The sequence below is a fragment of the Ornithodoros turicata genome, chromosome 1 (assembly GCF_037126465.1).
Source record: "Ornithodoros turicata isolate Travis chromosome 1, ASM3712646v1, whole genome shotgun sequence".
Taxonomy (NCBI): domain Eukaryota; kingdom Metazoa; phylum Arthropoda; class Arachnida; order Ixodida; family Argasidae; genus Ornithodoros; species Ornithodoros turicata.
The window spans coordinates 175,031,331-175,103,419 of NC_088201.1; the positions used below are offsets into that span (position 1 = coordinate 175,031,331).

Sequence of the window (72,089 nt, forward strand, 5' to 3'; positions counted from 1 at the left end):
TGCGCACACAGCGCATTTTACATCTAGCCGTCCTTCGGCTAAATGATTTCTATGCCTGCCAAGAGATTCCGTACACACAGAAGTTTGCTGTATGGACACCTGTACGGCCGTCACAGAAGTCCGCAGACTCGCTCTACGGACTTTGAACGACTGCCATAGAGTTCCATACACACTCTCTACGGAACACGTACGGCCACCATAGAAGACCGCACATGCCATATGGATTCCATTGGTGCACCGTAGCAGTCCGTACGCGTAGCGTTTGAGGACCATAAAATTCCATAGCGTTCCATACCACTTCCATTCAAAGTCGTAAGAGTCCACACAAGTCCATACATAATCTATATGGACATTTATGGTTTTTTCCAACAGGGATACTGAATATGAGTGTGCTCCACAGCCACAAACTAAATTTTAAATTAGCACTGCAGTATGTTTATCGGCACACATGAAATTACCCTTCATAAGTGCATCATACAAGCTTATTGATTCTGATGCTAACTGCTCATGAAATAACATGGGGTGGGGTGAAAGACACTGGAACCACATGTTGCATCCCTAGCAGTGATGTACTCACTCAGAAGTGACATCACAAGCAGTGATTTTTCACTGAAGCCTGCAACTCAACAATGTAATTCACATCTTGATTGCAGAAAAAGTAAGCACATGTTTGTTATTACTTGGTATACAGTTGAAACTTGTTAATGTGATGACGGTCATTCTCGTGGATTCTGGCAATAAAATCATTTTAGGATAAAAAAAACACCTGTCAATGAAAAGTAGTAACTTGAGTGAAGCACAGTGAGGCATTTGAAAACGCCATTTTTCCTTTATATTTTCAATGCTGACATACATCTGCTTGTGCAACTGTCAGTCTGGGCTGTTCCAGCCAAAACCAGCAGGAGATACCTTGACTCTCTTAAATATCACTGAAAAAAATTGTGTGCTTTTTTTAGACGATGCATATATCTAATGTAAATCATTTTGTTTTCTTGAACAATGGGGGCACATTAAACTGTGCCGAAATATGAAGTTGTCCCAGCTTCCTGCTGACATCTACATATACATCATTTGTGCACTTTCCTCGCCTGGTGTTAGAGGTGAAGCACGGGTCTTCCCATCCCAAAGGGCATGTAGAATGAGAATAAATCTAGTGACGTAGTGAGAACTCAAGAACGGAGCACATTTTGGTAAAGCTTACAATAAATTACCGGCAAATTAGCATTCTTGAAGGAGCCTCAGATTATTTATACTTGTAACTGATTGCTTGTGATTAGCTTCACATAAAAATATCAAGCTGATCTACATTCCTTGTGTAACCAAGTGTTTGAGAATATCAAGCACTTGCAAAATTTTTTTTTGCAGATAGTATATTCACATACTGGTCGTCTGGAAGAAATCTTCCTTATTTGTATAACTAGTCCTCTTCTATTGAAAATCTAGACGTTTATTTTTCTTTAAAAAACAAAAAAATCACCATAATGTGCTGCATCTTGTTCATCAGTTGAGGCCATCTAGGAAGCAAAAAAAAAATAAAAATAAGAGAGGGTTAAGATGCCTTTGTGGCTGTCTCCTGCGAAAATCGACACTCTACTTTTCCATTTTGAGAACCTACAGGTGTATTTGTTCTTACACAAGAGAAATGTTTCGTCAGCTCATTCATATAGCACACTTTGAACAAATTTTGCATTCAACTGTTCTGCCCAGTTCTACAGATTAGTTGCAGTTGCTGCTTCATAACATCTTTGTCAACAATTATGATTGTTTTCACATACCTGAAGTCATCTGGAATGTGAACAAATCTCGTCATTTCAAGGGCATACCATCTCCAATAGCATGTTCAGAATCTGCTGGCATGTGTTTTTGTAGATCTTAGCATAGCATCAGCTGACCATATTGGCTCAGATCATGCCAGAATGCGACATCACAGCTTTTGGAAACAATTTATTATGATCTCGTGTGCCCTTCAACCACAACAGAAAAAAAGCCCACAGTCTTTCTTTCAGTGGAAATATGTGTTCTTATTGTGTTAACAGAAGGTGGCTGAAATTAATTGTACCTCCTTGTGGCCTGGATGGAGCATGCCTCACTGTGCTTTATGTCCAGTAATTTCTTCTCCAGCCGTATCTCTTCGGCAGTGAACCACGATGTATGCAGTCTTCAAGCTTTCTTTCACCCGGAAGAACAGCTTACAGCTCTGCAGGCATCAGAATATCTGCACACAATAGAGGGATGCAATCTAGCCCTATAGGTGCCAACGTTTTAAATGGTACTGTGAACAGAGTCATAGTACCCTTTATCACAGCACAAAGCAATTATGCAAAGTCATGCTTGTGGAGGCAAAGCCATGCTTGCCAAAGCCAAAGGGGCAAAACGATGCTTATGCAGGCTTTTATATATCCTGAGTAGTATAGATCCGGGGCACACAACAGCCACTTTTTCCTAATCCAGTTCTAGGCATTTCAAATCCAGCACCAGTCAATTCTAATCCAGGTCAAGCCACTTTTAAGTCCTCTGGTTGGTTGGCCACAGCTCCACCCCTTCACGCTGATTGATCGATCCACGCTCCGCCCCTTGATGGTGATCTATCTAATTTCTGTGTTATTGGCTACCCTTCATTGCCACCACATAGCTCACTCTCTCATAGACACCAAAATTATATATTCTATTCAACTCTAAGTCTGCTCATAGGCTTCCGAATCGCTCCCCTGTCTATTGGTTGAGGGGGTGGTCACTTCCATTCATTTCTCAAATCTAGTGATTGGCTTGTTGGCTACCTCTCATACATGCTTGTTAGACTCATTTGTCATTTCCACTCTCTGGTTAATCGGTCACATGCTTTCAACTGCACATTGATTAATAATTTCAGCTGCATCATGGACAACCTTTCATTGATTAATCCTACTCATTTCTAGACCAGGCCACAGTTCCCCCAAATTGCTTATTGGTCTAGGACGCCTTCTTATTAAGCCTGAGTGGTTCTCGGCAATGGTTGAGACACAAAAACACGGGAAATAGTTGTCAACATTTATTGAGTACATCATAGCAGTCTCGGAGATATTGTAGTTCTCCCTGGGGCACCTCCAACCACGCTGTACATCTCTGCTAACATCCATAGCGTTCTTCACATAGGTACTATGTGGATCACCCTGGCATTCGTCCTTCTCCGTCCACGGCCAAGCCCCAGACCACACGAGAGAACAGCATGTCACAAAAGTATCAGTTCTCTTTCTGCACATTTTCTAGAGCGAAAAAATAACATTATGAGCTTCACTATTTACATCATATATTTAAACTTGCCATATTCACAGCTTTTGTAAGGGTAGGATTCGATGTCATTGTAGAGGTATCACTTGTCTTCATATGCCATCAGACTTCTTTTGACGTTTCTGATGGTGTACATGCACTATTTCTTTCCAACTATTGACACTCGCTCATTTGACACGCTCGTGTGGTTGAATAAGGTATCACAGTATTTCTCATGAAGGAGGTGCTTGCGTACAATATGTCTTTTTCTCCCTTTAGCTCTTGCAATTTGCTTTTCTCCAGCTAGTTTGATGGAGTACATTTTAGCTTTCAAGCATATTACTTCTTTGATAGGTACATTACCAGTTTCGCTTGTGAAAATCCTAAGTCTCCCATGACTCTTTTCACTGTACAGTGGATGATCCGGGAATGAAGACAAATCTAAGTGGTCGTCGGCGATCGCTCGTAACTCATCTTCGTAGTCCTTGCAGAATAGGCCGAGGATCAGAGAATCTGTGTCAAAGTAACAGGTAATCACTGGACAAGTGAGCTTATTCAACAGGGTTTCGTAGTAGATTGAGTACATGGTTAATTTACTCAGTTCCAAAATCGTTAACCCAATCTGGAGCGGGAAATGGCATCACACTTTCCTTTTGCACACTTCATACATGACACAATCTGGGGACAAAATTTCTATCCCTACACATTCCAACCGACTCCCGAGGCGACTTGCCGTCTCCTCATCGAAGGCTACTCGAATGCTCCGCATGTTAAATTTATTTAAAAGCATTCATCTGAATACTGCATTATTTGAGAGTTTATAGAAATTTTTTTTCGAACGTCTTGCTCGAGATTTTGGATACTCCTAGTCAGTAGTATATGATCAGCTCAACTGGCCCACAACTCACACAGTGGCCTGGAAGCCATTAATGAGCAATTAGAGCAATTTGGCATCTCTCACAGTAATTAGGATAATTCAGGGAGTCATTACACTAATTGGGGAGCATCTAGGACGTGTCCAGACCACTGTGTGAGTTGTGGGCCAGTTGAGCTGCTAAAAAATAAAAAATAGGTAGAAAATAAAATAAATAGATAGAAATAGAGTGGAGAGAAACAATTTATTCGAAAATCAACAATGCCGAGGCGAAGAAACCGCTCCCGGGTGACCAGCGCTCGCCATGTTTCTAGTTGGCACCCAGCAGTTGCAGAGATCGACGACAGGTGGCCACTTAGTTGCAAGGCATCACACCAGATGGCACCACCATCATAGCTCTAGGTGAGAAAGACAGAACAAGACACTAGCGGCAGGTAGAAAATGGTAGCACTGCTAAACAAGTCAAGACATGCGAGAGAAAAGGCTTAACACACAGTACACACAGAAAACAGTACATACCGGGGAAAAGGCAGTCGACTAGGCCTAACCACAGCGCCTCAACACTATACACCTAACACAAGGCGGGAACCACTAAACAACAGGCTTGCTGTCAGCTAAACAAGTCTAAACATGCGAGAAAAGGCTTAACTCGAGCGCTGTCAGACATCGACAAATCACTCGTTGGTCACCGCTAAACACAGCGAACATGAGAGAAAAGGAGCGCGGCAAATCACTCACCTTTTCCCCCGCGGCGACTGCTCATCAGCCAGGCAGAAACTGAGCGAGCGTGGAGCACCCGAACGTACGGCTGCTCTCCGCGACAGCCAGCCAGAAACTGAGTGAGCGCGGGGACTGCGGAGCACCCGAGCACACATCTGCTCTCCGCGACAAACAGGCAGAAACTGACGGAGGCGCCGCGCTGCGGCAGCTACGCATACGCGCGCGCTCCTAGCGCCCTTTTTTTGCTGCCCGCCCGCGGGTATTTTCGGTTTCACTCTCCTTTCTTTGCGCGTGCGTTTATCTGTATCAAGGCAGCGCGCACCGCGCTCGCGTCTTCATTCTCACCGATACGTGGAAAACGCCATGCGTGGTTTATTCTCCTGCGTTTCTCGTCGTCGCAAGGAAAAGACAAAAACGAAGAACATCGCGAATTTATTCGCGGCATCGTGTAGGAAGCCTTTCAAGTCCACCGCCTGGAATGGTTGCAAGCGCGTCAAGAAATGTGTCAGGACAAGATGAAGACGCTCGACCGCATCTTAGCGGCGGACAGACTGGCGAAGAAGAAGTCCAACTTTAGCCTGGATAATCTGTATTCGGAACGCAGTTCCGATGTAGAGGACAACGACGTGTAAATAAAAGCGATGCATTCCTCTTCGAGTCTCAGTCTCTTCTTGTTCTTCGTGCAACGTGTACGCACGCAACATGTCTTCCCCCGAACCTTTTCGTTTCCGTCATCCTTTTCGCTGTATCTTAAGTGGTCCCTGCATGTGCAGCAAATCTACTTTCGTTGCTAATGTGCTGAGGAACCTGAACGACGTGGTGGACAAGCCTCCGTCACAAATATCCTACGTGCAGAAATATGCTTCGCCGAGCATGCAGGACGAATTTGGGGACTCCGTAAAATTTACCAAGAAGCTACCGCGAGAGTGGGACACGTCGCGCGCTACGCTGATCGTCGTAGACGACCACATGACCGACGCCGGTTCCTTGAAGGAGGTGACCGATCGTTTCATTCGGGGTTCTCACCACGGCAGCGTGTCGATCTTCTTACTCGTTCAAAACATCTTTTTCGACAGTAGCCATATTAGAACTATATCCTACAACGCCAGTTACGTCGTCCTGTGGCGCACTGTCCGCAGCGTGCACCAGATGGAACATTTCGGGCAACAGCTATTTGGCAGAAAAAGATTGGAGTATTTTCTGGACGCATATAAACAAGCGATGTCGTCGCCCCACGCTTATTTACTCGTGGATCTTCACAACTATACGCACGAGGATCACACGTAGCAATATCTTTCCGGGAGAAGGTCAGTATATCTACGCTCCGAAATGAATCTCCGCCCTCACCTCACTTTACTCAAAGTACTCTCCACTCTACCCCTTCTGCGCTGTCGCGACGTCTTGAGACGTTCTTCCTCGTCCGACATGAAACGCCTCTCCGAAATTTGCCTCAATGTATTGAACGGAAAAGTGGCTCTAGCTCCAGACACGTTTGTGCGTTTGAAGAAGCACAAACGCTTCTTACGACGGCTCGCCTACAAAAAGATTCACAAGAATCCGCAAAGTTTGAAGCGCTATCTGTCTCAGCAGTGAGGACAGGGCGTTCTTTCGTCGGTGGTTTCTCTCCTGCTTGCCGCCGTGTTGAACCTTTTCGCCAATGGCCAAGAGAATTGAAGTGACCACCTCCTCCTGCATCGGAAACATTCTTTCCTCTAAGGAGAGTGACGACGTCAAAGTGAAACTCATACTGCAAGCACTGTATCGCATACTCAAGCAGTACAAATTTGATCTCTACGACAATAAAAACAAGGCGTCTGATGCTACAAATGACTTTGACTACTCGCTCCTCTCTCCAGAGGTGGACGAAGAGGAAGCGGAAAGGGTCGTCTCGGAATTAAAGAAGGTTCTTTCCTGGGATCGCGAGGGTTGTGTCTCTGTGTCGGGCAAGCCCATCAGAGACCCCTCCTTTTACGAACTCGTCAATTATTTGTTGCAACGAAAGACGGGAAAGAAACCTTCCTGGTTCCCCAAAGTCTCGAAACTATTGCGTCTGATTTCTCTGCACAAATCTCGTGAGCCTCAACAGCAGCAGCAGCAGGCCTCCATTGCGTGGACGACTTATGGAGGGATATGAGAAACCAGCGGGTGGTTTGGGGGTGTGGACCATTATAGAAAAGCGCGTCACTTGAGCAAAAAGAAAGCTCTCGCCATTCTCAGAAAGCTGGATGCCTCCACGCTGCACCATCCGGTCAGAAGAAAGTTTAATAGGAGACGCATCATCGCGCTCAAGATCAACGATGTGTGGCAAATGGACCTCGTCGACTTTTCAAAATACAAGAGATTCAACGGCGGCTACCGCTACATTCTCGTGGCAATCGATTCCCTCTCCTGCTTTCTGCGCACCCTCCCGCTAAAGGCGAAGCGCCCAGCCGAAATGAAAAGGGTCATGATAAGACTTTTTCGGGGAGGTAACGCACCTACACGCATCTTTTGCGACAGAGGAGGGGAATTCTACAACAAGACCGTCAAGGAGTATCTGTCACGAAAGAAGGTCCACATGTATTCCACCTTCTTTCCAGTAATCAAAGCATCGCAGGCAGAACGCGTGATACGCACTTTACGCGACAGAATATTCCGTTATTTTGGAGTAACCGGAAAATACCACTTCGGCTCCGCGCTTCCCAAGATCGTGCGCGACTACAACAACACCAAACACACTGACTTTGGGCATCAGCCTGACCGAAGTCACACCCGAAAACGAATTGGAGCTGTTCAACCAGATAAATAGGAAGCCCGTCGTACCCTCCGTGAAAAAGAAGCTCAATGTGGGGGATAAAGTGAGGGTCCTACTACACAGAAAAGATTTTCATATAAGCTCGGAAGGGAGTTGGTCGCCTCCGATTTTCACCGTCTCCCGCCTGAGAGACACCTCCCCTCCCGTCGTGCACATGGAAGATTACCGGGGTAAGGAAGTGGACGGATCTTTCTACCCGGAGGAGGTACTCTTCGTAACCCGAGACGCCAGTCAGCCTTGGCCAGTAAGAAAAGTGCTGAGAAAGAAGCAAGTGAACGGTCAGAGCTTCTCCTTGGTTCGCTGGTTCGGTTACGACAAAGAACACGACAGTTGGGTTCCGAGCAGCGACGTGGTCAAGATTGGGAAATGACGTCAGACATCTACGTCCACCTGCTCTCGAACGCCAGCATGGATGAGTTTCCCTCGAATAAACTCAACGCCTTCACGGTAGCTTTCGATAGTCCGCTTCAGCTCTCGAATAACTATAAAGTCGGTCTGATTGATCTCAGCATAAGCAACGATTTTTTAAATATCGGGTATGAAAGGCAAGATGCGAAAATCGAGGACACTGTCGAATCCGGGAGAACTTTTCGTGTCACCTCGGATCTCGAGAGGGATTTGGGAAAAGCCTTTTCCGAATTTAACGTTTCTTTCACGTACAATAAATCGCGATACGACTTCGTCTTACCCGTGGACGTGAAAGCCGTGGAATTGGACCCTCGGCTCGCACAGGCGCTTGACGCCTCGCTAGCGTCCCGCGAAGCAGGTCGTGCGGTGAAGCCTCACAAATTGAGTGAGCGCGAAGCCACCTCCATCTTATTGGTGCACGCCGCACTTGTCGCTTTCGGCGACGTGACTTTGAATTCGGAAACAACGTCCCTACGGAACACACTCAACAAGTATTTCCAGACGCACAAGCTGGATGCCTCACTAGAATTCACGGATAACATCTACTCTCTGAAAACGCCGAAAGGGTTGCACGTACCGGAACCCTTTGTCAGGCTGCTACATCTCACACCCGTCGAGGGACATGGAGAAACGCTACGCGTCTCTCTCCGTAGCGCGCCAATTTGCTTTCACGATCAAGACGAAAATTCCTCGATCTTTGCAAGTACATCTGCCTCCCGGCTATTATGCGGCGCCGCAAGCAGTTCTGGATGCGATTAACCAGCGCGTAGGCGAACGCGCGCGTTTCAGCTTCGACGGAACTGAACAGAAATGTAAAATTCGGCTTTCCGGGGACACCTCCACCCTAAGACTTTCCGAGTACCTGGCCGTGCTTTGGGCTTCGAATCGCGTACCGTGTTCACAAGGGAGGAGGAGGAGGATGCCACGAGCTCTGTCGAGGCACTCCTGGAACTCCCGTTTCACAACATAATCATCTACACGGATATCGTGGAACCCACGTACGTGGGGACCGGGAAAAAAACGATATTAAAAATACTACCCTTTTATTACGAGAAAGACAAGCATGTCGTCACCTACACGTTAGATAACATCCAGTATTTTAACCTGTCTCAATTCGAAATTCTCTCAGTGACGATTGTTCTCGTGGACGAAATGTGAAGACGTTTACCGTTGCGGTCCAAAGGCAGAACCAATTTAAAGTTGCATTCCAAATATGTACCGTAATACCCCCAAAATAATTCCTGTGTACACGGGACCCCTTTTCCAACGAGGGGGCGGTGTGTTGAGCAACATATCCAAGTTTATCGTTCCCATCTGGCAGCAAATAAAACCGATCGCCAAGAGAATGTTGAAGCGCTTGGCGCGGAATTTGGCCGATGGGAAGGAATATCGCGTGCAGTAAAAAAGACGGCCATAGCAACAGGAAGAGACGTGCTGGATTCCATGGAGGGTTCTGGAAACAACAACAACAATGGAAAGAAACGTCGCAAAAGACAACAAAAGGCGCCGACACACGACGCACTTGCAGATATCTTTGGTACGCCGTGAAGGTCACACATGCGCTTCGCGCTCCGTCCATCATGACGTCAACGAAAGGAAAAATACAGACGCAACGGTCACCGCATTGTCTTACGAGTGAAGTGATGACATTCGAACCCCCATCCATTCAATATGGCGTGGAAGATACTTCGTACCAACTCTTTTATCTGGTCAACGGGGTAAATAATTCCGTGATCGAATTTTCTATTCAAAATTTACAAAGGGCACACTTGGATCTCTACGGCAGTTTCGTGTCTTTGACCGCGCGCATTGTTCGCGACAACGGGGAAGAAATGGACGAGAAAGATGTCGTTTTCCCAATAAACCATCTGTTGAGCAGCATGTTTAAGACGGTCACCGTTTATGCGAACAACAAGCTCGTCAGTTCCAACGAGTTGTACGCCTACAGGAGTATTTTGGACGTCGTGCTTCATTCCACACCACTGGCTCAAGAAACAGTGCACGTGGCTGGACTCTATGTCGAGGACGACGAACATTTAAAGAACGATTACGACGTCTCGTCTCGCGGTCCGAAACAACGTTACGAAGCGACGAAGGGTGGAAAATACTTTATCCTGGTCGGTTAGATCAATACCGACCTGGTGGTACCTGCCGTCGAGATTCGCGTCGTTTTCCTCTTAAACAATGACGAATTTAAACTCATAGTGGTCCCCAACGACAAGAAAACGTACAATTACGAGGTGGACATTAAAGAAATGACGTTACACTTGAAAAAGGTGACGCTGGCACCTTCCCAGTTTTTGGAATACGAGCGGCGGCTTCAGACCACGCCAGCCATCTACCTGTTACGCGGATTGGAAACCAAGGTGCGGAGCTTGAGTGCCTGGAGCTTGGACGCTCACTTTGAAAACGTTTACCCCGGAAGGGTGCCTTCCAAATTATGCGTCGCCCTGCCCGCCACGTCCGACTTTCTCGGCGACATCCAATCGAACCTCTACAAATCCCGCCATTACGACCTGTCTCATTCGATGCTATCCGTAGACAGTCAGCAAGTGCGAGCCGAGTACGACTTTAAGAACGACCTCGTCAAAATTCCCTACTTTAACTTCTTGCAAGAACTGGGTGAGAGACATTTCAAGTATAGCTACGAGCGATTTAAAACGAACGGGTTCCTTCTCTACTTCAACTTGGATGTGGACAAGTGTTCTTCTCCTTCGCATTTGAACGAGTGGCGAAAAGGAAACGTTCGCCTGCAATTACACTTCGCTAACGCCCTTCCACACGCGGTCACCGTCATCTTGATTTCCGAGTGTCCCAAGCTCATGTGCGTCGACAAGGACCGTACGGTCACCTTCCCATAGAAAAGATGTACGAGAGCGACATCTTGGAACTCGTGTCCCTGAACCCCCTCGCTTCCTCCATGCTGAGAGGCATTTGCGCTTCCGACGAAGCCTTCGTTTTACCCAAGCCCGTCTATTTAATCATCAATACCGAAGAGCGAAGAAAGCGCGGGCAGCACTGGGTGCTCTACCTGAAAAACTACGACGGGTCTGCGGTGTTTTTCGACAGCTACGGACTTCCCCCCATCGAAGCAAACCTTCGAAGGACTTTACCTGCAGTGGACGAGTATAACGACAAGTGTATTCAATCACCTTTTTTGCCTTAGTGCAGGCTTTTTTGTATCTACGCAGCCACGCGCATGTCGAATGCTACAGCTTGAAAAATTGTATATCCGTGTTTTCCTGTAACCTCGAAGAGAATGACGAAACAATAAAACGTCTCCTCGTCAGCGAACTCGTTTCGTAAAATAGTCTATTTTTTTCACGACATACACAAGACGCTTGCAAGACGATCTTCCAACGTGCTGACCCGACGCTCGTCGTCGCCGGTCACCGTGACGTCGAGGGATGTGTGGAGAAGCCAGTAGCGACGGACGATAGGTCGGTTGAAACCGGCGTTGATGAGACACGGGTCAACTGTCTCTCCTCGTCTATACTTTTCCAACAGCTCGAGCTTGTAATCTACGAAACGCTTCATTTTCTTTGCAATCTTCCCACTGACGGTGAACAGACGTAAGGGTATCGTCTTGAGAATCGAGCGAAAGTCACCCTCGCAGTTATCGCCGTGAACATAATCGCGTAATCGCAGCAAGTCCCGATACATTCGCGTTTGCACAAAGGTTGTAAACCTCTGCTCAGGCGTCATGACTGAGACGGAATGAGAGTAGGCAACCTTTTTTATTGATCGTGAGAGGTTACACATGAATTAGGCTCCAACTTTGGTTTCGTAGCCGGGAAGACAGCCCAAATAAGGACGAAGGCTCGAGTCTAAACAGTGGCTGGGGTTTCTCGACCAGAGTCCACCGCAACGACTGGTGGTCAGCTGATCGCCGATCCGCAAAAAGAAGGTTTTCGGAGGAGGCTTGAAGGTTAGGACCAGGGGTAGATCTCCCGTCAGTAGCCATTCGTAATCTGCAATGAAAGGAGCGTGAGAAACGCGTGTTTTTTTTTATCTTAAGCACACGTACAATCTTCTTCAGTCACAGAGTGACACTGATGGTCCATCTTCTCCATCTTCCTTCAATAGACGAAGTCCTTCGCCACGTACGTCGAACGGTACCGTCCGACAGCCGAGAAAGGGGCGAATCAATCGGTCCGTCCAATGCTTTTGCTCTGAAAAAAAAATGTGAGCGATTATAGAACGTATTAAAAAATAACGAGGAAGCGTACCTTTGGACCACAATCCACCGCAATTGGTGCAGAAGAAGCGGGCGCTGCCAATCTCCCGAAATATATGAGGCGGGAAAAAACCGACTTCACGCTCAGGAAAAGTGTTGTAAACTGGAAACGAAACTCTTCAAATATTTCGACGATGATGACGACATGGGTATTCCTTACGAGGATCTACCAAGCTGATCATGATGGCACGAGAATGACAATCAAACGTTCGCTTCGACATTTATAGTAAAGCTTTTCCTCTCACTCTCTATAACGTCATTGAACGTGTTTGGACATGTTAAGACGTGTTTGTACATGTTTGGACGTGTTGAGACACGGGCGGCGAACCGTCGAAGTCGCCCCTGGACACACTAGTTCCTCTCTCTCTCTATCCCTCTCTATGACGTCATTGAACGTGTTTGAACATGTTTGGACGTGTGTAGACACGAGCTCTATGATAAGAAAGACGTCACGCAGCGCGAATTAGACTAGTGGTTAGTGTGTCGCGTCCAGTGTAGGAGGTTCCTGGGTTCGAATCCCACACTGGATCTTCTCGTCGTCATGTAGAAGTCGGTCCAGAGTGTTAGCTAGACATTAGTGTAATGTTTTATTCAACGTCGATGGTATCATTGTCATATGAGACATCGCAAAGAAAAAAGGTGCGAAAGACGGAAGGCGGAGTGGTCAAAGTACACACGACACCGTCGCAATCCGAGGAAGAGGAGAGCGATGTAGCGACTATAAAAGGTGCTCTGGTTCTACGATGATGGATAGGAAGCCCACGAGGGGCATTCACCCACGACGTGAGACGTTTCGTGGAGCAAAATGTAAGTTGACCGTCTCTGCTGTGACAGTGTATTCTATGTATGGCATTGTTTTTTTCAGGAACCAATGGCCGCTGTCTCCGCATGACACTGAACACACAGGGACTCACCCCATCCTCTGTCATCATCAATCTCAAGCGTTCCTCAACTGAAGGGAAAAGTGAGCATTGTTTCGTGAGGGGAAATATCGTACTGATTTTGTTTGACCGCAGTGCCACGCTGTCTCGTATGTCAGTACGACCCCATCGATGCCATGCTCGTGGCCGTAGAAAGAGAGCACGAAGCTAGAATAGAGAATCTCGGTAATAGCCCAGTCGTCCTTTCAGATGACGACGACGACGACAGAGTCAGTAGTCCGTCTTTCGTAATACCTGAAACGGACGACAACGACGACGAACCCCTAGATGGACATGATATGCAGACGAATTGCTCATGTGGGAAGGGGATCACTTGTATGCAGATTTCATTCCTCTGTCTGGTAGGGTTGGAGATGAATCACCAGATGCAAGCCCAGAATTTCAAAATGAAGCTGAGCCTGTCCAGGGTCGTAGAATCGTTGAATTGCGAGAACAGGTCGTAGAGAATCATCCCTCCATCACGGAGAGACGATTCCTTCCTTTTTTTGTCACAGATCAGGCATTCGATGGAACGGCTACTAGGTACACGCTTCTCTGTTCCCCGCACGACGACAACGTCGACGATTTGCGACTCTATCTCCCGAGCATAGCTCCAGTAATCACGCGCGTCCTCAAAGCTTATCCCATGCCTTTCAAATTTTGTCTGTGCTCGAAAGCGCTCATGATTAAGGACGGAGCCGATGGGTCGACTTCTCATCTCCTCCACGTGAACCTTCACTTGAGAGTGGTTCATAACCGTCAAGAAATCGAAGGCGCGATAAATGCTGCCATCGCAGAGTCCTCGCAACGCGTAGAAAACTATGCGAGAGAAGGATCTGGTTTCACCTTGAACGACGTCCAATGTGTCGACTTAAAACTAACGCGCTTAAAACCGAAGCGGATTGGGTGCACGATCGAGCTTCCCATAATGTTGAAGAGAAAAACAAAGACTCTCACAAACGTCAAACTTCCACCGAATCACGAAAACGAGTGTTTCAAGTATAGCGTGCTGGCACTCTTGCATCCTTTGAGGAACAACCCAAACGATTATGTCAGATACCACAAATACATGAATCCTTCGAATCCGAAGACGCGTGTAACGTACTGGCCGCCCTGCTTTCCAGTCACTTATGAAGACATTTCCCTGTGGGAGAGAAAAAACAAAATCTCAGTGTACATCTACGTGTTCGACGAGCAGACGAGTTCGATATCTACCAGGCGGATTCCCTGCACGCTCCATCAGGATCAAGTCCACCTGCTCGAGGTTAGGGAGCATTTCTATGGAATCAGAAAATTTAGCACTTTCATGGGACGAGGTGACTATTTTTCAGTGATGGCCAGTAGTTAACTACATGTAGTTAAACTACTAGTTAAACTACGTGATTGTAGTTAAAAAATAGTTATCAACTACTTGCCGAAATGTAGTGGCAACTACCAGTTAAACTGCTATTTTAAGTAGTTAACTACAGTAGTTAGGTTACTGAAGGCGCCAACTACTTCCGATTTTGCCGCAAGCTTTACGGCACGATTGTGCTTCCGACTTTTGCCTTGAGCTACTTGTTTGATGAGAACGGAGGTGCAGAGCAATTGTGTCGTGCATGTGTACTAAATCTTCACTTTTAATTAGAGGTGTGCGAATATTGAAAATTTCGAATACGAATCGAATACGAATATCTACAAAATTGTCCTTCGAATATCAAATCAAATTTCGAATATCACATCATAGGATAACAGCTTCTAAGAGTTAATTAAGTTAATTAAGCTCCGAAAACAAGCATCGTCACAGTTGTGTTCTGCTGATCCTTAAAAAAAAGTGCTAATGAGGAATATGTATTAATGTATTGGCTTAGCCTAGGGCATACATGCTTATATGCACATGTACGGTAAAATTATTTTTACAGTGAAACAGTGTGCTGCTCTCATGAGGCAAGCTGAAAACCGCAAGAAAAAACTTTCATTTCAAAAATCTTTCATGAACAGAGAACACCTGTGTTGGCATTGTAAATTGCTGGTGAAACAGACAGAATGGAAGTAAAGAGCAATGACATGTTCAGAGTGGGATGATTTAGTGATGAGCACCTCAGAAGGAAAATGATGGTGGCAAGTGGTCTCTTCTTGCATTGACAATGCCTTCCGCATTTGTCGTGAAGGCGGGAAACTAAAGGCGTAAAGGCGGGTTTCACTGCTCTCACGCGTGACGTCACGCGTGAGACCATCGTTACTGACGGCAATGCATAGTTTGGAACGGCCTCATGCATTATTCGCGATTCCAGCGAAGCCGTAGCCACCTGACGGCGATTTCGAAAAGCTGCGAGTGGAGGTCCGAGCGCGCGTCCGGACAGGGAAGCGGTACAGCGGTACATGTTTCTCTTGCTTATGGACAGAAAGCCGGAAAGAAAGAATGTATCGAAATCGAAAAGATGAATGTTGCATTACTAGTTTCTTCTCAGACTGTTGGAAATACCGCACGCTTTCTTTTAATAGCCTTCTAACCAAGAAGAACGGAACGGAAGTCCCATGTGTCGACCCATCGCACGAGTTTCCTGATTAGCTCTGTCACCACACATTTATCTTAATATTATTTTTAGTAATACAGAACGAGCAACCGGAATTTCTTTGTCACGTTGACATGAATGCATTTTCAGACCTCAGGTAAAGTAAACAATATCACCGTACTAATGCGGCATAGCCGAGCAACCACTATGGATTGTCTCTTGGAGAGACAGCTTCTGTCTGGTGTCCCACACGTATCAACGAATGACCCGCAAAGACAAAAATACCACACCAAGTTGTGTGTGAATACCAAGAGCAGTGCAGAAAACGAATACTTCAATTTACCAAAGCAGCTCTTGCAGCACTCAGATGTTTGCCGCAGAGCATATGACATATATGTTAAAATCGTTACACATGCATGGTGTAAGGCAGGGGGGTCAGGTATAGGCATGACTGCCAGGGGTTTTCAAAATATGTGTTATTCACGTATAACGTTGGCATACAATCACAGAGTTCTGCGAACGTCGGGGTGAAAGCTAACATCACATGAGCACGCTTTGTCACCACCACACCAAACAAATAAGTGTTCTCTTGGGCTGTTGCAAATGCCCATGTAAACGTTAACATGTGCATTACATTTTTTTATGATTACGTGTGTCTCAAAGGTCCAACAAGAGGTATCTAATTTCTAGAAACACTACGCTTCCATTCGGAACTGTTGGTGCCTTGCAACGCTCACATGTAAATACTACGGGGCTATCGAAGGAGAAACTCAAACATGTATTGCCTTGCAGAATACTAATTCACTATCCAAAACACGTGCTATGCCAGTCTTCTCAGCAACTAATCCCTGCTTTGCCTTCTTAGATTCTAAAATGGCTCATCTGTTCGCTCGACTCCCGACGTATGTAAACAAACTCCGACGACGGAAACTGTTTGCCTATATGTTATAGTTGAGCTGCACAGTATCAGATGACTAGCAGACAAAACTGATTCCGTCTTCATGAAACAAGTCAATTTGTGGGTATTAAACCTGAAACAGATGAATATAATTAGGCCGACACCGCATTCCCTACGCTGGCTTTGCTCGGAGACCTCCTTTCGTCCGCCATCTTGGAAGTTCGGAGCGCCACCTGTAGTTCATTGGAATCGCGAATAACGCAGTAAAACTGCGATCCTCGACGATATTGTATGGCTGTATCACGCGTGATTGTTTCCGCGACGTTCGTGTTCAGCGCTCCTTCCATTTCACGGTGGAAATCTGCGCGCGGGCCTCAAACTTTGTCGCGCCGACGGCGACGCGCGTGAGTCGCGAGCAAAATCGCTTCATGAAGGTCGGGTCGGGTTAAGGCTATATATGCGTCTTGCTATCATCTGTAACAACAATTAGCGCAGTTTCAAATGACTGCAGCGTTACTGCATGTTGTCCTAGTTGGCGCTTTCATACGATCGCAGAGCGCCGAAGTTGGAGAAACTATGTCGAATATCAACACGTCCCACTCCTCGATTATCGCCGTCATCGCACGCGACCATGATTCTATCATATGTCGCTGACAACCACAAATCGAAACCGAAAAAGACGTATTCGAGACGCAAATTTTGGCTGTGCATGCAATGGGACGCTGAACAGCGGTGTTCAGCCCAACGTCAACATAATTTCGATATTTAACCGTAATTTCACCGAACTGTAGGCCTCATACGAATGTTCAGAGTTCGCTAGCAATCCACTAAAGCCGCGACAGTGCTGAGGATGTATGAAATGTACCGCCATAGGCGCCGGCTGCGGGGGGGGGCTTGGGGGCCTGGTCCCCCTCCCCCCCCGGAACTTTTCCTAGGAGGGGCCAGGCCCCCTCCGGGAAGTCTACCGAGCTGACACTCAAGACGAAAGTTTCGAGGGATATCCTAAGAATCGACCGCGTGTTGCACGCGATTGATGATGAACATCCTGCAAAAGTTCGTCTCATAAAGTCACAACACGGATTTCCTGATACCTTGCCCGACCTCTCTGTAAAAGGGGGGGGGCTTTGTACCCCGGCCCCCTCCGGCAGATTGAAAACTCTCCGCCTATGCGTACCGCGGTCTCGGGTTTCGGTGGGGCGGACTCTAAAATGGCGTCCGCACACAGCTGCGTACTAGTTTCGGTTTCGGTTACCGAACGTATAGCGACGCATTCGTACACGAGCGCGTAAGCTCAGCGCGTCGCTTTGCAGATGTTCTACTATGCATGTTCGTCGCCGCAACGTACAAATTCCAGTGCGCAGCCCGCAACAGCTTCGGAATAAGCTGCTGTGATATGCGAAAAAAAAATCGAATATTCAGACTTTTACGAATATTCGAAAACTTCGAATATCAAATTTTCGAATACGAATATGAATCGAATATCGCAAATATTCTATTCGTATTCGAAATTTCGAATATTCGCACAACTCTACTTTTAATGCTTGTCGAGTGAAGCCTCATATGCTGTGAAATAATTCTGCAACTTAGTTTATCGCGTAGGCACAGAAAGAATCCCACCGCAAGCTTTGTATTTGACGATCGTAGCAATGGCTTGAGCCAAAGTTTATTATTGCATGTGATTAATATTTAGGTGTCCAAGAACACTGCAAGGGATTGGTGTTGGTGGACAACGTTAAATAGTAGTTAGTAAAGTAGTAGTTAGATGTAGTTAAACTACATTGCAGTAGTTAAAAAGTAGTTTTAACTACTCCCCTGAAAAGTAGTTGAACTACTAGTTAAACTACTCACTCACAAAGTAGTTAGTAGTTATAGTTAAACTACTCTAGAAGTAGTTAGTGGCCATCACTGCTATTTTTATTGTGAGAAATGCACGAGCGGTTACAGGACGAGAGGGGCGTTGGAGCAGCACGAACGTCTGTGTGGAGACGTAAACGAAGTAATTCTCGAAATGCCAAAAGCGGGGGAGAGCGTCTCCTTCACCAAGATGCAGTGCATGCATCCCTACACCTATTTTGCGGTGTTGGACTCGGAAAGCATACTGGAAAAGGATGCACGCGTTAAGGACGCCTCGAGTGTGCACAGGATGAGCTCGTACAGCATCGTGCTAGTGAGAAGTTGTGATGGGAAAATAATGGGCGTAGATGGCTATTTGGGACCACACGCGGCAGAAAAATGCTTGCTGGCACTGAACGAATTTAGCGAACAAATCGATAGGCTGAACCGTCTTCCCTCACCGTTGGTCATGAGTGTGGTAGACCTTGTTCGACACGAGTGCGCGACGCACTGCGAATTTTGCGGGTGCGAATTTAACGGACATAGCGGAAGGTGTCGCATCACGACCACACCCATTCCGTAGACCCCGGTTCATCGAATTTTGTTGCGACGCTGTGTGATATGTGTAACCTTACGTGTCATAAGACCAAAGAACTTGTTGTGTGCATGCACAACCTGCAATACGATTTGAGCTCCCTTCTCCGCCACATTCATGTTCTAAATATGGGAGAACCGTGGATCTTAGCGTCTACCACAGAAAAAATACGAGGCTTCAATATTGGCGAGCTCCATTTCCGCGATACCACGCAGTTTTTCAACCTCTCGTTGTCTAACCTGGTAGAAACACTCCTCTCCAGCGGTGGCGAGAGTGCGTTTCATTGCACCCGCCAAATGTTTGGTGACCGTTTCCATCGCCTTCTCAGGAAGGAAATTTACCCGTACACCTTCGTCGACAGTTTCGAAACCTACAATTTGCCCGCACTACCGCCAAAGGAAGCTTTCAAAAGTGACCTGAACGACCAAGAGATCACGCACGAGGACTATCAGTACGCCCTCGAGATTTTCGAATTGTTCGAATGTAAGGACCTAGGAGACTACACGCGTCTCTACGTCACGCTCGACACTTGTCAGCTGTGCGACATCGTGCTGTATTTCAGAAAGATTGCGCTAGAGACGGATGGGATAGATATCTTACGCACCGTGTCCCTCGCCAGTTATGCGTGGAGTAGCGCTTTGAAGCTCACCAATGTCAAACTCGAGCTCATAAGCGACCAAGAGATGTACGAAACGATCGAGAAGGGAATCAGGGGAGGCATTTGTAAAAGCTTACACAGATACTGTCGGGCTAATCACGAGGGGTGCGACGATTACGACCCCCAGAAAGAAGATACTTTTATCCAGTATCTCGACATCAACAGTTTGTACCCGTACGCGATGACTTTCCATCTCCCCACAGGTGCTTTTGAATGGGACGATCCTTCGAGGTAGAGCGAGCGCTGAACACCCCTCCCACAAAAAAACTCTTGCTGACGTGTTACGACAAAGAACGCTACGTCGTTCATTATGCATTGCTCGCACTGTACGTGAGGTTGGGCATCAAAATAAAACGTGTTCACAGCATCATCTCGTTCCGGCAAGACAACTTTTTGCGAAGCTTCGTGCAGAGGAACGTCGCGTTAAGGAATGCCGCGTCCATGAAATTCGAACGACTTCTGTACAAAACCATGTCAAACAGTACGTTCGGTAAGACGATACAAAATGTGAGACGCATGAAAAAGTATGCCCTAGCCTACGACAAAGAAACCGCGCTCCGAAAAGCTAGCTCCGTCGACTGCCAGCATTTTCTCATTCTGAGTGACAAGTGCATCTTATACGAGATGAAACAGCGTCGCATCAAATGCACGCATCCCCTTTACGTGGGCTTTGCCATTCTAGAAATATCCAAAGTCTGAATGTACAGCTTCATCTACGAGTCTCTCTTTTCTCGCTTGACGTGTCCAGTGCAATTGATCTATAGCGATACGGAAAGCATATTTTTTTCTCTCACGTGTGAAAGCCTAGAAGAGCAGCTGATGAAAATTGAGAGTGAGCTAGATCTGTCCTCTTATCCACCGGACCACCTGCTTTTCAACGAGGAGGACGCGAACCAGATGGGGTACTTCAAAGACGAGACGGGAGGTGGTGTTATTCAGGAAGGACGTAGGGTCTCCGCGCAGTGCGGGATAAAACGCCGGTAAAAACTGATAAGGCCGAGAAAGTGGCGCAGTTACCGGAGGGACTCAGGGCGGAAGTTGGTTATGGCATCGACCTTGCCTTCCAGGGGGCAATGCCTTCAGAAGTGACTCCGTGGCCTAAGAACTCAGTGTGAATTCACACTTTGCCTCGTTCACGAGGATGCCGTGGTCAGCCATGCGCTGGAAAAGCAGGGGAAGGTGGCGCTCGTGTTCTTCAGGTGAGGAGCTTGCGACCAAAATATCATCTATGTAAGCGAAAACAAAAGGAAGCCCTCAGACGACGCAATCGATGAAACGTTGAAACGTTTGAGCCGCATTTCGTAAGCCGAAGGGCATGCGCGGAAACTCAAACAGTACAAACGGTGTCATAATAGCTGTCTTCTTTATGTCCTCTGGTGGTACGCTTTCATTAGATCTATTTTGCTGAAGATTTTGGCGCCGTGCAGGTTGCTGGTGAAATCTTGAAGCCTCGGAAGGGGATACCGGTCCGTTGTTGTGACCAGGTTTAATGCACGAAAGTCGCCACATGGGCGCCAGTCCCCCGTCTTCTTAGGCACCATGTGAAGTGCGGATGACCAGTTGCTAGAAGAAGGACGGGCGACACCAATGGAGAGCATGTGGTCGATCTCAGCGCGAGCTATCTTGAGCTTTTCGGGCGCCAAGCGACGCGGGCGAGCGAAGACGGGTGCACCAGTGGTGTTGATATAGAGCACGGAATCATGCGTCACCGTCTTCGTCCAGCCCGGTGCACAAGTGAGGCTAGGAAAGTCGCACAGGATGGTCGCATATGGCAACATAAGTGCAGAGATGGTTGGGCCGGCCGGAGGGGGAAGGTCGCTAGCCGAGGCTGCTGGAAAGGAGTGTGAGGTGAACATGTCCGCGACTCTCTTGCGAGCGACGTCGACCGTAAGGCGGAAGTGATTCAGAAAATCTGCTCCCAAAATGGATCTGTCGACGGCGACCACCAAAAATAACCATGGGAAGTTTCGTCCCAGTCCTAGGTTGAAGGTGAGGGAGCCCTGCGTGTACACGGGAATTCCGGTATTGTTGACGGCAGTGAGATCCAGCTGTTTGTCGAGGGCGGAGGCAGGGAGCACGCTAACTTCGGCGCCCGTCTCGACCAGGAATTTGGTGTGGGATGCCTGGTCCACCACGAAGTAAAGTCGGCTGCCTGGATTGCCGGAGACTGCCGCAGCCAGTAGTGGTTTCCGCCGGAGTTTTCATCCCAGGAGCAAGGAAGAATGCAGTGCTGGGCGTTGGAGCCAAAACGGCGATGGTAACGGAAGAGACTGGATGGCTGTTGTGGCGTAGGTGTGGGTGAACGAGGACGACTGTTTAACGACGCCGTGGGGACCTTGATCCTCGCCGCCGAGGGTCGTTGCGGGCGAGTGACGAAGCCACCAGGGTCGAAAGACGGGCAAGATCCGCTTGCAGCTGCACCACAGCACCCGTGAGGTTCGAAGGATGGGTGTCAGTAATGACGGCGCAAGTGGCTGGTCCAGACGCAACTGCGTGGGAGAATGAGGTGGCAGCAGGAATCGGAGCGACTTGCGGCGGGGAGACCTTCATTATCTTGTCCGCGTGAGCGGCCATGTCTTGCAGAGGGAGGGCGGTTGCCGTGGCCAAAATCATTTACACGTTCGCGGACAAGCGGCTCAGGAAGAGCTGCTGTAAGACGGTGGGATCAAAAGCCGTCGCGCGATCGGCAAGGAGATTTTGCATGTCGCGGAGGAGTTGACTCGGGCGGCGATCACCAAGCTCTTCGGCGGTCAGAAGCTGTTGGAGGCGCTTACGCTCCGATGCTGTAGTGCGCTTCAGGATGGCAGTCGTCAGGGCATCGAAGGGAGCGTTGGCTGGAGGAGCAGACAGGATATCGACTACCTGGGCGGCAATGTCTTGCGAAAGAACGCTCACAACGTGGCGGAATTTGGTGAGCTGAGTGTTGACGTGCGCGAGCTCAAATTGGCACTCCACCTGCAAAAATCATACAGTTGGGTTCTGGTGCTAAAGGGGGGAGGCCGAACGGCGAAATGCTGCACGGCTGCGGAGGTGGGCGGGGCCTTGCAGGACCGTGAGGCCGCAGGCGGAAGGGCGCCGGGTACGGCAACGGCGGGGTGTGCTGGCGGCGGGTCCATGACGGGTTTCGTTCGGGTCACCAATGTAGTTGATGGACAGACCAGGCGGGAAGAACAACACAGCTTTAATATTGTAGCCGTTTGCCACCAACTACGCGGAAGGAATGAAAGGGGATCGCAGGCACCAGGAGCGCGAGAGGGGCGTGACACAGGTGTTGGCTTCGTCTGCGTCACGAAGCGGCGAGTCGTCTGATACATTTCCATTAGTGATAGAGGCTGACAATATGTTGAATGTACGATGTAGAATCAACACAATTATTTGCTGTATATATCTACAGTTCAGTCACTCGTGGAATTCCATCGTTCTTTTTGTTCACAATCCAGAATTGACCAGGTACAGTTGATACAACGTTGGCTCAGCTTCATCATTCTACATTCAACATTGTTCAATATTAGTCAACATCAGACTGGGGTGAACTCATGGAGACTGGCCAATATCGGTGTTCACCAGAGGATTACGTCACATGGGAAGAATGGGCAGGAATCCCAATGGAGGGCTCAGAGGTATCGTCCATTACTGCGAGGAATGACAAATCTGCAGAACTATGAGACGATGTACATACACTTCACAGAGACAGAAAACGAAGATTCGAATTCAGTGTAAGATAATTCATTTTGTTACATCCGAACGACCTTCACCAAGTAGATTTCATATGTTTCATGCAAGAGGCAAATACAGGGTTCTTGTGTACCCTGGTGGTCACAGACCACATATCGAGACAACTCTTTGCCTTATCTATCAAGACCCCCCAAGGCGAACCGAGGTGAAGCACTATTTAGTGAAACTGTACAGGAATTGAAAGACTCCTAATCATCGATGCATCGATCTATGTCAGTAATTTTACAACCAACAAATGTGGTGTGGTATTAACTCCGTGCTATATACAATGCACCCGGCTCACGTCTGAATGAATGGAGCAATGGTTGAGAAGTGCCATACGTACGATTAAAGGCCGTCATTTTTCGTTATTTTTCACAAGCTCTCATTTCTGGTTTCTCGCTGTTCCACCCAAGAATGTCGACTACGGCAATACCTCATGCCATTAAACTAAAAGATGGCCCCAAATCAAGTCAATGAAAGTGATACCTCTGTCACACGGGTTGATTGCGTGTCATTTTCATGTAGTGCGCTCCAACCAACGAATGTCACTTTCACTATGTGCTTACTACGTGGCTTAAATCAGTATCACTTATGTAGTGATGGCAGTTAGGATATATAAGAATTAACAGCTGCAAATTTTCTCCCCCTCCCGCAAACCTCCCTCTGAATGGTTTTCTTTGATTTAGAAACACTTCCTGTTAATCTTCTACCAACATTAAACAAATTATCCTCACACATCTGCCACGACAAAAATGGCCGCTGCCGGATCACCAAGATCGCAAAGTTGTCATACGCTGTTAACAAAAAGAATGAGTTACACAACAAATCAGCCCACCACAACAGGAGCGGAGAACGATGCGACTGCTCCATCCGACAGCCAGGCAGAGAACTGAATCGTAATGCTCTTTTCTCCTGTATAAAGTCGCGCATCTGCACACCCTAGCGGGTACTTGCCAGTGATGGCCAGTAGTTAACTACATGTAGTTAAACTACTAGTTAAACTACCATATTGTAGTTAAAGAGTAGTTGTCAACTACTTGCAGAAATGTAGTGGCAACTACTAGTTAAACTACTATTTTAAGTAGTTAACTACAGTAGTTAGGTTACTGAAGGCGCAAACTACTTCCGATTTTGCCGCAAGCGTTACGGCGCGATTGTGCTTCCGACTTTTACCTTGAGCTACTTGTTTGATGAGAACGGAGGTGCAGAGCAATTGTGTCGTGCATGTGTAGTAAATCTTCACTTTTAATGCTTGTCCAGTGAAGCCTCATTTGCTGTGAAGTAATTCTGCAACTTAGTTTATCGCGTAGGCACAGAAAGAATCCCGCCGCGAGCTTTGTATTTGACTGTCGTAGCAGAGGATAGAGCCAAAGTTTATCATTCCGTGTGATTCATATTTAGGTGTCCAAGAACACTACAAGGGATTGGTGTTGACGGACAACGTTAAGTAGTTATAGATGTAGTTAAACTACATTGCAGTAGTTAAAGAAATAGTTTTAACTACTCCCCTGAAAAGTAGTTTAACTACTAGTTAAACTACTCCATCGCGAAGTAGTTAGTAGTTATAGTTAAACTACTGTAGAAGTAGTTAGTGGCCATCACTGGTACTTGCTCAACTAATTTCATGACAAAATTATTTAGAATCACGCCAGCGCTACTCCCGTTCCTAAGGCAGAAGAAGATAGAAAATGGGGGATGCCCGGACAACAGCAACCAGCACCAGACGGGCATGGGCATGAAAATCGCAAACAAAGCGGGGACAAAGTTGACAAAAGAATTAGTTACACTACAAATCAACCCACCACAACAGGAGCGCAGACCGATGCGACTGCTCCATCCGACAGCCAGTAGAAACTGAGCGAGCGCGGGGACTGCGGAGCAACCGAGCGCACGTCTGCTCTCCGCGACAGCCAGCGAGCAACTGACTGGGGCGCCGCGCCGCAACCGCTGCGCATGCGCTCTTAGCGCCCTCTACGGCGACCACCTGCGAGAGGCTAAAAGAGAAGAGCATTCCTGCGCCCTCTTGCGTTGCTCATTGGGCGTGACGTCATCCCATTGTCCCAAACCTACACCGCTTTTTTTTTACATGGTCGACACAACTGGACAAGGTCAATCTGCAATGAAGACATGGCATGATGTCAACATGCTCCTGCGTGGCTCAAGGACGCGTACGCTCTAGACAGGGGAGCTATTATTTATTGAATCACTATCCCAAGATTATTTCCTTTATTCTTCTATAACGATTGCATAGGAAACTATTGCAGAAAAGCACCATGTATGACAGCTGATCGTAGGAATTCCAAAGTCTTACTAAATGAGGCTTACAAAAGAACAAAATATCCTAACACGTGACTCCATCAATGGCTAATACGAGGACTAGGCACTCAACAAATCAACACAGAATGCGGGTAACAAGGAGCGCAGAACGTTGCGTCTACTCCATCCGACAGCCAGGCACGGAACTGAATCGTAATGCTTTTTCTCCTCTATAAAGTCATGCATCTGTCCCTCTTGCGGTTGATTTCTGAACTAATTTAATCGGTAAATTATTAAGAATTGTTCTAGCACTATTCCCATCCAGGGCAGCACTAGCGTCATCGTCAAGACATGAACCTTTCTCATCCAAAAAGGAAAAATACAAAGCGTCAACGAGGAAAGCATGCATGTCGGGGCATGTCACTGCACTACAGGAAAAATCGCACGACTGCTCGGCAACAGAGCAAAGCAAACACAGAAAAACACTTGAACAGAGTGAAAAAGACACTCACCATCATCGGACACGTACACTACATTCCCTCATTGTAAATCCGTTCGTCACACACCATTCGCCAGTGACGAACCACACATCCGCATCCCATCAGAGGCAGACGGAACCCCACCGAAGCTACGCTTTTCCACTAACGGCCAACGCAATTGCTAGGAACAGAATTAATGCGTCCACACCCGTCAGTGTCCAAGAGAGAAGTGAATCCTTGCGCCCCCTGCAGGCCTTGCTCATTGGTCGTGACGTCGGCCTATTGTCTCAGGGCTACACTGTTTTTTCCACTAATGCTCCTCTGGACAAGGTCCACCTGAAACAATAGTGTCGCGGTATGACGTCATCATGCACCTGCGTGGCTCAAGGACGCTACGCTCTAGACAGGGGGCCTGTTATTTATTGAATCACTATCCCAAGATTATTTCCTTTATTCTACTACAACGATTGCATAGGAAACTATTGCAGAAAAACACCATGCATGAAAGCTGATTCTAGGAATTAAGCATTCCATTCCCAAAATCTTACTAAATGAGAGTTATGAATACAGAAAAACTAAATATCCTAACACATAACTCCATCAATGGCTACATACAACGAGCTAATCGAGACATGTCCGTCCCATCTGAGAGCCAGGGAGATAACTGAATAATGACGCTTTGTTCCTCGACTGGATAAAGCCATGCACCTGTCCCCCTTGTGGTTACTCTCTGAACTAAATGAATCACAAAATTATTAAGAATAGCACTACTCCCATTGAAGGCAGCACTATCGTCAAGACAAAAATGTGATGATGATGATGATGATGATTGGAGTTTTAATGGCGCATCGACAACACAGGTCATAAGGCAAAAATGTTCCTTGTAAAAAAGAACAAAACTATATGTAGAAGGAAAGCATGACAGAACAGGTCAGGGCATGTCTGCGCATGTTTGTCACACAACAAGGGGGAAAAAGCAAAGATAACACTTGAACAAAGCAGAAAACCAGCATCAAACTACTTCTACACACATACATTCATTTTATTCGAAGAACAGTGCTCATCATAAATCCGTCCAGGACAATGCCAATGACAATGCCACCATTTTTCTATTGCTACACTTTTTTCCAGTAACGGTCAATGCATTGCTACAGACTGCGTGACGTCATCACATCCTGTCTGAAGAAGACAGCGTCAAAGACAAACACTCCTATTATTTATTGAATCGCAAGGTTATTTCCTTTGTCCGACTCTTAATGACGTTCACTTTTACAATAAAAACAACAAAAAAAGCACCGTGCACATTAGCGATTTTCACCCCAAAGGCTCATCATGGTCTTTAGAATCACAACACCAGTAAACTGCTGCTCTTTTGCACACAAGTAACAACCAAGTTACAACACTGATCTTTTAAAATAATAAGTGAGACCACTCAACATCATCACCAGGCTTATGTAATACATGACCCTTTCTATGATCGTATACTTATTGTCTGAGGCTACACCTGCGAGCAAAAAGCCGCGAAAGCCGGGGGGTAAAGTTCCATTCGCGCACGACAAAGCACAAGACAGAACGCCTTTACGGGAACATGATGGCATTCCCACTATGTAAATGATTATTGCATTGCAGTTGAGAAAAACTACTACAAAACTATAATTTTAGGAGCTTATTAAAATTCTACTTTCTATGGAAACTATAATTGTCCTATTACTTGGATTGTTATTAATGAAGCGCTCCAATTTTTTCTCTGTTCCCATTTCAGCCTTGTAATGCAGTGAAGCAGACTCACATGCAAAATAATTAATTTACACTGAGGGTGCCGATACCTATAACCGCTTACCTCTTCAACATACCGAGCTCCTAACAACATCTAACAAACAAGCAGAGAAACCCACTTCTCAGCTTTACCATGCGACTTTCTTCTGCACAAAAGCAGAGATTTGAGGAAAGAGCAGCAAAAATTGCGCGCACTTGTGTTTGACTTCAAAAACTGAAGCATATGCTAATAAACTAAGAAAAAGACACTCATGTCTGGTATCAGATAATTCTTGCTTAATGCTGCATACACAGCCGCATTGTTCCTTTCGTACAGGACAAGGGCACACGAATTCCTTTAAGCGAGAAGGGAAAAGGCTTAAGACGGAGCGCTCAGGAATAATAGCAGACTCACCCGACATCGTCACGCGGCTAACACAAGATAACAACAAGATAATAGCGGCGGGTAAAATTGCAACACTGCTAAACAAGCCCCAACATGCCATGACGACGTCGCAAACCAGGATAAAAGCACGCACACACAGACATCAACTCAGGAATGCACAAGAAGAGGTGCTTTATTGGAATTTCGCCTCCACGCTCACATACCAGCATTTCTGCACAAATACTTATAACTGCATACAGCTTACTCCATCAACATATCAAGCAGAGTGAATACTGACACTCAACAACATATAACAAAAAACAAACAAATTCGATTCTCATAAACTCTCCTCTGCCGAGCGGCTTTCTCCTGCTCTATCTGGATGCCGACTTTTTCCCCTCACCTACATTCTGAGTAAAAGCAGTGAAAGAAGAAAAGAACCGCGAAAAACTCGCATTAGTGTCCCAATGGCTGTAACTGCAAGAAACCGTAGCGCACGCTAATAAACTGAGAAAAAGATACCCATTTCTGCCACCAGATAATTCTTGCATAATGCCACATACACACTCGCATTGCCCTTGCGTAAAGAAAGCACAGGACAGGGGTACACAAATTTCCTTAAGTGAGCAGGGAAAAGGCTTAAATATTAAAGGCTCAGGAATAATCGGAGAATCACCCCCTATCGCTACGCGGCTAGCACAACATGACACCAAGATACTAGCAGCGGGTAAAAATGGCAACACTACTGAACAAGTCCAGACATGCGACATCGCTTACAAAATACTGCTCATCGGGGAAAAGGCCTAACCCTGCGACAGAAAATCATAGAGCATACACAGCTTCATTTTTCTATTTCGCGTGAACTAAACGCGGTCTGCTTGGACAACGACGCACTACTTTTCTTAGGGAGCAGAGAAATATAGGAATTTCTACTGCGTGCTCAGATACCAGCATTTCTGCTCAAAAACCCCTGCAAAATTAAGCACTGCTTACTTCATCAAGATATCGAACACCTAACAAAATCAAACAAACAACCCCACTTCCACTGATAGAACACTATTCAGCTTTTACCAGTAGGCTTTCTTCTGCGTAAAAGTAGAGAAAATAAGAAAAGAGGAGCGAAAAATTACACGCACTTTTGCTCGCATAGCTACAGAGATAAAAAATAACGAGACACACGCTTATAAACTGTGACAAAGACGCCCATTTCTGCTATCAGATAATTATTGCATAATGCTAAATACTCATTTGCATTGTCCCTGCGCGAAGAAAGCACAGAAAAAGGACACACAATTTATCTTACTCGGACAGCTTAATACCATCAAGTCTGAATTTTTGAAAAGAAAGCAAACCTTGAACAGCGCTACGAAGGTGACAGATACATACTAACAAACAATCAACAACAGGGCCGGCGTTGGGCACTCATAAAATACCCTGCCCAAAACAAAGACTTCACCAGGTTCGCGAGGCAATTCCATTAAAAACGCTCGTCCTATCCTACAGATAGCAATGCAAACGAGACTACCCTTATTTTTTAAACCGCTATTTCACGCAATAGTACATAAACGTATCACTCGTGTCACACGAAAAGGCAAACAGATAGCACTTACTTGTCAAGTGGGGTCCCAGCGCGCGCACACACACACACAGACACACACTCACATTTTCACACTCACAAACACAAAGTCTATTTTCACAACCACATAAATCATTATTATTCCTCAGGTCAATAATTATCCTACCACCGTCAAAAGAAGGCAGACGCATGTATGCGAACGCAAAACAATAGGTCTTCGTTCCGGATGTAATAGGATATCGTCACTCGGCCGGCGCGAACCAAAAAAGAAAAAGAAAGGAATGCATGTTCGCTATACATCCACGAAGAAAATGGTGCCGTGCTTCTGCGCAGCGATCATTATACAGGAGGGAATTCACTTTGTTTTCCTTTTATTTCTTTGCACCCATATATTTTGCAAGAATACTATAGAGCAGAACGGGTAAATGTGAACATCATTTGCTACACACTGTAGCTCTCATCATTCTTAAACCAAACCACGTAACATGTGTTCTTAGGTCTTCACTAAATAGGTGAGCCGATAATGGCTCAAAATAAAATCAAATAAAATGATCATTCCAGCATCGCTGGCTGCAAGCTTGCGTACCCAACAGAGCAGTGCGCTCCAATGAACACGCCTTGGCCTGACCTTACACACCCGAAGCCTTTTCTGAATACATTCTGCTGTCGCCGGAATAAAATATTTATTGCGAGGGTACTACAATGTCAGCTCTGTTGCTGTTTAAGTGATAATACAGTGCGCACGAACCGCGCCCTACGCGAGCCGCGAGCCGGCCCGTGCGAGCGCAACACCTAGCCGGACAACACTGCAACGCTGCACGTTACAAGACCAAAATACAGCACTGCAACGCGGGCCCGCGTTGCGCACGCACGGGGAATCCGATCGCGCGCGTCGCGAGTCCAAACCGCGAGAACGGGCCCAGGCGCGGCTCGCGTGGGACCCCACTTGACAAGTAAGTGCTATCTGTTTGCCTTTTCGTGTGACACGAGTGATACGTTTATGTACTATTGCGTGAAATAGTGGTTTAAAAAATAAGGGTAGTCGCGTTTGCATTGCTATCTGTAGGATAGGACGAGCGTTTTTTGGCTCGCGCCGGCCTAGTGATGATATCATATTACGTCCGGAACGAAGACCTATTGTTTTGCGTCGCATACATCTGTGTGCCATCTTTTGACGATGGTAGGATAATTATTGACCTGAGGAATAATATGGATTTATGTGGTTGTGAAAGAAGGCTTTGTGTTTGTGAGTGTGAAAATATGACTGTCTGTGTGTGCGCGCTCGCTTTATTGCTTGCGGCGTCGCATAATAGCCGGGAGGCAGATGTACTTGCAAAGATCGGGGAATTTTCGTCTTGATCGTGACGAGCGAAAATTGACGAGCTACGGGGAGAGAGACGCGTAGCGTTTCTCCGTGTCCCTCGACGGGTGTGAGATGTAGCAGCTTGACAAAGGGTTCCGGTACGTGCAAACCCTTTCGGCGTTTTCAGAGAGTAGACGTTATCCACGAATTCTAGCGAGGCGTCCAGCTTGCGCGTCTGGAAATACTTGTTGAGTGTGTTACGCAGGGACATGGTTTCGGAATTCAAAGCGACGTCGCCGAAAGCGACGGGTGCGGCGTGCTCCAATAAGATGGAGGGGGCTTCGCGTTCGCTCATTTTGGGAGGCTTCACCGCACGACCTTCTTCGCGGGATGCTAGCGAGGCATCGAGCGCGTGTGCGAGCCGATGGTCCAATTCCACGGCTTTCACGTCTACGGGTAAGACGAAGTCGTATCGCGATTTATTGTACGCGAAAGAAACGTTTAATTCGGAAAAGGCTTTCCCAAATCCCTCTCGAGATCCGAGGTGACACGAAAAGTTCTCCCGGCTTCGACCGTGTCCTCGAAAGAAACCTCGATTTTTGTATCTTGCCTTTCGTACCCGATATTTAAAAAATCGTTGCTTATGCTGAGATCCATCAGACCGACTTTATAGCGATTCGAGAGCTGAAGCGGACTATCGAAAGCTACCATGAAGGCGTTGAGTTTATTCGAGGGAAGCTTATCCATGCTGGCGTTCGAGAGGACGTAGACGTATATTGACCACATCGCTGCTCGGAACCCAACTGTCGTGTTCTTTGTCGTAACCGAACCAGCGAACCAAGGAGAAGCTCTGACCATTCACTTTCGTCTTTCTCGGCACTTTCGTTACTGGCCAAGGCTGATTGGCGTCTCGGGTTACGACGAGTACCTCCTCCGGGAAGAAAGATCCGTCCACTTCCTTACTCCGGTAATCTTCCAGGTGCACGACAGGAGGGGAGGTGTTTCTCAGGCGGGAGACGGTGAAAATCTGAGGCGACCAACTACCTTCCGAGCTCTTAGGAAAACTTTTTCTCTGTAGTAGGACCCTTACTTTATCCCCCACTTTGAGCTTATTCTTTACGGAGGGAACGATGGGCTTCCCATTTATCTTATTGAACAGCTACAATTCGTTTTCGGGCGTGACTTTGGACGGGCTGATGCCCAAAGTCCTGTGTTTGGTGGTGTTGTAATCGCGCACGATCTTGGGAAGCACGGAAACGAAGTGGTATTTTCCGGTCACTCTAAAATAGCGGAATATTCTGTCGCGTAAAGTGCGTATGACCCGTTGTGCCTGCGATGCCTTGATTACGGGAGAGAAGGTGGAATATATGTGGACCTTCTTTCGTGACAGGTACTCCTTGACGGTCTTGTTGTAGAATTTCCCTCCTCTGTCGCAAAATATGCGTGTAGGTGCGTTACCTCCCCGAAAAAGTCGTATCATCGCCCTTTTCATTTCGGCGGGGCGTTTCGTCTTTAGCGGGAGGGTGCGCAGAAAGCAGGAAAGGGAATCGATCGCCACGAGAACGTAGCGGTAGCCACCGTTGAACCTCTTGTATTTTGAAAAGTCGGCGAGATCCATTTGCCACACGTCGTTGATCTTGAGCGCGATGATACATCTCCTATTAAACTTTCTTCTGACCGGATGGTGTAACGTGTAGGCATCCAGGTTTCTGAGAATACCGAGAGCCTTCTTTTGCTCATGTGACGCGCTTTTCTATAGCGGTCCACTCCCCAAACCACCCTCTGGCTTCTCATATCCCTCCATAAGTCGTCCACGCAATGGATGCTTGCTGCTGCTGCTGTTGAGGCTCGCGAGATTTGGGCAGAGAAATCAGGCACAAAAGTTTCGGGACTTTGGGGAACCAGGGAGGTTTCTTTCCCGTCTTACGTTGCAGCAAATAATTGACGAGTTCGTAAACGGAGGAGTGCCTGATGGGCTTGCCCGACACGGAGACACAACCCTTGCGATCCCAGGAAATAACATTCTTTAATTGCCAGACGACAATTTCCGTTTCCTCTTCGTCCGCCTCTGGAGAGAGGAGCGAGTAGTCAAAGTCATTTGTAGCGTCGGACGCCTTGTTTTTATTGTCGTAGGGGTCAAATCCGTACTACTTGAGTATGCGATACAGTGCTTGCAGTATGAGTTTCACTTTAACGTTGTCACTCTCCTTCGAGGAAAGAATGTTCCAGATGGAGGTAGCGGTCACTTCAATTCTCTTGGTCATTGGCGAAGAGGTTCAACACGGCGGAAAGCAGAAGAGGAACCACCGAAGAAAGAACGCCCTGCCCTCGCTGCTGAGGCAGATAGCGCTTCAAACGTTGTGGATTCTAGTGAATCTTTTTGTAGGCGAGCCTTCGTAAGAACCGTTTGTGCTTCTTCAAACGCGCGAACGTATCTGGAGCCAGCGACACTTTTCCGTTGAATACATTGAGACAATTTTCAGAGAGCTGTTCCATGTCGGAGGAGGAAGAACGTCTCAAGACGTCGCGACGGTGCGGAGGGGATAGAGTGGAGAGTACTTTGAGTAAAGTGAGATGAGGGCGGAGATTCATTTCGGGGCGTAGATATATTGACGTTCTCCCGGAAAGATATTGCTATGCAACCTGTGATCCTCGTGCGTATAGTTGTGAAGATCCACGAGTAAATAAGCGTGGGGCGACGACATCGCTTGTTTATATGCGTCCAGAAAATACTTCAATCTTTTTCTGCCAAATAGCTGCTGCCCGAAATGTTCCCTCTGCCGCACGCTGCGCACGGTGCGCCAGAGGACGACGTAACTGGCGTTGTAGGATATAGTTCTAAAATGGCTACTGTCGAAAAATATGTTTTGAACGAGTAAGAAGATCAACGCGTTGGCGTGGTTAGAGCCCCGAATGAAAAGATTGGTCACCTCTTTCAAGGAACCGGTGTCGGTCATGTGATCGTCGATGACGATCAGCGTAGCGCGCGACGTGTCCCACCCTCGCGGTAGCTCCTTGGTAATTTTTACGGAGTCCCCAAATTCGTCCTGCATGCTCGGCGAAGCATATTTCTGTACGTAGAGTATGTGTGACAGAGGCATGTCCACCACGTCGTTCAGGTTCCTCAGCATGTTCGCAACGAACGTAGATTTGCCGCACATGAAGGGGCCGCTTAAAGCTCAGCTACGCCGATTTTCGAGTGTTACAGAATGGAATGGTACTCACACGATGTGTTCATAAGGGAACACTGATTATGTATGCAAAACAGTTATCCCAAACTCCTCGCGGTTTTCCGAAAAGGTGAATTTTTAGTTTCACTGACATCCCGTCTTGTGGCCCGCAAACCCTGTGTCGACGACACATTCGTGGTCTGCCCGCGCTCCGGCTTGGTATGACTTTTGGCTTGGTTTCTTCCGCCAAGCCGGCCAGTTTCTCCTGCCGAGCCGTCTGCTGCGCAGATTCACATTGGGGAAGTGATAAACAGTTCGCTATTAGGGAGCCAGTATATTTCTGGACTTCACTAAACCCACGAGGAACGTGAGTTTTGCTTCCTTCGACTGCAAAGCATTTGCTAGGCCAGTACAGACTTCCTGGTGTGATTCGTGTTCTGTGCTGCGTGCCGAGAATGCGTGAGCGTTTTGCTCCCGTCTGCAAGAACACTTCAGCATGCAGTTCCAATGTTTCAAACCACAATTTTCCGAAAGGTGAAAGAGAAATCTATTGACTGCAACAATCGGTTACAACTCCGACTGGGTGCCACCTTCGAAAGCAGTGATCTGTTCATCTGGCTCATACGAATGTTACGGAAGCAATGCGCAACTTGTTTCACAAGAAGCCGAAGATGTCTCGTCCGGGATGCCGTGCCAACCTTATCTGCAGCAGGAGATTGCAGGGGCAGGACTAGGCAGCAGATAAAGGTAAGACGCGTAATGTTAGACAAGTCAGTCATGCGGTGCAAATTGCATCACGTAGAAGAGAAAAATACGCTATCTGTCAGTTACTGCTTCATCCTTTGAGATTACGCCCCAGCGGGTGTATTCTCAGTACAGATTTGGAATTGCCTTATTTGTTAAATGACTTCGCAGGCATTCTGGCACCACCGAAAAGCTTGCACTCCACGTCTCAACTATCACCGTCTGGGTTTCAATCTGACGGCTGTCACCAGTGCCAACCAGACGCCCCTTCGAAGTTCATCTGTTTTTGTTGACGGAACAGTGACACCTGGTACTGAGACATTTCATTTTCTGATTAATCAAGTGCATTCCACCACTTGTGCTCGACTTCTTGTGTTCGTATACCCTTGCTGTTGCTCGCTGGCTTAGAGCAACCATGCCTGAGGTGCCAGCGCTTTCAGAGTACATTTAAGCAGTATCATCGTATCACATGCACGGCAGCACATCTTGTGTATTTTGAGTAAGGTATAAATTCAATGTTCGCTCAGCTGTTGTATTTTGGTCACAAATAAGGTGTTCTTCCAGAGCGCCCAAGGGCAGTTCAAGCAGTTTCATGTGTGCAACAGCACATACTTTTTCTCAGTTTTGACTAAGGTAAATCGAAATCTTCCAGTTGATGTCTTTCGGTCATAAATTATGTTTTTCGAGACATTCAAACAGCACCATGTGTGCAACAGTACATACTTTTTCTCAGGTGCAGCAGAAGCTTGTGTTGCATTCAAGTGGTATCATGTATACAAAAACTAGTTTTATGCCTTTCTGTAGCTGCTGTACTAATATTGTGAGTACAGAGACACTCCTGCATAGCATATCGGAACATCTTGTGTGCTATTGTTGGTATGATCTGCAGCAGTATATTGATAATGTTAATTATTCAATGACTTTAGCTAACATTTACATTCTTACTTCCAGGTAAACCTGTCACGCAGATGCCCTACCCCTTGGTATGCATAGTTCAAGATTGTACCGAAACAATCCACCTGGAGCATTATTCTTCAATTGGCAGTGGCATTACTATCACAACACACCACATACTTCATGTGTATGGTGCGTGTACAATGCATCAAACTTATTCTCATGTACAGACCAGCTGGTACGCAACTACAACATGAAACAACTGACACAGAGACCGTAAGGTCATGCCTTTTCCTCCACGCCTCGGGTTTCATGTTATTATCCTCACATGCAGCTCAATTCGCCTGTGCTGTGCAGCATGAGCAAAAGCATATATTGTTTGGTCACATGACACGGAACATAAATACAGTGAAACCTTCCTATGTTGGACACCCGCAGTGCAGCCGAAGCGTCTCCTACGTATAGAGGTGTCCGAGTTACAGAATATGACGGCAACAAAAAATTGAAGAGATCACAGCTGTGAGAAATGTCCCCCTTCTTCAATTTAAGGTCCTTAGTGGTACCTGGTGGTGGTGCCTGGTAGTGGTACCTCTACCCACTCTTCACTGATAATTATTACTGATTTTACTATATTCAATTCCGTTCAGATTCTACTCAATGGCATTACATCCGGAGCTTTTCGAGCAGCAAGGACTTGTCTCTGAAGCGTCAGCCTACTTCTCATAGCTTTGGTGCAGTGCTCGTTCAAAGGCTCTAGACAAACTGAAGACAAGTGCTCACGTAAAGAATTACAATGTAGACTGACAGCACTTGTTTTTGGACTTGAAAAACTAAAGCAACAAAATGCTGAGACCAGAATAGGGGAAAAAAGGGGCAAAAGTCAAAGCTACTGGCTCATTTTGGGTCTTTTTGGTGCAAAGATGGGCCGACATTGAGGTAATTTGGCCAGGGTTTTGTCCGACTTTGCAGGGAAAACCCTATCCTACTTCCAAGATAGGGAGGTGTCCGACATAGAGAATTTCGTCCCCATGTAGTTTCAATGGGAGCCTGCCCGTGCAATGAAATCATGGGGAGTTGTCCGAGGTAGGGAGGTGTCCGACTTTGGAGGTTTTACTGTACTGTAGAGCATTCTACATCATGTAATCTAACAGTTGTTCACGTTTGGATATTTTAACCATGGAATTTACCCTGCATGCACCATACGATGTCCAAACACTAACAACTGCTAGAGAGCAGCATGTACTGTTTCCGTATAGCACTTATGGCGTGCGTCCTGTGATCGGAAACAGTGGTGTCTTTTTTCTGCTACAACCAGTAAACTACAGTAAAGATTTAGAAATACTGTGTCATACCATAAAGCACTATGGGAAATGGCAGTTTGAAAAACTGGAGAAGACTGTCATTAGAATGGGGGACATGTTCTACGGTGAAATTTCTTACAGTGTGTGCTGTACCACGTAATGCACTGCAGGCCTACCACAGTATGGTAACGCGCTGAATACTGATTTGCTCAAAAAAGGAATGTGTACGTTTCTTGTACTAACTTCCCATTATGCAAAGTAGTAGAAAAATGTTCTCAGCCAATGAGGAGGGAGAGGACATCATTCTGGAGTCTCGTTGACCTACAATGTGTCGTGTGTGAATGTCATTTTGAAGAGTGTAGGTGGTACAAGACTGTGTTCCCACATTCTTGGCAGTGTTGACTAATAACCATAATAAAGTAGAGGGTACATTTGCTGCTTCATATATTTGTGTCATGGCAAAGCATGTAGAGATACATCTTCCTCAACATGCAGGTGACAAAACTGCTTTTTATGCCTAAACTATGACAAATAGTTGTGTGTTCAGCACCACTAATCATGTGCCGGCCTCCATGACATGTCTGTGACATTCCAAAGTGATTAACATGTCCCATATATGTGTGCAATGCTGAAGATGACTGTGTACCTTCCATGGATTCTTGATTCAAGAAAAGTACTGTGTGATTTGCTAACAGCGCCTGGCTGTACCTTCACAATTCTACATAAAAATATGTAAAGTTTGCTGAAGGAAACATCATGAAGGTCCATAGCGAAAAACCCCGAGACGAGGGATAGGAAGGGACATACACAATGTCTCAACATAGCGTGTTTATGTCCCTTCTTGTATCTCCTCTTCAGGTCTCGCCATTATGGACACTATCACCAGCTCGCTTGCTGTTGAACCGTTCTTTCAACGATAAGGGTCACTTTCATGGACTGGATGGCAGCCAACATGCTGTCAATAAAAAGAATAATGGAAGGAGCTCAATATGATCCTTAGGCTGTGTGTGGTCATTGCTTTCTGACAAATGGTGACTTAGAATTTCAGGACAGTGCTTGCAGTGGTAGTATTCTTGTGTTCTCACCCTTGACGCCCATTGTGTGTCATCGGTCACCCGTAATCTGCTAATATGCACATAGCTCAAACAAAGTATATTTGTATTTCTTTGAATACAGTTGGTACAACACATTGTTTTTTACATGTTCTTTGGAAAATATAAATAAATTCTCTACTCTGCAAGTCTCCTGTCAGCTCTACAGAGCAGCTTCGAATTTCACTAGAAGCCACGTGTGAAGCCTAGACCAAACTAGTGGTGAAGGTCCATATAGGTCATAGATAGATACTATTATTATTATTAGATCATATGTCAGGCTTAGGTCCTGGTTGGTAGCAACGCATTTGAATCTTATTAAAAATGGGTGCAGGAGGCGACCAACATAACTAAATACACCAACTGCCTCTCACAAATTTTGTGGTGTTATACTTTTGAAACAACATTAATATGCCACAGTGGTCTTTTCTCTTTTGTTCCTTTTAACCTAGAAATATTAGGTCTTCGGCATCACCAGCCTTAGTTGCTGAGCATGGAGTTATTTACGTTGAGCACTGCAGTTTCATATTTGTTTCTCTGGACAAGCAAGCCCGCTTCCCCATTCTGATAAGAGTCTTTCAGCTTTGACAGGGCATTTGTGGACAAGGAAAACATTTGGACTATTGTGTATTTTGCTATGAAGTGCACCGTACCAGGCAGAGGACACCATCCACCATTTCCACTAAGGTTATTAAATTTGTGATAAAGTACATGTACCTTTTGTCACTGACTAATTTGGTGGCAAAGTTACTTGAGTGGCAGTTGTGCAATTTTAAGCACATGTTTAAAAAAAATAGGATATGGGAAGTGCTGACTTGGTGAACATGTGGAGTACCCAATATAATAATTGGGGGTTTACGTCGCGAGACAACTGAGTGTGGAATACACAGCACAGTGTAATGTTCCTTATTCTGGCAATGTTAGCATGGTTCAAGAAGTGGGAAATGTTGCACTACCCTTAATAACATCTGTTGGGCCCAGCAAACAGGGTACACATACCCTGATTTGAAGACACTATGCCTAACTCAAAAGCAATATGAGATCGACCCGTACGTGTTTATTTGCGAAACTATTATGAATGAAATATGGCCTGTGTGGTATAGAACAATGCGCACACTCAAGTAAACATGCAAAAAATACGTATAAGGGCTCTCGACCTACATGCCGCGATGCGCTCTACGAGATAAACAACACACTACAAAACTACATCCAACAGTTTTTGTGCGGGGCAACTCTAATGAGTACTTTTATATAACCGACGAATGGTTCAACGAATGCAGTTCGAGTGGTCACGATACATTCCTACGTCGTTCATTGCAGTCGCGCTATGATGCTGCACAATATATGTATCTCGTGTAACAAGCCTGGCAATCGCACGATGTGCATGGGCAGAAATACGGCCTTCTTTCTTTGAAGACCAGTCCTCTGCAGGTGTGTGCTCAAACGATCACAAAGTCTCACGTTGTTGCTCAATCGCTCCCATTCCTGCACTTGTAGTAAAAGCAGCAAACGGGTTGACGTGAATGGCAGCTGAACGGTTGAACTGCGAAGTTCTCGAGCACACAATCACAATTTCACGCTGAAAATGATGTTGAGGTGAGTTCGCGGTTGTTGTTTCCATCGTTCAATAGTTCTCGGGATTACCTCGGACGAAACGCTCATCGTAGCCGGCGACCATAACTGGATTTCCTCGCAAACGGGAGAAGACGCCAGGGAAGTCAGAGAAAGCCTCAGCTTTCATCCAATCAGACGCACGATTCTCTATCTACGTAGATGGAGCAGGTTTATCCCATCTACGTCACAAAAATGGCTGCGCCCATGGCTTGTTTTGGTTTCTTTGATGAATTAATTTTCGTAATAGGAAGACAAAATTGAGAAACGAAGGTGTGTATCGGGGGCAGTTGGATGTGCTCGTTCTGAATATCACAACCGTTTCAACACATCGGGAAATCGGCGTAGCTGACCTTTAAGATACAGCGAAAAGGATGACCGAAACGAATACGAGCGCAGTGCGCGCTGCCTTTATACAAATAAACGCGCGCAAAGAAACGAGAGTGAATCCGGAACGGAGAATCCACCCCTTACCGCTAGGAGCGCGCGCGCAGTGGAAGGAGCAGAGAGTGAAATCGAAACCACTCGCGGGCGGACGGCGCACAGGGCACCTGATTCAACATGCCTGCAGGGAACAGCTACGAACAATCAGGGAGATTTGTACGAACCTCTGCAGAGACAGCTTAAAAAGCAACTGCAGCCTTTTGCAGCACCCATTAGGACACTGGCTTCCAGGCAAGACCGTGCACATGTGAAGAAAGTTAAAAGGATTATTCATCAGTCTGGCGGGTTTTTGCAATTTTTGTTGCGAGCCTTATTAGGTCTCGTTTCAAGTTTAGATGGCAAAATAATCGCAAAAGCATTTGGCATTTCAAGAATCCAGTAATACGAGCTTGTTCTTTATCGGAAAAGCACTTCCGTCGATATTGAATAAACAGGAGCCTAATGATATCAAAGCCAACGAGATCATTCAGTACTTGCATAAGCTACACATTAAGAGAGCCTAGTGCAGCAAGTGAAGTAGTAGGCATTCCCAGTAATCCAGTTCTTGAACTCTGAGTTACTTCGAAAATGTTCTCAGAAACAGAAGATACTATCAACAGACCACTACCACCCAGTTTTTACCACACAGTTTTTACTTCAGCGGCAGTGCATTTGTTGTACGCTTGATCTAATCGCTATTCGTGTTGCAGATTACTGCCTGCGCTCGTATCCCTATGATTCAGTCAACATCGGCACGTGGAAACCACCTGTCAACATGATTTAAACCGGTGCTGCCTGATCGCTGCTCCCGCCCTCTACTTCATCGCTGGTTCTTAAAAGGAGGCTGCCGTTACCGACCCGTCTTTACTTCAGCGGCAGTGCATTTGTGGTACGCTTGATCTAATCGCTATTCGTGTTGCAGGTGAGAACGTCATTTTCTATTGTGTAATTTTGTCCAGTTTATCAGCACTGCCGCTGAACCGTTGCCTAAACTGTTGCCTGCTCTGTGCTCTCGTACATTGACTGCTTGTACAATGTCGGCGAAAGGAATTAAGGAGCTTGTCAAAGTTATTGAAGACTTGAAACGAGAAATGCGGGCCAACAGCCGGTCCTCGAGAGACAGCATACAAAATTGTCATGAGACCCTCAATGAATGCAAAAATGACATTAAGAAACTTAATGCCTTGCGTTGTGAGGTGAATGATTTAAAAACTGAAATCGGCGAGCTGAAGAAATGTGCTCAGAGGACGCAACAAGAACTATCCGCTTTAGAACAATACCAGTGATTAAACAACCTTGAAATCAAAGGTGTACCGAAGGATGCACCCGGTCCCGCTGATGTTGTGAAAAAGATAGCTAAGGTATCGGGAGTGAAGTTAGAGAATGCGGACATTGACATCTGTCACCGCATTCCAACACGGCAACCTGATCAGGAAAAATTATCGTTGGTATGATTTCTCGAACGAAGAGGGACGAGTTGCTTCATAAGGGCAGGAAGCAGAAGTTAACTTGTGCGTCCTTGGGACTATTTGGTGCTGCCAAAATATTTATCAATGAACATTTGTCACCGTTAAATAAACAACTGATGGGCGTTGCGGTAGCACGAAAAAAGATAAAGTGGAAGCATCTGTGGACAAGCAAAGGAAAGATTTATGGCAGGAAATCTGATGACTCTCCAGTTCTACATATCAAAACCAAGGAAGATATCAATTTTATGTCGTAGGTCTGAGACGGCGACTGCACCTTTGGTTTTTGTGAGCGATCACTATTTCTGCTCCGTACTTATCTCTGCAGGACCTAGACAAGAAATATTTGCGTAACACATTTTCTTTGTTTCATCTAAATGTGCGTAGCTTAAATAAACATTAGGATGGACCATGTTCATTAATTACTTCAACAGAATAGCGCATAACTGTCTTTGGGCTTTCTGAAACTTGGTCGAGAAAGGACAATAAAGTATACTGCTCATTTTAAGGTTATAACACATAATTTTCCAGTCGCACAGTCGGTTGCCATGGTGGAGTAGAGCTACTTGTGAACGAGGTGTTGTCGTACAGGCTAAGAGGCGACATTATAATCGAGTGCGATTTCTGCGAATCTATTTTCGTGGAGGTCTCTTCTGACTTTTTTAGTCCTGACTCATTTAAGGGTAAAGACGTTATAATTGGTGTCATATATAGGTCGCCCCAATGTAGCGTGACTGACTTTCTTGTGAAACTAGACGAAGTTCTTAGTGGTCTCCTCTCCCAATACAACATTATAATAATGAGTGACATTAACATCAATATGCTTCAACATAGTCAGTCCAGTGAGTACTTGCGTACTTTGCTTGCGAATGGTATGGATCAGTGGATCCGAGAGCCTACTCGTCCTCCGGCTGACTGCGCCGGCACCTTAATAGATCATGTCATATCGAATTTGAACGCGACTGTTTTCAAAGCTGGGGTGGTGCCGTGCGATATGACGGATCATGATATCACCTTTGTTGTTGGATTGTCATCGTCTCATGTTATCACAGAACAAGTGACTCGTTCCCAAATCTGCGGCTTTGATGTGGCAAGAACACTCCTGGATGGTGTGGATTGGTCTTTCAGAAACACTAACATATCCGCTGCTGATAAATTTGTAAATTCTCCAAAGTGCTCCTCGAATGCGTTGACGCATCATCTAGAACCATTTTGCGATCTCGGAGACAGATAAGACGTAAGCCATGGGTTACGGCTGCCCTGTTGCGATCCATAAACCACCGCGCTAATATGTATCAAAAGGTGCGAAATAATCCTTATAATTTGAGAATAAAAGAACGGTACATAAAATATCGGAACCTGACGACGAAATTACTACACGAGTCAAAGAGAAATTATTTTCAACAGAAATTTTCTGCCGCGTTTGGAAATCCACGGCAATCGTGGAATCTTATCAATAGTGCATTGGGGAAGGTGAAGCCAATTTCTGCTGTCTTAAACATAATGGATGACACCGGAACCCAGACTAGTAATCAGAAAGCTACATGCGATATATTGAACAAACATTTCTTAAGTGTTGTTTCACCGGTAGTTGCTGGCGATAATGAAAGGCATGACAATATTTTGCCATCCCACAACGAATACACGTTTTTTTTTTTTTTTACCTTCTTGTCCCTGGGAAGTAGAATCAGTCATTCGGAGACTGAAACAAACCGCAGCCGTGGGGTACGATAAGATATCGATTTCTTTCCCCAAGAACACAGTATGCTTGATATCTGAACCCTTGTCGTGTATCTTTAATGAGCTCATAAGCGAAGGATGTTTTCCTGATGAATTAAAAATTGCCAAGGTCTGCCCTATTTTTAAAAAAGGTAGTAGAGTTCAACCGGAGAATTACAGGCCAATATCTATCTTGCCCACACTTGCTAAAATATTTGAACGTCTACTTCTTACGAGACTTGAGGACTTTTTTTCAGAAACGTAATTTATTATCAGACTTTCAATTTGGATTCCGTAGAAATAAATCAACGGAATTCGCTGCCCTCTCCATTAGTGAACTGATTAAACGTAATATATAATAAAAATTGTTAACCATGGGTGTTTTTGTGGATCTTAAAAAGGCGTTCGACACTACAGATCATTCTTTATTGTGCATAAAATTGGAACGCTACGGAGTCCGTGGCATCGCTCACAGTTTAATACGTAACTATCTCCTGAATCGAAGACAATTTGTACAACTCGGGGAAACGTCGTCATTTCTTGGGTCCAATTCCACTGGTGTTCCACAAGGATCCATTCTGGACCGTTTTTGTTTCTTGTTTACATAAACGACTTCGCTTCTTACCTTAACTCTCAAACAATCTTGGATGCAGATGCCACATCAATCTTTGTTGAGAATCATGACGTTATGGACTTGTATGCAAAAGCTAACAGCGCTCTATTGAGGTTAAACACCTGGCTAACTTACAATCAACTCGTAGTCAGTCCAGCCAAATCATCTTACGTCGTATTTAAGCCACCACAAGTGCACATTCGACTACACGGCTTATCTCTGGCCCTAGGTGCACATATCATTCAGAGCCGTTCGTCAGTTAAATTGTTAAGCATAGTGTTTGATGAACATCTCTCATGGCATGAGCATATTTCGCACATCTGTCAAAAAATATATTCAGGTATATATTGCCACGAAGCGAAATGGGTCGGCGAGTCGTCGAATAAACAGCGAACGGTTTATTAGACTACTTGGTAGCAAAACACAAGAGTAATAGCTCTCTGAACACAACTGAGTCCAAAGAATGAATGAATGCTCCAGCCTGGAGCGCACAATCATTTAAACGTCGCGCCGAAAGGTCCAGAAACAGCACGTGCGTTTGCCAGAGAGCAGGCGATGTGTCTGGAAGCTTCTTGCTTCTTCAGCATGCGCCGGGATGAGATGTACCGTTTCGTGCCTGCCCTGGAAGTTTCTCGAAGATGATTCGTGGCATTGCCCACTCCGTAGACGTGGGGCATCGTCCCGATGCCAGAACCTGTGTCGGCTCATCGCATTTCGTTTGCACCCTGCGAAGCCTCGTAGCCAACGTCGTCGTCTTTAACATTGTCGTCGGCGCCGTTATCGATTAATGCAGCTGTCTCGTGGTCGTCGATGAATATTTGCGGTTCACTGGTAAGGTTTTGAGCGTCGCGGCGGTCTGTATTGCTGTTCGTCGAGCTCGGAGACTGGTCGCGTCGTGAGTCAGCAGAAGCATGCTGCTGCCGTAGAGAGTCTTCAATTGCGGCGGGGTGACTACGCGCTGAAGGCGGGAGACCGTCAGGTGAAAATCCGGGTAGACCCAGTCGTTGGTACGGGAAACGGCGGAAGACCCGGGTGGCTTCTTCACAGTGGTAGCAGAGCGGCCTCAAGTCTGACGTTCGCCGGACGTCTGTCTTGCCAGTTCCTTGTGCGCGTGGCTGGTAGCTGAGTGGTGCAGGTTGGGCGGGTCGCGAATACGCCCAGCTGTTGCCGTGCCGCGCTGCCGATGGTGGCTGTCGTATTCATCTTCTTGTGGGTTGGGGGTCCCAATTGCCTGAATACCGAAGGTAGACCACGCTGTCTTCGACTTAGTCGTTTCCGTTCTTCCTGGCCGTTGAGCAGGTGCCCCGCACCTCCACCAAAAATGTCACTAAGCGAAATGGGTCGGCGAGTCGTCGAATAACAAGAGTGATAGCTCTCTGAACACAACTGAGTCCAAAGGATGAATGCTCCAGCCTGAAGCGCACAAGCATTTAAGTGTGACGCCGAAAGGTCCAGAAACAGCACGTGCGTTGGCCAGAAAGCAGGTGATGTGTCTGGAAGCTTCTTGCTTCTTCTTCAGCATGCGCCGGGATGAGATATACCGTTTCGTGCCTGCCCTGGAAGTTTCTCGAAGATGATTCGTGGCAATATGCTATTGTCAAACTTCGATGTCTCCTTCCCTTATCAGTTCTCAGAACAGTATACATGTCACATATTCAAAGTTATATATCCTATGGCATTGAATGTTATGCATTGACATACCGGTCCGCGACACATCCAGTGCGCAGAGCCCAGAATAATGCGCTTCGTGCCATGTTATCGCTATCGCCTCAAGAAAGTGTCTTTTTTTATATCATCTTTTCAATATACCGTCGGTTCAGGTTTTGCTTATTCGTAGATTGTGTGTAATTGTTTTCAAACTGCGGCACAGTCTAATTTCCGTACCGTTTGTAAGTTTACAGGCCAAGACCTGCGTAATCCATTAAGGAATCAGGGATCATTTGTCTTGACTTTGCCTAGTATTCGAACCAACTATGGCTACTTTTCGTTCCAGTATTTCGCGGCCAAAGTTTGGAACTCGCTCCCACTTTATATTCATACTTGTAATTCGTTAGTGGTACTCAGGAAGATGATTCATGATTATTTCATGGGTGGAAGCGCAGTGTAATTGTCGTTGGTGCTTTATATATCAGATGTTGACTCTTCATGTTGTTGATACTGGTGTCTTCTTCTTTGATCGAAAGCTCCTGTATGAGTCGTTTGTAATACTTTTTTTTTTCTTTTATGTTTCTTAGCGATCACTGTCGTGTGTCAGCTTGAGTTGTATGCAATTAATACTGGATCAATTCCACGCCTGTGGCGTTTGATCCTTCTAATTCGTGCCGTATCATGCATTCAATTTCGTTACCCCATTTTGTATGACATTACTTCTGTACAAGCTGTAAAATAAAACATTTGAACTAAACTGAACTGAATCCACTGGACTGCATTCTCCTGTAGCAGTTAAGTACTGTTTTTTGAATATGCTGGAATATATGTGCCCATTTTTTTGTAGTTTGTCGTAAAGTGCGATATTCATATCCTCTACATTTTGTGCTTTCACTGAGGTTGTAGTGGTGTTAGTAGTCAAAGGTGTAGCTTCTGCTTCAGGGTGGCTCTGCAGATGGTATAACACCAAATATATTCCTGTTGAATCGACGTGGCAGCTGATTCTGAACCAGCGGGGAGTTTATTATGGTTATGCAATACATTTGCAAGATGATTATGGAACCAGAAATGAATTTCCGGCTAGGAGTCAATTTTGACTGTGGAAGTGGATCCACGTGCATGTGGATTCCGAAGAGGAAATTCATTCCTAGCTGGAAAACAATTTCTAGTTTCATAATCCACTTGCAAGTGGATCCATCTCAATGGATCAATGGAAATTCATTCCTAGCTGGAAACCAACTGCCGGTTCCATAATCAACTTGCAATTGGATACACTTCATTTTTTTTACCTGGATTTCCTTTTTCTTTATTTGTAACTTTTGCTTAAGTCTGTACTGCAAGTATTTTGGCCCTTGTGCGGACCTGTAGTCCTGCCCGATTGAGCTGTTCCTTATTTTTTTATTTTAGTATCACGCATAAGCATGTTCATTAAAGGTTTCATCACCTTATTCATTTTGATCTATGTCTCTGCAGGTGTCCCAGGCATAAAGGAACAGTGACGGGTCACTGAACTAGAACCTGGCCAGCCTTGCACTTGTACAGCTTGTGTTGTTTGCAATGATTTGCTCACCTTACCTTCCGTCTTTGTGATACTCATAACCGTGCCACATACATACATTTCCTGTGGTTTGGAACAATTTGTTCCTTTTAGTTCAACTTTTGTTATACTTACAACCATGCATTATACATACAAAACATTGAATCTTGAGTGTCACATGACATTTTCCACCTGGCATATACTCAGCATCCCTCTGCTCTTTATAGTACAATAAAAATATTTTCATCTTGTCGTGAAGCTCTGCGATTTCTTGAAAGAGTACAAAGTGTATACATTGCAAAAATGTAGTACCTGTTGCAACCTGCTGGAAGTCGCACAAGGACTTGGGTTCCGGAGACCTACCTGCCGCCACCGACGACGAAATGACTGGCAATCACTGGTTCGATGTCGAATAGCGAGCCACCGCTGGCGATTCCTGGTCCCAAGCGGGTGATGTGTGCGGCACGCGGGACTTTACCCTCCAAGGAAAATGTCGCCATCACCGTACGTGTTGGAGCGACATGTTAGACAGCGGTTCATCGAAGTCCACGGAGAACACAGTGCTCGTCGCGGCGTTTAAAATAACCAGAGACATTTTCCTTTTACAGTCCCTGCCTCTGAACCTTGCCGCCAAAAGGACTGTGTGGGAGTATTCAAAAACATTGTCCGACCAATCCGATCACCCGTTCGACCGACCTCTGAATGGGGAAAATAGATTAGCTCCATATTTAGCTATTAGAGTGATCGTGAGGTCGACGTAATGCAACTGGTGACCGAAAGTCTACACTTTTAGAAATAGGTCTTCTATCGTGCCTTCAAGAGCTGCCGTCTCTTCTCAATTCACGATCAAGGCCCCGAAGTTTTAGACGATAGATGCCCACGTGACACGGGAGAAAAGAAAATACCATAAAAAATGTCTTGCTCTTTTTACGGCGCATACGCCGGGTAGAAGACGCGTTTATCCCGTGACAAGGGATTGGACGTCTATTTCGTATTGTCAAAATTTTTCTTGTATCGCGGCCGTGGTCTCTATGCGCTCAGTGTGATCACCTGACCGGCGTCGAAGAGTCACGTGATCTATGCGACGGGGCCAGTGCATGCTGGTTGCGCGGCACAGCTCACATCTCGTCTTCGATGCCTTGTCGCCAGCGTTTCCTCGGTTTGCTATGTGCTTCTGCGATTCTTTGCCAGGTAAGCCACTTCCGTTTAATAAATTTTATTGCGATAACTATACTAGTAGCAGTACTATTGTAGTGACTACCTGTTGCTTCCCCACGCCGCTGACGAGCATTTGGAAGAAGCAAGTGCGAATGGAAGTGGTCATGGCGGTTGTGGCAGAACGTCAACGAAACTTATGTGGTGATGTTTGAGGAGAGAAGTTATTCGAGAGACACCAATGTGTGATAAGCTGTATCCGCTTCGTAACTCTGTTAGAGTTGCCTCTAGACGTGGACTTCACGAGCGCTAACGTTTGTGTATGGCGCAGGATGCTTTTGTCTTTCGGGGGCTCGTTTCGACCGTAGCTGGAGTAACCATTATCTGTCTCAACGGGCCGCAGTGGGTATGGACGTCACCAACGGAGACTTCACTGGTGTTCAACGTGCCGCCTGCAGGAAATGTGCATGCGATTCATGCCGAAGACTGACAGATATTATCTGGTACACGGCACAAGTGTTACCCGGAACATGCATTCAGTGCTGGCACTCACCTGTCGGCTATGTGCAAAGTAATACAAGTGGCCGCCTTGCATGTGAGATGAGTTGATTGTAGTTATTCGTTTGTGATGTGATAGCTTGACCTCACTGGCGTGTTGATCTCCGCTGCATTCAGTAAGATACCTCTGTGTTCTCTCCTGCTACATATTCCGTACCAATGTACCATTTTTCTCTCCTCACCGCCTCATCTATCATCGTTTGAGTCTAAGCTATAGTTTGTACCTTCTCACTGTTGTCGATAGTGACCTGTATTACACTTAAAGGAGCATGGAAATGACCGGAATAAAATATGACGGAAGAAGTAGAAATTGTGATTTTGAGCCCTGTCATACATATTCGCATAAAAAGCTTGAGCGTAGCGCGCAATTCTGGCGCGGGAGGGTGCTTTGAATCTCGTGGCAGAAATACCCCTCACTCGGCTGCCAGCCGCTGACGTCATGTGGCCACGCCGTCTTTTGCTTTGTTTCTTTTTTTTTGCGATTTCTCCGGCGTCGCGGCGCTGGCAAGCCGACCGAGCAGGAAGCGTTGTTGTTCATAGGACGTCGTAGAAAGGACAGGTGATGAACTGAACACTCTTTAGCTGACACGTCTGCTCTTCTTGACGAACCGTTTTATGTAGTTAGAGCCTAAGCTCCGCCAGCTTCGATTTCGTCACACGAATGTACCGGAGGCTGGTAAGTGATACTGCTAAGTGTGTACGAACATTCAGATTGAAATATAGTGCTTCTTCTTGGTTACAAAGGCATAGTCATGAAGACGCGGCGCAGTGACCAGTGTTTTCATTTGAAGAGGTAATCAACCATCATAACTTCGCCGTGTTGTGTTCAACACCATGGACTCTGAACCGCATGGACACTAGCATCTCCGAGGCGAAAGAGCGGACTGATGAATGCATAGCTGTGTAACATTGCGCTTACGATATCTTACTAATAGCAGGAGCGCAACGTCTTCACAGGCAAAACAACATGGATACCGAAATAAAGTCAGTAGAGTTCATCTGCTAGCGATCTGTGGGAAACCCCAAAACTCGTGGCCAAATAAGCGTTTTCTTTTTTGAATGGTCATACGCATCATACAACAATGGCACATGGCATAAATCTCCAACTGACAGGAATGTATTTAGTCGTATCACGTATATGATGCACACACAGGCACAATACTGTTCACTAATTAACGACACATTCAGCACAATCGGAACAGAAATCACAACCGTTCGATCCACATCACCCCGGGCCGTCATGGCAACACAGAGGCCTAGCCATACCTTTTACACTGCCCGCAGTCTTGTTTTACGCAGAACGTACGAGACAAATCATGTAAGAACGCAAGTGCATGTCATACGCAAATAAGTAGCAACAGCGACTGAGTTGGTAAGCCGCCACGATTTCGGAGCTAGCAGACGATTCTGGCGGGGAGCGGACGCTCCCGGCAACCAATGAAGTGCTCGGCCGCCTGACGCCACTACACGCCAGGCTCGACTTGGGGGAGACTGTCGCCGCGGAGCGCATTCTTGCAAACTAATTTTCTCAGGAAATTCCCGCTTTTCGAAGGAAATATTTTGCGTGACAGTTTATAAACGTTGTATGTTCATATCAAGCGGTGAAAAATGTACGTTCCAATGATTCCCATGCTCCTTTAAGGTCGTTCTTATCAACTTTGTAATGCTTCTTTGTCGTCGTTTGCTTTGTCACATTTATGCCTTGAAGCAGAATTCCGATTCGAGGCCACGATGGGAAGCATGGAGGGAACGCTGCACATACGTGAGGCCGACAACGGCAAGCCCTATCACCACCACCACCACCACCAACGCTGCACAGCGGGTGACAACTGCCGTATGAACAGCCCCACAAAGAGATGGAGAACATGAAATAACTGATGTTCTGAGGCTGGAACAACATAGAAGCTACAAATACATACAAAGCCGCAATTACGAAGCCTAATACTAAGCCTCAAGTAGGCGTGTTAGCTTAGCTCGATTGATAGAGCCCTGGACGGGTAATCCAGAAGATGTGGGTTCGAGTCCTACAGCTGGCTAACCTTTCCAGTGACTTTCATCTTTCATCATTTCAAAGAGGTGGAGAGCCGCTGTAATGTGGTGATCTATGCCCTGAGCAACAAACAGGATCCCAGCGGAACCGTTTCGTAGCCAGTCCCAAGCTTGTAAATAGTTCCGGAGCAGCGGCGTCGACCCGCGTCGTTTCGTGCAATCTGTGATGTTCTTATTCATTTTTATTCTATCTGAGACGTCCCTCTGTGAACAGGGTATTTGGCATAGTTTGCAAGTCTAGTCAATATTCACTGTATCACTGCCACGATTTCACAACTTTGCCGCAATAAAGTTTTCAATCCTGTTTGAAACTAATTCTGTTGACTCCAAGCCTGTCTTTGTCTAGACCGGGGGAGAGGGGAAGCAGGAGCACGCCAGGAGGGAGAAACGACCGGGAAACGAGGAAACTGTGAAGCATAATACTGACGCCACTTTTGTGGCTTCTACGAGGAAAACCACGTGATGCGACGTCATTCCCCGCGATTTCGCGTGGTCTGTACGTAGAAAGCACAAAATTACCGTATTTCAGCTGTCTGTAGAAGGCACGATAGAAGACCTATGTTTAAGAGTGTATGTATCATTGACTACGCAGTAAATTTACCTGGTTGTGTACATAAACGACATGGCAATTGACTTGTTGCAAAATAGGTTTTCACCCGAAGACGTTTACCAATAAATATTGAAATCCATGACGAATCGTCTCATTTTACTGTAGGCCGTCGTGATAAATAGGTGCCTGGAGATGTTCTGCTACACCTTTTGTCCTTTGTGAGTGCAGTTTCCCTGTTCGTTTTGGTAGCTACAACAGAATTTACAAAACCAACGCTGAAACAGGAAAAGTGCACTACCGTGACTAGTAAGACTTTGGAATTGAAATGCTTAATTCCTACGATCAGCGTTCATGCATGCTGCTTTTCTGCAATAGTTTTTTCTGCTTCTTGTGCAATCGTTGTATAGGAATAAAGGACATAATCTTGTGATAGTGATTCAATAAGTAATAGGTCTCCTGTCTACAGCATACGCGCCCTTGAACCATACAGCTGCATTATTGGGTGATGACGTCATGCTGCGGCTCTATTGTTTCAGGTGGACCTTGTCCAGTTGAGCATTAGTGGAAAAAAATAGTGTAGCCCTGAGACAATAGGATGACGTCACGACGTATGAGGAAGGCCCGCAGAGGGCGTTAGGATTCACTTGTCTCTTGGACATTGGCGGGTGTGGACGCGTTAATTCTGTTCCTAGCAATTGTGTTGGCCGTTAGTGGAAAAGGGTAGCCTCGGTGGGATTCAGTTTACCTCTGACGGAGTACGGATGTATGGTTTGTCACTCGTGAATGGTGTGTGCTTCCATGGACGGATGTACGATGATGACTTTATGAATAAGTGGAGTGTGTGTGTCTGTGTTTGCCACTTTGTTTAAGTGCTTTCTCTGTGTTTGCTTTCCTTTGTTGTCTAGCAGTCGTGCAATTTTACGTCGTGTGACACTGGTTGTTGAGGAATGTGGTGACATGCCCAGACCTGTTCTGTCTCATGATGTATGCTTTCTTTTTGTTGATGCTCTGTATTTTTCTTTTTTGACAAGAAAGATTCTTGTTGATCATTCTTGTCTCGACGACGACGATCGTGCTTCCACACCCTTGATCTGGACGTGAGTAGCACTGCCATGACTCTTAATAATTTTGCGATTAAATTAGTTCGTAAGTAACCGCAAGTGGGATACATGTGTGACTTTATTCGGGGGGAAGAAAGCATCATGATCCAGTTATCTGCCTGACTCTCGGATGGAACAGACGCATCGTTCTGCACTCCTTGTTAACCATTCTCTGTGTTTATCTGTTGTGTACCTAGTCCTCGTTATTAGGCACTGATGGTGCTCCTTGTTAGGATATTTTGTTCTTTCTTGACTTTGCTAAGTCTCGTTTACTAGGTCACTGGGATAAGAATGCTTGCTATGATCAGAGGTTTTCTGTTTCATTATAGTTGTGTAATTGAAGGAACCTTGCGGTAGTGGTTTAATAAATAATTGGTCTCCTGTCGAGAGCGTGCGCGTCCTTGAATCATGTAGCAGCATGGCTGAGTGATTATGTCATGCCATGGCTTCATTGCAGGTAGACCTTGTCCCAAGGAGTTGTGTCGACCATGTGAAAAAAAAGCGCTGTAGCCTTGGGACAATACGATGACGTCACGAGCAAGGCAAGGAGAGGGCGCAGGAATTCACCGACAGGACCGACAAAGCGTGCGGATGGCCGAACTTCAATGTGCATCTTCAAAAACAAAGCGTAGTGCTGTCTGTGCTGGCGCTTATTATGAGTGCCATCTCATGTGATACACACTGTAAGCACCCCTGTCATTGTACAGTAAGAGCAATAACGTGCTAGATTGTTGTTGCGAGCCCCGATGGAGAAATTGAGGGGCGTTATCCACTCGCATGTTTATTAACCATCCCAGTATCTATCATCTCTTTGCAGCGTGTCTTATCTCCAGAGGCATTTAACCGTCCAATAGGACTTATCATAAAGTGCATTAGCGTCTTGCGGCTGTTGTATGGATACTATCGAGGCATGGAAATATTGCATGTTGTTGCACTACACTGAGCACGAAATTTGAGCAGATTCTGCGTTCCCAGGTTATGAAAATACCGGAGCAAAGCCGAACGAGGTCCCCATTTTCCCTGGATTCACATGTAAGCATAGATGAAACTGAAATCTGTGTTTTACTTATTTCAGCATGCCACAGCAGAGGAGACCAATGAAAAACAGTTCTTCAGGTATTGTGTTACTACTGCTACATTGGAAAACATTCAAAAAGGCCGCTGCTTACATCTATTTTGATTTCTCGTCTGGTAACAGTAGATCTGCTTTTGTAGGGCTGCTTCTGCAAAAGACACTACACAGCAGTGTGCTAAAGGAGCCTGGAGACCTTTTGGAAGCATCATTACTTTTTAGGTTAACTATTGCAGGTACATAACCATAACCAATCACTGACAGTTTTTGTGCATTGTATAAGCATAGATATTCTGAAGATCCTTTCTAAAAAAATTATCTGTTGTGGTCTTGTGGACTCATTCGTCACAGCAACTTTGTATTCGTGAGATTTTTGTTTATATTCAGACAATAAAGGTTATTACGTAGTTCCACAGGGATGATTTTTTCATAGAGGCATGCACTCTCGATACCCTGCTCAATTAGTTGGTGTGGTCACATGAGAAGCAAAAAAATCCTTGCTACATTCCACATGCTGACTACACTAATATATCTGAGGTGTACTGCAAAAGAGCTGAATTGCATAGGAATCAAGGGCAGTGTGTACAGAAACTGAGCTCACTTGCTCACATTGCACTGCACTGCAAGTTGAAAATTAGATGAACAACAATTACTGCATATAACACCTTCCAGACAGATATAACAAAACGTAGGCTACAGACTTATCAATAGATGGCATTGACAATTATAATAGTAGCCAGCTGGTAGTACATGCAACATCAAAATGGAAATGTGGTTCCGCCATAACTGTAGCATGAGTGCATGGAAATGTTGTACATGGCCACATGACCGCTATCAACTACTTAAAAGAAAGTTAGCTGCTGTTAGCATGGGTACAGATCTGTTCTGGCAGTGCAGCCGTTTGTATATACACTGAGCACACGAGAACGTGGAAGAGCACGGTCGCATGTTAACAGCAGCTATCGTTCTTTTACGTTATAGAGAGCTGCCGTATGGGTGCACAGTTAATTTCTGTGCGCATGTGTTCAGTGTGGATATAGATGACAGTAGTAAAGCAGTGTAAACATGCACCCATGTTACACTAGCTCTCCTTCTTTTATGTTGTTGATATCTATCATATGGCCACAGAGTTTATCCATGTACTCAGGTATTGAGTGTGAATATAGCACTAAACAAAAAAACAGTGTCCCTTTTGTGTCTCCTGTAGCTCAATGCTTTTCTTTCAAGCTAAAATCTATACATGCTGCTCTGCATCATTTCTGTGAGCAGGACTGTTAAAAATTTTTGACGACACTGCAGCTTTACACTGGTGTGGTCAGTGCGCTCTTGTTGTGTAGTCTCGTATCCTGTACACGTAAATCTTAAGAATGTCAAAACACATTCCTATGGAATCATGCTACATGATTTATAATATACTCCCGCATCCACATTGAAATCGTGCTTCTATTTATCGCGAATGCCACAATGCCTCTAATTTGGTGTTGTACCTGTCTTCAACATGTTCTGGATAGCTGAGTTCAAAAATAGTGAACCAAACCTATATCCACTTTTAATATGCATATCTGTAATGCCTCACTGTACATTCAATTATGTTACAACTGGTTCCCCTTACACCAGCTCAGGTGCATGCTAGGTGTCCACGGTTTTTCCCGTACGACATGTCCTGTACAATATGTACGCAGAATGGGTATTCCCATTTCACACCAGCTCTCCTCTGTCTTGACTCGCACTCCACACCTAAAGCAGTGAGTGGAGGTTATACAGAATATAGGAATACTACGGTAACAAAGTTCGGATGTAACTAAGAATGTGTCAACAGCGTCATGACAAATGATTTTAACATCTATGGATCTGTCACTCGAAACAGTGCCTGAATGTTGGTGCAATACGCGACACCATGACATACATTTATCACTGGAAATGTTCCTTCCCCCTCATCGTCACCAGGAGAATATGTGGCAAACTACTTTCACTGAATGAACGGCACCAAATGCCCATGACATACGATTGCATATGCGTCACACCTGGTTATTTCTTTTGTTTCAAGTAAGCAGTTCTTCAAAGTCACATGTGAAGAAAATTTACTGCTACACAAATTTGTGACTGGCATTAGCTGAGGCTTATCGCATACCATGCCATCCCCAACACAACTGACCTTCATGAAACACACGAAAAACATGTCTGTGTAAGAACTTGCTTCATACATCTTGTGGTTGTGTGTGTGGAATTTTTCATTTCTTTTTAACGGGAAATTCACACTACTTCTGTTTCTTTTTAGAACCCCCTCTCCTCCTACATTTTCTATTGCACGCTTAGGGGTGCATAAAGTTCAGTAAAGTGGAACGAAATAATTACATGCTCATCTTGGGCGCGCGAACGTAGTGCATTTGCCCGGAACCTGTGAAACTGTTCCTTTGGGTGCTCGTATATATTGCAAACCATCTCCCCATACATCATGTATTAATTTCCTGAAGTTGCCTGAATACTGCATGTTCATCACTCGTTACTGAAGTTAGGTGGTTAGTCATGCAGTGGCGTCTATATTATTTTACTACATATTCAGTGTTATGTCCCATACATCTGCCCCCATACTTTGTCCTTCATGATGCAGTACACCATGCTCGCTACATTAAACTGTTCAGTTGCATAGCTTTGTGCTGACACAACTGAATGAATATGTCGGCCTCTACAGAGTGACAACTACCAAAGTGGCTCAAAAACTAACTGAAATTGTAGAAGAAAGACATACAATCATGTGTATTTTAATAAAATGTAATACAGCACATTGTAGCTCAGATGCACCTGATTTCAAGTTGCATTCCTTTCTTTGTGTGACCTTATTTGCATTGCGTACATTTGTCCATTGCGAACTTCATCTTACAGTCTGCTACAGATCAATACAGAAAGCAAGCAGACAATTATCAATGACTACAGAGATTTCATGCTAGAATGAGCACCTCTAGGTGTGCCTTGCTTTGATATTCCACTGTGTTGTTTCACAAGAAATAGCACGATCTCTCAGTACAAAGCTGTACAGTCAAACTGCATAACCACACAGTGCAGAAATGCAGCCTGCGGAATAATTTTTTCAGAGCTTTATCATATGTGTAAAGAACGAGAATTAGTCGAGGCAGGGCACAAACATGAGCGATACAAACATGTAATCCTCAAATGCCCAGTTGCTTGAATTAACGTGTATATCTCAGGATGTCTGCAATCCAGTAAAACATGGAAAACTGGGAAACTAGTCCGAGAACTATTCCATGACTGGAAAACTAAAAAAATGCCAAGCAAGCGGTGAAGAGCTGCTGAAATAAAAATTAACAAAATAAGTTTACACAATTGTACAGTGGCAGTTATCATTCTCATGGCATCACACAGGCCCCTTACATCATTTCACAGTCAAAGTTGAGTGATCTGTCTTAGAGAGGAGTGATAACTAACTGCATCACTACGCAAATTCTTTCTGAACAAGAATCCTAAATTAAAAACTTAAATAAGGAGAGATTTTACAGAGCGTAGTGCATGGTGCAGTCGTTCCATGTCATTGTTCTTCTGTGCGCGTCTTTTAGCTGCCTACACACCATAATTCGTACGACCTACCCCGCCTTCCTACACTTGTTTAGTGCATGATGTGCTGTTGGCAGCCGTATTTTAGCATGGCATGGCATGAGCTGCGGGGAGTTTTTAGGCATTGGTGGTGGAGATAAGTGATAAGTGATAAGTGAGTTTATTTTTTGTTCGGTACCTGCCAACAGCCAGAGGCCTTCTAGGCAGTGCACCAGTCAAAATTACAAAATACAGATACATAGGCAAAGGCCAAAATTCGCGCAAGTTATACAATACTGTGGAATTAACAAATAATCGATACACATACAGACCTAAATTGTCTATAATTAGAGAAAATATCAAGATCTGCGCACACTATCTGATTATACAAAAGTTGCATTCGAGAAGTAGGTACTATTGAGTTACACACGGACGGGTAAAAAAGTAAAGGAGTCCTACTAGAACGAGCAGTGCGTCGAAAACATATGTCAGAGAGAAGGCAACTTGAATCGACCTTATTGTTCAAAAGCTTATGGAGAAAGAAAACGTCACACAGTGACCTCCGTGAACTCAACGCAGGAAGTTGCAAGTGTCTCAGCAAGCGAGAGTATGTATAATACAGCCTCCTCCCTATGTATCTATCATAATAAATTCTTACAAACTTTTTCTGAATATTCTCAATTTCTTCTGATTTTGATAGGCTCATACAGTTCCAGACAGTACATGCGTATTCGGCCTTCGAGCGAACAAAAGAAACATAAAGAAGTAAATAACAAGACGGATTATTGAAATCACGGGTAACCCTGGTAATGATGCCAAGTATACGTAGACAACTACTAACAACCGACGTGACGTGAGCATGAAAATTTAACGACGCATCAAATGTTACACCGAGATCTCTGACAGTATCAAAACGTTTCAAAGGTACCCCACACACGGAGTAAGTATGAGTGATAACATTTAATTTCCTGGTGATAGACATAAATTTTGACTTACTGGGATTAAGAACCAAGTCATTTTCAGCGCACCATGTACTAACATCATCAATATCCTTTTGTAAAAGCTGGCAGTCTCCTGCACATCGTATCTCACGAAAAATTTTAATATCGTCCGCATATTGTAATATGTGAGAGTTCCGTATCACTAAATGTAGGTCGTTAACAAATACTAGGAACAACAGAGGGCCAAGATTAGATCCCTGGGGGACTCCCGACAGAGAGGAGCAACTTCGTGACATAACATTTCGCACTCTAACACTACTCTCACGCCCGATTAAGTAACTCTGAAACCAGTCAACATATGCCCGGCTCAAGCCATACAATGACAACTTACATAGTAACAATCTGATGTTAACCGAATCAAAGGCTTTCGATAAGTCAAAATACACAGCAGAGATGGTTTGGCATGTAATGGTGTGATGATAATACTAGTGAAATTTACAATGCCGGTATGAAGTTGAGAGAGAAGCTCGTAAAGAATGAGCATGGAAAACATGTAAGTCCCCAACCAGTTGTGTAAAAGTGTCCCCTCAACAATATATGATGTTGAAGAAATAAGCACAATGCTATTATTGAATAAAATAGCAGCACAGGATTATTTCCTGCTGATGTTGCAGCTGTTGTATGTGTTTTCTTTGGTCCATTCCTATTTGCTCCATCCTTGAACCACCATTCTTGAAACTGGTATAATACCTTCTTTATGAGACATTTGGTTCATTTTAACAACTATATTTTGTGTACATGGTCTCAATAAACTACAAATTATGAATGGCTCACATGTAGTGTAATGGCGTTAAAGTATTGCCGTTTATTTTAACAATGTCGAATGCATCATATCAGATGACAAATATGCTCAGAACTGTAATGACAAATATACATTAGGTATGTTCGTATTTCGTAAAATTTCATCAGAGTCAAAACGTAACGGTGAATCTTTGTAGGCGGAACAGAACAATCAATTTAGTGCTTAGTGATTTGTACAATAATCTGATATGCTGAAATGCAGAAATAAAAGAGGTCAGACTTAAGCACAGCAACGCAACGCACTGACAGGGGGTCACGACACTTCCACACTCACAAGCAAGGACGCCCTGTGTAACATGACGAAAACAGCGCTAAACAGACAAACGAAATACACACACACACAGGACGAGGACGTAAACAAGGCAGCACCCTGAGTACGTTTTCCGTATGCGTTGCGCTCCAAAGAAACACAGCCAGCAAGGAGATACTCTAACGCGTTGCAGGTTTGTGACACGTTGAAAGTACCACATCGATTTCTTAAAACGATAACATTGTAAAAGTTGTGCGTGTGGGAGTCCGATTCAGCATAAGGCCACCTTTGCATCAACTTTCTTTCTGTTTACATAGCCTACATTGATCAAACACTTGCACACACGTTGCGCACCTGACACCAGGCTCAGAAGCGTATAAAGGACGCTGCTGGAATTCCCAGGCAATCGAGAGGCAATCTTGATCGTTGCAGTTCACCACACAGATCGCACAACAAACGATTAATAAGCGATGGTCGATGCGGATGAAATTATTACACGCGACCACAATCGTTGCACAACGTTTCATAGCACAACGATCACCTACGTGAGGACACCTACTGCTGTCTTTCAGATAACATAGCAAACGCTCTCTATGAACACCTTTTTAGCGACCATAACAACCATATCTCGCGGAGCTTGTCATTTACAGATACGGAGGTAGGTCTAACCACCGATTACCGACACCCTGATCCGCAATCACCTGCAGCAGCGCCATCTCAACTTTTCTTTTGTAACAACCTCATAATAATAATAATAATAATAATAAAAACAGGAGCCTTCCCTCCTTCGCAGTCCTGTCATCCGCCGGAAGCTGCCGTTTACGCAATGGTCCAGGGAAAATGGCGGGCGCCCAAACCACGTGATCCCCAGGAGCCACTCACAGCGTCTCCGCTGGCCAGCGTGGGAAAAAAGCTGGGGCCCAGTGCGCATGCGCAGACCGACCTCCTTTCCCAATCTCCTTCCTCTTCTCTCCTCTGGTTTTTCGTCTCTCCTCTCGTCCCCCCCCCCCCCCAGCCTCGTCCGTTTGTCTTCGGCACTTGCTGTCTTGCTGTAGAGCAACGATCATGCTGTCCCAAAGCAGACAATCAAAAAGCGATGGTGTATGACAAATCAACTTTATTTGTCCTCGGGAACTGCCTCGAAAAAGCTATAGTACATATCTTGTTACGTCTTTTAACAGGCTTCACTGGAGCTTTAGGTGCTTCGACATCGAAGGGCAGTTCAAAAGCCAATGCTGAGCTATGTGCGTCGTTGTTGCCGATGGCTGCGGGAGAACTAAAACAAAACAAAAAATATATTGATGATGCGTAACTCTGCACGAAAATTGCTGCTGTGATAGGCAATCAATCTTGATTTCGTATTTGAACACCAAGGCATTTGTCACGAATGTTCGTAGATCACAGTGAATGAAGGGCTGCGACGCGCATCAGGGGCAACGAGCATAACCACACATAATTTGATTAACGGCATATCAAAAACGTACAAGTTACGGCAATGCACTGCACAATGAAACGCCGCTAACGTACCGAGTGACTCGTAAATGTTGTACGTAATACACTTAACGTGATAAACCTGCATTACTTCCTTCAGTCACAAAAAAGTAATCAAACTTGTCTTACCGTTCACCTGCAGTACGTCGGAAGAGTGCAGACTTCCTCTCTGACGATCTCTGCGTCCTTTGGAGGTGCAGGGATTCCATGTCATGTTCGTCTTCCCGCTGTTGTGATGATGAGGTGGATGTGCCATTCCGTTCTCACATTAGCAGTTCGCCACAATCTAAATCTAAAGCATTCAAAACCCTCAAACTACCCCCTAGCGTCTGCGTGCACAACGGTTGCAGTCCGAGAGAACAAGCGTGGCCGGACAGACGCGATGTCTCCTCTGTCTTCGTCTTCTTTGTAGGGGGTAAGGTTTCTCTTCTTCTTCTTATGGGTTGAGTGAGGTCAGCCTTTCTCCTCCGTTCGACTGCTTCCGTTGAGCAGTTCGCGCGTTCGGATGCTCGCTCCTCAGTCAAATGACTCTCGCCCAATCTGCTCGAAGGAAACTGACGCCAGTTTTTTAGACCAATGAGCATCCAAATATTTATACATATATTGCGCAGCCAATCAGAGATCTTCCGCGTACGCGCGCCAGTGGCGACAATATTTTGGAGGCGGTGCGTTTCGCTTTAGAGCCGGCGGCTGGTCCTGTCGTCTGCTTCTTTCTCCCTCCCGTCAACCGCCACGTGACAATGTGAATAATGCGCATGCGTTGTGGTGAACCCTTTGGATGGCGCTTCATAGCCGCAGAGATCACGTGATCGATTTAAACCTGACGTCACTAAACCAATGGTTTAAGTCTGCTGGTGAATACGGGTAAAAAAAGTTTCACGGGAAAGTGGGGATCATATAGTTGTATAGTTGTTTGATCTTTCTCAGAAAATCACTGTATGCCTCATTTACATCCGTAGAAGCCAGCACTGAGTTCCAATTTGCGGAATATAAATACATATCATTTTTACTGGGGAGCGCTGTTTCGCTAATCTGGCGAAACCTGAAATGAAACGTAGAGCTTGTTCGATGGTATTTAACATTACAAAACGCGTATATTGGTAAGTGATCGCTCAGACTGCAACTGATAACGCCTCCTCTCACATCATCAGTTGGTGTACTGGTTATCAATCAGTCAATCAAATATGTTGAATTGAATTTTCAGTAATTTGTGATGGCACAGATATAACGATGATTAGACTGTAAGTATTAATCAAAATAAATAGTTCCCGTGGCGTTTTGGAAAAGCCAAGTAAGTTAATATTGAAATCACCACCGAGGTGCATGGTATACTCATTGTTCAAAATAAATTGAAAAAGCTTTTCAACAATTGCAAGAAATGCGTTAACATCATCAGAAGGTGGCCTATATATTACAGTATAAACGTGGATACCGCATTTGATCCTGAGCATTTTAACATCATTACAAATGAATGAGAATTCGGACACTTATTCACATGACATATGATCAATAACTTGTACAGCCAAGCCACCGCTACGTCTACATTGGCGATTAACATAGAAATGCTGATATCCCGGAAGCAAGAACATATCTACTTCACCTTGATACCAAGTTTCGGAAAACATAATAATATCTAATGCAAAATTAAAACGTCGAAAAAACACGGCTAGTTCGTCATCTTTACCACGAGCGGAGTGAACATTTAAGTGTACGATTGAAAGAACGTCTTGTCTGTTTCTCTACGTGCAGCCATAGAAGCCATCTTAACTGTAAGTTTGAATTTCAAACACGTCTAGCATCATTTACCTATTTTTTAATGGCTTTTTCCCCCTCTTTATAATTCACTGGCTTGCGCTGTGGCATTGAGGAGTGCTCGGTCACCCTCCCAGGTGTATATCGCTCGCTGAATGACCCCTGGTTTGCCAATCACGAACGATGCGCAGCTACCCAGGGCCGACGAGCCGCAAACACGGCGAAACACGTGTCCTCTGGTGCTGTCGTATCGTTCAATGAGTATCTGTTTCTCTACGTGCAGCCATAGAAGCCATCTTAACTGTAAGTTTGAATTTCAAACACGTCTAGCATCATCTACCTATTTTTTTAATGGCTTTTTCCCCCTCTTTATAATTCACTGGCTTGCGCTGTGGTATTGAGGAGTGCTCGGTCACCCTCCCAGGTGTATATCGCTCGCTGAGTGACCCCTGGTTTGCCAATCACGAACGATGCGCAGCTACCCAGGGCCGACGAGCCGCAAACACGGCGAAACACGTGTCCTCTGGTGCTGTCGCATCGTTCAATGAGTATCTGTTTCTCTACGTGCAGCCATAGAAGCCATCTTAACTGTAAGTTTGAATTTCAAACACGTCTAGCATCATTTACCTATTTGTTTAATGGCTTTTTCCCCCTCTTTAGAATTCACAGGCTTGCGCTGTGGCATTGAGGAGTGCTCGGTCACCCTCCCAGGTGTATATCGCTCGCTGAGTGACCCCTGGTTTGCCAATCACGAAAGATGCGCAGCTACCCAGGGCCGACGAGCCGCAAACACGGCGAAACACGTGTGCTCTGGTGCTGTCGTATCGTTCAATGAGTATCTGTTTCTCTACGTGCAGCCATAGAAACCATCTTAACTGTAAGTTTGAATTTCAAACACGTCTAGCATCATCTACCTATTTTTTTAATGGCTTTCCCCCCCTCTTTATAATTCACTGGCTTGCGCTGTGGCATTGAGGAGTGCTCGGTCACCCTCCCAGGTGTATATCGCTCGCTGAGTGACCCCTGGTTTGCCAATCACGAACGATGCGCAGCTCCCCAGGGCCGACGAGCCGCAAACACGGCGAAACACGTGTCCTCTGGTGCTGTCGCATCGTTCAATGAGTATCTGTTTCTCTACGTGCAGCAATAGAAGCCATCTTAACTGTAAGTTTGAATTTCAAACACGTCTAGCATCATTTACCTATTTTTTAATGGCTTTTTCCCCCTCTTTATATATATATATATATATATATAATAAGGCTTTAAAACGGTGGTTTAAGTTAGCCTACGATATTCAACACATATATTCCGCTAAGTACACACATAATGCAGGATCAGCGTCTTGTGTTTACGTACAAAGACTTTCCCATTTGGTGACCAAGCTTGTGAGAGTTTACCTTCTCTTTCTATGGCCAACGCAAGGCCAATAATTTTTTAAGGTTAGGAGAGAGATGGTCATTCCCAAAAAATGCCGTGTTGGCTGAGAAGCCCAGATCGGAGGCAGTCAATCGACGCTTTTTTGCTTTTTCAAGCACTAGATCACGCTTTCGTCGGGAATTGAACTGAATGATGAGGTTTTTATCACTCTTGTTCGGTATGGGAACTGGATGACATTTATTGATATCCGAGTCAGCGATCGACTCATTAATGGCGTCACCGATTCGCGACGACGATGAGATGTCGGTTTGTGTATCCATCGGTATACCTTTAACCTCGATAACATTTTTGTTCCGCATGTACTCTTCGCGTTCATGTACCTTAATTTCTGTAGCTCTGAGACGCTCTTTCATAGTTTCTCTACGCAATTCCTCATTTTCAAATTTATGCTTCATCTGTTCATCTAGCACAGTTTTGAACTTAGCAGACATGTCATCAAAGCATTCGCTCATGTGGTCCATTGATGCCCTCATTTCCCTCATGTCTTTCCTATAATCACGTTCCAAAGTGTCTTGTTCCCGTTCCAGTGTCACGTTCAAAAGTGTCTTGTATCTCTTTAAAGTATCATTTCAGATCACCCTTCATATCATCTGTGAACTTCGCAAACTCTTTAGAGGCCATCACGGGCAAGATGGGACACGAAGTTGAACTGATAGGTACGCTGTAGACGGCAGCAACAGCGTGATTTCTAAATACACACAGATAGTCTCACCTGCAATGATAAAGTATGGTTGAGTTACACAGCTCATGCAGTGCACTTGTATTCACTGTGCTCCCGTCAACAACGAGTGACGCGCTGCTGAATCGGCTGTTGCTTATATCCCCAGCTGAATCCCAGGCTGTTTGGCTTGCTTATATCCCCAGCTGTTTGGCTGAACCAAACACCTAATGACTTTACCTCATCAAGAATAGCAATTCTGACGGTGCCAAAAACGAGGGGTGTGAGTAACTTTACATTTTTCCTATTGAGTGAAAAACAACTGCGTTAGTTTTTGTGATGTTGATTTTTCAGTAGTTTCTCGTAGATCAACCGTGTAAAGAGATAAAAATTAATTCATTTATTTGCACGATCGATGTTTCCTGTAGAAATAGGCTTGTGTCGTCGGCGTAAGCAATAAATTTATTGTTCTTCGACAAGGCGAACAGATCATTAATATATACGATAAATAGTAATGAAGAATGATGTGTTGTGGCACGTCAGCTGTTATACAAACTGTGCTGGAAGGCTTACTCTGTATGTCAACATACTGTGTACGACACTGAAGATAAATGCACATTAGTTTTAGCGAAATACCTTGAATACCGTAGTGTTGAACTTTGTGAAGAAGAACTGTATGGTATATTAGGTCAAATCTTTAGAGAAATCGATGAAGGCGCCTAAAGAAAGCACCTTATTTACAAATCATGAAATACTGTATTCTTTTTGGATTAGAATAGGGAGTTCAGTCGAGCGTTGTTCCCTCAATTCAAATTGAGCGTCAGAGAGCGTGCAGTTCTCTGACAGAAATCATGATAAACTGCAATGAATTATTTTCTCGAGCCCTTTCGAAAAGATTGAGAATATTGAAATTGGTCTGTAATTGCTGAACGTGTTTTTGCCACCACCTTTGTGAATAATTATTACCTTTGCCATTTGTATACTAATAGGAAATTATCCGGTTAGCAATGTTATGCTCAAACTTTCAGTGAAAATTGGTGCAATTGAATCAAAAGCAAATTTAATAGGGCGCATTTGAAATCCATCTTTGTCACACCTATTACTGTTTTTAATATTCACAAAAACTGAATAAGCCTTCTGGGAGTAAGCCCCCTGACCCTCACGCCTTCCTGCTGTGCTATGTCCTGCTGTGTCCACGTCTACACCACTCATAGCCACAGTTACTTCGCGGGGCTAACACTGAACTAAAAAAAATAAAAAAAACGTCTTCACGTTCCTAGATTTTAGCTTTTAACTTAGTGACGTTGTTCATTTTGTAACCAACTCCACAGTGCCAAACTCAAATTACACGCGCACTGCTACGCTTATTGTATCAAAATGGTGTGCTTCATATAGCAGTTCGCTAAACCACCTGCCTTACCTTTTATTGCGGATGCTTAGGAATGTTCGAGCAGTAGGTCGAATGGCATGATCGTGTATCAGGTGCACAAAGGCATATACCTTTTTGAATAAAACTGCTCTCAACAGATTTGATGCAGTGATTTCCCTTCACTGTGTAATACTGTACCATCCTCTTTTCTGAATGTGTTGAGTTAGGTTGTTGTTTCAATGCTATTCAAGACACACACACACACACTCTATCAACACGCACTGAGCAGACCATCGTCCCGCACGACATTATTCTGTTTTGTGACATTTTGCAGTTACATAAGTGACTGAAGGTGACAGTTATGAGTCACTAGTAATTGGGCTGTTATTGCCCGTCTTATATTGTGCCATCCTGCTCAGGTGGGATCCTAAGTTCGGGGCCGGCCTCATAGGGGACTGATCTGACATTTTCCTGAGAGCATCTGGGGAACCGTTAGAGAGAATGTGTGCACGCCTCTCTCTCTCTCTCCCTTTCTTTATTGAAACCGCAGCGATAGGAAGCTGGACAGCCGTTTTCCTTATGTCGACAATGCGCAGAAGGCTTCGGATCGTCGGTTATCGCAGCCAGAACAAAGAGCCCTGATACAAGTAGTAATGACTGGACACAGACTGCCGCCAACTCACAACTTCGTCTAAACACGATTTAATTAGCAATTAGAGCTAATTGGGACCCCCACATTATCAACACCCTCCACGGTGTCACCACACTAATTGGGAACATCTAACTCGTGTCCAGACCAAGCTGTGAGTTGGCGGCAATCTGTGTTCATAAAAAAGAAAAAAAAAGAAGAAAAATAGATAGAAATAGAGTGGAGATAAACAATTTATTCGAAAATGAACGGCGCAGTGGGGAAGAAACGGCTCTGGAACGCCCGAGTGACCAGCACCCGCCATGTTGGTAGTTGGCGACGAGTAGTTGCAGAGATCGATGACAGGTGGCCACTTAGTTGCAAGGCATCTGGCACCACCATCATACCTGTATGCAAGAAAAACAGAGAACAACAAGATACTAGCGGCAGGTAAAAATGGCAACACTGCTCAACAGGTCTAGGCATGCGAGAGAAAAGGTCTAACCACTACTGGCAAACAGCACGGAGAAAACAGTACACATCGGGAAAAAGGCTTAGGGGGGCGATCGGTTAGGCCTAACCACAGCGTCACAACACTATGCAGCTAACACAAGGCGGGAACAACTGGGCACACATCGCTAAACACGCGTCAACACGAACAAAAGGCTTGCTCACTGCTAAACAAGTCTAAACATGCGCGTAAGACAAACAGGCGAGAAAAGGAGCGCGGTAAAACAATGCGCAAATATTGGCAAATATCTCATCTTTTCCGCCGCGGCTACAGTGCAACTGCTCCATCCGACAGCCAGACAGAAACTGAGTGGGCGCGGGGACTGCGGAGTAACCGAGTGCACGTCTGCTCTCCACTACAGCCCACGAGCAACTGACTGGGGCGCCGCGCCGCGGCAGCTATGTATGCGCACGCGCTCCTAGCGCCCTCTGCACCGTCCGTCCACCCGACCGCGGACTGTTTCGGTTTCACTCTCTGCTCCTTCCACTGCGCGCACGTGCTTCTAGCAGCGACGGGTCGCTTCTCAGTTTCGGTTTCGCTCTCGTTTCTTTGTGCGCGTTTATCTGTATAAAGGCAGTGTGCACCGCGCTTGCATCATCAATATGTGAAGATGTTCAGCTACCACTCATTACAAAATTGTTCCCGTACCCACGCTTCTTGGGAAGAAGTGGAGAAGGAATGTTTCAACAACGAAAGTCCCCGCAACGAGCTCGTCATGACTGCTGTTCGCCACGTGATAGACATGGTAGGCTTTGGCAATATAGGAGAGATTTTGCCGGTAGGCGCTGCACGAGATGGTGCATCAGATCTACGCCCATTACAAGAACGTCTGTATAACTGTTCCGGATGGACCCCTGGGAGTGATGAGCGAATTTGTGAGCTTGGCCAACGCAGAATTCAACTACATCGCTGCAGACATCGTGGACCTTCTCGCTCGTGCCCTTGCTCATATTAAGTACGCCCTGCGGAAGCAGCGACATTTGCAAGCAGTCTACATCGTGAAGTCTGTCACCAATTTATTGAAATACCATTTGGTTATCGAAATGCAATGCATTAAACAGTCCGAATAACTTTGACGAGACTCTGTTTTCTTTCACTGAAACATCTTTATTGAATACATACAAAGGAGTTGATCGATAGATGCCTGCACTTTGTTCTACGGTCACTCGATTCACAAGGACACTCGTGTTCTCTGTTGCCCGATCCTGTACAAGGAGGAGTCATACTGCTATACAGGCAGGTAATTGGGCTACCGAGGAGGTTGCTGGATGGCTGCTCCCGTGCTTCATGATATGCGGCAACAGCGGCTAACATTTCGTGAAAAAAAATGCCATATATAGAGTACACTCCCTAAGAGCAGAGCTGGATTACAGTGGAACCTCGTTAGCGCGTACCCGCATAAGCCGTAGTTCCGGTTTAGAAGTAGTCATTCGGGTTCCCCGACCGAACACCCATTGAAGTCAATGCATTTCATGACCGCTTTACACGTAGCATTTCTTGACGCCTGTGTCGCTTATCGCGTACCATTTTCGTTGGTCTGTTCTTACGAAACCGGTCCTTGCGAACGCGGGGAAAAAAAAAGCCTGTCGGCTTCTAGAACACGCGGCGATTGTTTCCGTGATCTTCCCCATATCTTCCCTTTCTTATCTGTAATCTCCTTCTTTCTGGGAGAAAGAATGGGTCTCATGACCTGGCAAGGTCATGCAGGACCACATGTCAGCTTGGGATCTTTCTTTCTTGGGACGCTGCCAGTAAGCGTACGTGTTGTGCGCAGAGCTCGGCGTTTCGGGCCTTCGAAGCACACTATCACAATTATCTGATAAGGCGTGAGATCGGGCCCTGCTACGAACTCACGTGAAGGTCGACTTGGCGTATGGGTGAGTAGCAGGGCCCGATCTCACGCCTTATCAGATGATTGTGATAGTGAGCTTCGAAGGCACGAAACGGCGAGCTATGGTTGTGCGTCGCTTGTTCGTTCCTGCTGCAATATCGTACAATGGCCAAGCCTCGCGTTTTGAGCATAAGGCACGTAAAGGAGAAGGTCGCGACATCAGCCGAATTGACGGACTACGACATTATCGCCGCTGTTGCTCCCGAAACGGCGTCCAACTCTGATGGTGACGAGGACGACGTGCTATGCCGTGCCGAGGCCGGCGCATCGCTCAACAAAAATCACGGATTTCTGCGTTCGAGCGTGAAGTAAAGATCGTGAATTGGTGGCTTCTATAACGGCATGCGTTTTTCGGGTTTCTCGTGACGATAAGTGACATAATTAGTAATTTTCGGTTATGACGTAGTACCGCTTTGCACGTACTTTTCCCGCGTCCCCGCCAGGTACGCGCTAACGAGGTTCCACTGTATATACTTACATTTTGCTCCACAAAACATCTCGCGTCGTGGATGGATGCCCCCCATGGGCTTTCCATCCATCATCGTAGAATCAGAGCACCTCCTCGCTTTGTGCTGGTGCCATCTGTACTTTGGGCCCCGTGCCATGTCTTACTCGATGCCGTTGCGGTATCGCATATAACGTCGGCGATGACAACCAAACGAAAAATGAAAGAAGGATTTAATTTAACCCCAATTTGAAATAATTCTCCCTCAACGAACGTCTTAATTTTATATAATCATCAATGACTCTAATGAAATTTGTCTAATGCACGAATTCTCCCCCATTTTTGAAATAATCTAGCGAAAAATGAAAGAAGAAGTTCAATTTTCAATAAATCCAGATCAAAATGTACCCTCCCAAATCTTCCCCATAAATTCGCGCCCCTCCTCAATTTTGAATAGAGCTGGAGATGCTCCACCAAATTTTGAAATTCGAGCCTAATCAGAGCCTAATTGGACCTCATGTTAGGCGTGAAGTCCCTCCCCCCAATTTGAAAGAATTCTCCTGTGTGAATCTATGAAATAGAGAAAAAGAGGCATAACTCAAACAATGATCTAAACGCAAAAATGCACTTACCGTACCTCCTGTGCAAGCACAGGCGACATTTCGATGTCATCGTCGACAGCATCTTTAACTGGGGATTATCCCACGCTCGCTTTTATACGCAGGATCTGTGGTTTCCTAGTCTTCTATTGTATTGGGGCAGAGAGAGAGTCGCGTGATGCGAAAGACAATACGCATTTTTTGCCTTTCGTGTTTATATGCGATGTTCGTGGTCGTGGTCTTTCAGAAGAACCCAGGGATCCAGTCTAGTAATAAAGTACCAGAATAAAGATTCTACGAACAAAAACCGCTATCGAAAAACACTCATGGTATTTGACTAGCCATCCAGCATTCAGCGAGTTCTCTCCAACCTGCTGCACTCGCTCTGTTCCACTGGTGCACCAGGAAGTAGAGCAGAAGCTCCGCTGCTCCGAAGCTTAAAGGGGGCAGTGCCTTGTAGTGGTAAAGTCTACTCCTCTAAGCTTTGGGACACTCTCATAAAGAGCTCTCCCTCTAGTCCCCGCTGCACGGCAATTTCTCGCCACTCTATGGTGTAGCACGCCATGAGCACTTCTGTCGTAGCTGTCTATGTCCTCTTCGCCTACGACGGCGAACGTTTGCAAAAACGACTCCATATTCAAGCGGGGTACATCTCTCCCTGCACCAGGGATCAACTGGAAGAGTAGCTGCACAATGTGTGTTACAGTGAAACCTACAGAGGAACATTAGGTATAAGAAAGGAACTATTTCTAAACAAGAAGAGATAGTGAAACTCTTACCAAATGCTGGACGAATGTGGACAAGAAGGTCCAAAATTGTCTGGAACATGTGCAGCATTGTCTCGTCGGTCTTGGATCGGGTAGAGTGGACAAGGAGGTACAGTCGGGATGACCATGTTATAGTACAGGTTTCTCACACTTGCACTAACGCCATTTACGTCATATTCACCGATTACGTAAATCCGTCACTTTGTTTCTGTGACAAGACGCCGCCTTTTGTTCCTCCAATATCTTTCGACGAGGATGGGGAGACACAGGGGGCGTTCGAGACCAGACATGTTCATGGACTACAAATAGAGAGAGAGAGAGGAACTGCTGGCACATCCAGTGTAAGCGTCCCAGAAAAGAAGACCCAGTGAGGGATTCGAACCCAGAAACCTCCTACACTGGATGCGATACACTAACCACTAGTCTAATTCGTGCTGTGTGACGCTTTTCTTATCGTGGGGCTCGTGTGTAAACACGTGAAAATACGTCCAAACACGTTTTAACAAGTCCAAACACGTTCAACGACGTCATAGAGAATGAGAGGAAAAGCTTTACGAAATGTGTGAAGCGAACATTTGATTGTCATTCTCGTGCCATCATGCTCAGCTTCGTGGATACTCTTAAGTAATACTCATGTCGTCATCATCTTCGAAATGTTTGAAGAGTTTCGTTTACAGTGTACAACACTTTTGCTGCACGTGAAGTCGTTTTTTTCCCGCCTCACATATTTCGGGAGATTGGCAGCGCCCGCTTCTTCTGCACCAACTGCGGTGGATTGTGGTCCAAAGGTACGCCTCATAGTTATTTTTAATATGTTCTATAACCAGTGACATTTTTTTCAGAGCAAAAGCATTGGACGAACCAATTGATTCGCATATTTCTCGGCTGTCGGACGGTACCGTTCGGTAGATAGTCCCCCGACAGTGCCCTGATCATTTTCCGCTCTGGTCTCCTTTTGGTCATGTAAACGATAATACAGGATCGCTCCCCGATGCTGCTCTGATCATTTCCCGATCTGGACTGACCTGGGTCATGTGACTAAAATATAGGATGGCTCCCCGATGCTGCTCTGATCATTTCCCGGTCTGGAC

At 45.6% G+C, this 72,089-nt stretch overlaps 1 protein-coding gene and 1 long non-coding RNA gene across 2 annotated transcripts; one reads left to right on the forward strand and one right to left on the reverse strand.

Annotated features, from left to right (window-relative positions):
- Positions 1-21,042: 21,042 nt before the first annotated feature.
- On the reverse strand, positions 21,043-22,252 carry LOC135390566 (uncharacterized). Its single transcript, XM_064620303.1, has 2 exons — positions 22,000-22,252; positions 21,043-21,830 (listed from the first exon to the last, which is right to left on the reverse strand). Exons 1-2 carry the CDS (start codon positions 22,250-22,252, stop codon positions 21,043-21,045), a joined length of 1,041 nt encoding a protein of 346 aa, XP_064476373.1.
- A 12,117-nt stretch (positions 22,253-34,369) lies between these two features.
- Positions 34,370-36,833, forward strand: LOC135378805 (uncharacterized). The gene is made up of 3 exons (XR_010418582.1): positions 34,370-35,066; positions 35,235-35,373; positions 36,015-36,833. It is a non-coding gene; the product is annotated as an uncharacterized LOC135378805 (long non-coding RNA).
- Positions 36,834-72,089: the final 35,256 nt, after the last annotated feature.

Excerpts from the sequence above, each read along its gene's own strand:
- LOC135390566 (XM_064620303.1), bottom strand. The coding sequence starts at position 22,252 with ATGGCCGCTCACGCGGACAAGATAATGAAGGTCTCCCCGCCGCAAGTC. Across the intron at positions 21,831-21,999 it reads ATCAAGGTCCCCACGGCGTC|GCAGCCGACTTTACTTCGTG; the intron begins GTTAAACAGTCG and ends CCGGCAATCCAG.